Consider the following 50,605-nt stretch of genomic DNA (forward strand, 5'->3'; position numbering starts at 1 on the left):
ACATTTATGTATCCATCCATCAATCAATCAATACATCTATCCATCTATTCTGATCTATCTATCTACTTATCTATTCTGATCTCTATCTATTTATATATCCATCCCTCCATCGATAAGACCATCCATCTATCCATCCATTTATCCATCCATCCATCTATTAATCCACACATTTATTTATACATCAATCAATTGGACAATACATCTATCCATCCATCTATCTATTGTGATCTAGCTACTCTGATCTATCTATCTATCTATCTATCTACCTACCTGTCTATCAATATATCTGTCTACCTGTCTATCTATCTATTTATCTCTCTATTAATCTATCTATCTAATATGTCCATCTATCTAACCTATCTGTCTGTCAGTCTGTCTATCTTTCTATCCATTTATCTATCCATCCACGTATCAACCCAACCATTCATTCATCCATCCATATACCGATCCGTCCGTCCATCCATCCATCCATCCATTCGTCTGTCCTTCCATCTATCTATCCATTCATCTACCTATTCTGATCTATCCACTCCGAACTATCTACTTGTCTATTCTGATCTATCTATTTATCTATCCATCCATCGATCAGTCCACGCATCCATCCATCTATCTATTCTGATATATCCATCTATTCTGATATATCTAATTTACTCATCTATCTAATCAATATGCCTGTCTACTTATATTTCCATTTATCAACCCATCCACCTATCCATCTAAAAATCAAACCCAGCATCCATCCATCAATCCATCCATCCATCCATCCAACAGTCCATTTATCCACCCATCCATCCATTTATCCATTCATTCATCTATCCAACCTTTTAACCATCCATTAATTCTGATCTATCTATCTATCTATCTATCTATCTATCTATCTATCTATCTGTTAATCTATCCATCTGTTAATCTATCTACCAGGGGCGTATTTTGCGGGCTACCGGGGCTACCGGCGGTAGCCCAAGGAAATTACAAAAGAAAAAGTTTATAATATAACATAATGTAATAATTTTGTATTATTAGTTTTACCATAGTAAATAAAATTAAAGTAATTGTTAGCTATATTTTGTGTAATAATAGGGTCAGTGGTAGCCCAAACCCTTTAACCAGTATACGCCACTGCTATCTACCTATCTATTAATCTATCTATCTAATATATCCATCTATCTATCTAACCTATCTGTCAGTCTGTCTATCTTTCTATCCATCCACGTATCCATCCAACCATCTATATATATATATATATATATATATATATATATATATCGATCCGTCCATCCAACTATTCCTCCATCCATCCATCTATCTATCCATCCATCCATCCATCCATCTATCCATCCATCCATCTGTCCTTCCTTCCTTCTATCCATCCATCTATCTATTCTGAACTATCTATTCTGATCCATCTTTGTACTTATCTATTCTAATCTATTTATCTATCCATCTACCCATACATCCATTCCTCCATTGATCCGTCCATCCATCTATCCATCCATATGTTCTGATATAACTATCTATTCTGATATATATATATATATATATATATATATATATATATATCTATTCTGATCTATCTAAAAATTCTGTATATCTATTTATCTATCTATCTAATACCCCATCTATCTAATCTATATATCTATCTATATATATCCATCTATCTATCCATCCAAAAATCAAACCCTTCATTCAACCGTCGATCCGTCCATCCATGTATCCATCCATCTAACAAACCATCCATCATCCATCCATATATATCTATCCATCAATCAATCCATCCATCCATCGATTTTTCTATTCTGATCTATTTATTGATATATCTATTCCGATCTAACTATTCTCGTCTATCTATCTATACCTCTATTCATCCATCCATCTACCTACCTATCCATCCATCCAGCCTTCAATCCATCCATAATCCATCTATCTATCTATCTATCTATCTATCTATCTATCTATCTATCTATCTATCCCCTGCCTACCTACATGTCTATCTATCTATCTATTTATCCATTCATGCATCCATACATCCATTTATCCATCCATCCATAGATACATCCATCCATTCATTCATCTGTCTAACCTTCCATCAATTCTGATCTACCTATTATGATACATCTATCTATTCTCATCTATTTAGCTATTCTGATCTATCTATGTATCTATCTACCAATCTACCTATCCATCTGTCTATTTAATCAATCTAATCTTTCCATCTATCTGTCTCTCTAGCTATCTAACCAATTATCCATCCATCCTTCTATGCATCCAACGATCCGACTATCCATTCATCCATCGATTCGCCCATCCATCTATCCATCCATCCATCTATGCATCCATCTATCTATCCATCAATCTACCTATACGTCCATCAATCTATCAATACATCTATCCATCCAGGTATTCTATTTATCTTTTCTCATTTATGTATCTAGTTATCTATTCTGGTCTATCTATCTATCTATCTATCTATCTATCTATCTATCCGTCTACCTATCTATCTAAACATCTACCTAACGATCCATTCTTCCATAAATTCATCCATTCATCAATCCATGCATCCATCCATCCATCTAGCTACCTACCTATCTAAACATTCTATCTATCTATCTATCTATCTATCTATCTATCTATCTATCTACTATCTATCTATCTATCTATCTATCTATCTATCTATCTATCTATCTATCTATCTATATCTATCTGCTTAACCTATCTATCTAATCTATCTATGTATCTAATCTAGCTATCTAATCTATCTCATCTATCTGTCTATCTGTCCATTTATCTTCCATCCATCTACCCATCCATCCATCCATCCATCCATCGATCGATCCGTCCATCCATCTATCCATCCATCCATTAATCTATCAATACATCTATCCATCCATCTATCTATTCTCACCTATCTATTCTGATATATCTATTCTGATCTATCTACCTATCTATCCATCCATCATCCATCCATCTATCCATCCATCCATCAATCCATCCATCTATCCATCCATTTATCTATTCTGATCTATTTATTCTGATATCTATATATATATATATATAATTTGAACTGGTAATGGAAATTACGGGAAAACGGCTGAACGGACTTTAATAAATGACCCCTCATTTTGAATCTTGGAACCCAAACTTTTTCGGAAAAATAGTAGTTTTCAGTGAAATGTCAATTTTCCTGCATCATTTTCCTTTTTTCCAAAATCCATCTTTCGTCAGTTTTGTGAACTAATTTTATTGAATCACGGCCGACTTGATTGAATTTCAGAACAAAACACACACTACAATAAACAATAGGCTATTACACGAAGGCAATGACCTGCAGGATTGCCGACATATTTAGAGCTCACAATTTGTTATTAAAATTTGATTCTGCAGTGTACAATTTTCTGAGTACAGCTATGTATTGGATATTCAAATCTACGAAACTTGAGGTGGTTTGATGACATTATTACCATTAGATATTAAATATTATTATAGTTAATATCATGATGCATTTATTTTTCATTAATTGTACATAATATTGATGCTATATTGATGACATGAAAGTGAAACGTTTTGAGGTTATGTAAGTAAATGTAGAGAATATCTTAATTTAGATCTTCATTTCTATAATTTACTGAGTGGCTGCTATATATAACTACAAAACTTAAGTAAGATAATAATATTGTTATTAAAAATCAAATATTTTTATACTTATTAACCCAGTGGGGCTGGGTCTTTTTCATATACTTAATGGCGGTGTGTGTAGATATTGATATGTGTCATTGCCTTCAGTATTGGCTCGAGAAAGCGCAAAAATTACAGTTCCTAAGGAAAGATCAAAAGGTAATACTTACTGATAAAATAAGAGGCCTAGAAAATTTTGTAGTCTCCAGACCATTTCAACAAGATCTCTTAGTAGGATAAAATGATTTTATGCTCTACATTTCAAGTTCTACATGCAGCAGCTATACGAAAATGCTATTGTTCGAAAGCTTAGCAAACCTGACAATTTTTTAACTTTTGCCTACAATTCACAATGACCTGAAATAGCTACTGCTATCGTCGTGACATTGATACTTGCATTTTCGCGTTGAAACTCAAAAACTGAAGTTGGATAGGTTCAAGAAAAAGTATTTTGCCTAAAAAAATCCATTCAGAGGGAGTATGTTTCATTATTATGGAAGCAAATAATTATCAAAAAGACAAGTATTCTTCATTGAAAATAAATCTGAAAAAATTTTATTTGAACATCTAACGAACTTAGTTTGCAGCAGCATTTGCTGCACAAACCACTAGTATCTATCTATTCTGATCTATCTATCTATCTATCTATCTATCTATCTATCTATCTATCTATCTATCTATCTATCTATCTATACATCCATTCATCCATCCGTCCATCATCCATCTATCTTTTCATCCATCAATCCATCCATTAATCCATCCATCTATCCATCCATGAATCCACCCATCTATTCTGACCTATCTATTCCGATATATCTATCCTGATCTATATATCTATCTACATATCTATGTATCTAATCTATCTGTTTAAGCTATCTAATCTATGTATCTAATCTATCTAATCTATCTCATCTATCCATCTATCTAATCTATCTGTCTGTCTATCTGTACATTTATGTTCCATCCATCCATCCAACCATCCATCCATCAATCCGTCCATCCATCTATACATCCATCTATCCATCCATTCATTAATCTATCAATACATCTATCCATCTATTTATTCTGATCTATGTAAATATTGATTTATCTATCTACTTACCCATTCTGATCTATCTATCTATCTATCTATCTATCTATCTATCTATCTATCTATCTATCTATCTATCTATCTATCTATCTATCTATCTGTTGTCTGTCTATCTATCCATCCATCCATATATCCATCCAGCTATCCATGCATCCACCTAGCTATCTATTTGTCTATCTATCTATCTATACATACATTCATCCATCCATCCATCCATCCATCCATCCATCCATCCATCCATCTAAGCAACCATCCATCTTCAATAACTTCAAGTAGGGAATCTACTGCCTCCGTACATTTAATCAGTTCATTAGATATGGTTACTTGCGGAAATCTCCTGTTAACATGCCCAGCGAGAAAACCTGGTTCCTTGGTCTTCGTAATTAGGGCCATGCAATCAGTGGCAGGCTTGACCTCCACTCCACGAACTTGCAACTCATAGACGAGTTCCTTCTTCCGCAGCAAATGCTAGGCCACCAACTCCGAATCCATCATAAAACAACAATAATAAAATATAAATGACAATTTCGTTATATGAGATTTAACGAGACAAACCAAAATACCCACAAATAAACCTGGGTTTACTATCATTATAATAACTGCGAAGGCTACCACTGTGACAGGCGCCCTCTGTGCCCATTCCGTAAATCTTGAGTCCAAGAATCTTGGATAATGGAAAGTATGGGTTGTGTCGTCAAAAATAACATGATGATTACTACTATTTACTAATAACAAAATATTGACAACAATACTGTTAGACAATTAAAGATGAACAAATATTAACAATTACTAGACTTCCAAACAATCTAAGGGAAAATGAATATTAGTAACCACATTGATTCTGAACGAAAACCAGCATAAATGATACATATGAGTGAGGTTGTATAGCCTTAAATGCTTGGTAACAGCTCTCTAACTTTAAATGTTTGGTAATACTGAGTATTACTATGAAAAACCTGACATATGATAACAGAAAAATCAGTGATCATCACTAACTCCTTCTGAATCATTAAAGTTCTAAAAATCTCTCGTTATCCTTCATGAATAATGAAATGTAACTGAATTTCCCTACATACTACACACACAAAAGTCCAGATACTCTGACCAACTTCAGCCATCACTCGCTGCAGTCATTCCATTGCCGAGACAAAATCCCTATTGTCTTGATGATTGTCCATATATGAAAAGTTCTCGTGTTGTCTCCAATCGAAGTTCAGCACTCGAGTTTATTGCTGCACCAAGTTAACTGCTCTCAGCCAAGTATAACTCTGGCCTTCCTCGGCCAGACTTCAACTCTTCCCTCCCACAGTCAGACAGCAGCTCGCCACTGTCTTGGTCAGACCCTAACTCTTCGCTATCTCAACCCTCTGGAAGAGGTTACAAAAGAAAATGGAAAAAGATTTAAATTTAGCCAATCAGCAGCCTACCCTCAGGGTAGGGTACAACATTAATAAGATAGGAAATCAAAGAGAACAAAATGTCAGGCGCAACCTATTACAGATTTTACCTACTAACCAGCGGGTAAAATAAACCCCACCTATTGGATATTAGAGTGAACAGGGAAAAATGCGGAATCTGAAAAGAACTTAACAAATAAATAAAAGGAATAGGACTATAAGGTAAATACAAACCTAGTGATTTACAAATGTTTCGCAACATTCCCAGACGCATACAAACTTTCTTAGCAAGAGCCAGGACAGGCCATATTATCACTCAGAATATCTTCACCACTTTAATCGCGCGGTGTGTGTGCGTGCGTGTGTGTGTGTGCGTGCGTGCGTGTGATGCTCTGGATTTAACAATGAAGTCATCATCCTTCTTGCTTCTCAATATTTTGATGGCAGGTCCACAAAATAATGCCCTAAGAGTTTCACAATTAGCCAGGTTTTAATCTTGTTGACTCTAGTAATAAACTGCCCTGTCACAAACATCCATAGAACTAATCTCAAGTCTTCAATCCCTGTAACCTTGGATAATTCTCTCCAATACATATTGAATACACCTCATCTTTGGAATGTGGCTGCTGAAATATACAACAAGCATCGTGCTTTTTACCCATCATTTGTAAGAAGAGAAAATTCATAGTGAAACATAGTGGAACACGTGTTGTCATCAAATAGCTGGATACACTACGAAGGTACAAGATAAGGTAAATAGAAATTAAGGAAAGGGAAAAAAAGAATAAGAAAGGAAAAACGTGACTTATAAGCATCACACCTTTTCATCTTTGGTTTAATGAAAATCTTTATGAAGAATATAATTCATGAGGGTGATACATTGGCATTATATTCACAGAATGTTACCAGGCAGAAGGGTGGAGGGGCACCAATTAAGGGAACTTATTGAAAGATAATTCGACTATGTTCTGAAGGATTGAAAATGTTTCCCAGATTGCATTTAAGGACATAGCAATGAAATCTCTTGGTAACTACAGATTTAACAATAATAAAGAGCTGCTGGAGGCTTTGCTGATGGCTATGAAAAGATGAAGTGTATATTGTCTCTGGAACTTCATTTTCTATCCTCCCATCTAGACATTTTCCTCACAACTTCGTTAAATCTATTGTGAATGGTTCCACAATACATTTTTAGAACTGAAAGATACCAAGGGATGTGGAATACTAACATAATAAAATTAATGATTACTGCTGGACAATTGTTCAAGATGCCACTGACATGGACTACAAGAGAAAATCCAAAAAACTAAAGAAATGGAATAAATTTCAGTAAGTGACTTTCATCACACTATTCTGGAATTTTAGGAAAGCAATAACATTTAAAATTTTCTTCGAAACTGTAACTCAATTGGAAATTTCCTAATCATTATCATCAGTGCCTTTCTTGTGGTGCAAAGAAAAAGTAAAAATCTGTTGCCCAGTGTAATCAAGCAATCTGTAGAAAATAAATTTCAAAAACTGCAATGTAAGTATTGTACTTGAACTGTATTAATGCTGTGTTTGTGCATAGGGGTACTAATATGTGTAGGAGTATATTATTCATAACATTATTGAAACAAAAGTTGTTAAAACAATTTATTTTCCAATAACATTGAAACAAAAGTTGTTAAAACCATCTATTCCTCAGTTTTAATTTTGTCCTTCAAATTGGCATCTTCCTTTTAATAATAGTATATTTCTCTGTTAGGTGTGTAAAATATAATTTTTAATGTCTTCAAAAATATTGCCTTACATCAAATATGATTCACAACATTAACTGGACAATTAATGCAAATGCAAATTAATGAAGACTGGAAATAAACAACATCACTGACAAACTGAAAGACAAATTGTATGAAAAAGTCAATGAAAAAAAAAACACATTTTAACAAAACCTCGAAGACAAGCAGTAGCACATTAAATTTCCGATTGTTTATAGGACATGACTGTCTTATTGACCATCTCAACAAATTGAACTTAACAACTATAACAAACTGCCCAATATGCAACAAAAATGAAATTTCGAACAAACAGCACCTTCTCCTCTGTGACAAACCGAACTATGATAACAGGAAGAATTTAATATATATCAACGATTTACTTAAAACAGGACCTAAAATCGTCCCCTGAGGTACACCTAAAAAAAAAAAAAAAACAGGAAGAATTACAAGATTGAAGCAGTTTATTGGGGAGTTAGAGAAAGAATAATGTACATCAACTTTCAATTGCCATTCAACAAAATAAACACATTAAATGGACCATTTTGTAAAAAAACAAAATTAACTAACAGGTTCCACCATATCAGTATGGATGAACAGAAGTCATTCTCAGTTGCCCGGTCATATGTAAAGATGGATAATGAAAGACAGCCTCAGAAATTTTATCAGCGAGTTCCACCAGGAAGAAGGAAATGTGGTTGTCCAAGAAAATCCTACAAAAAAGGCATAATTCAGGCTATGATTCAGAGAAATTTTACATAGAATGATGTACATAAAAAAAGTCATCAGCTTTTGAGAGTACAGTGTACTCCAAATTATCCAGGCTAATGGCAAGGAGAATAGGTGCGCATAATCCAGAAGCATGGATAATCCAAAAATCCTGCTTTCTCTGTACAAATATGGAAGGATCATGTTTCCAATCAGCAGCAGATTCAGTTTGTGGTCCCCGGAAACACTTCCACAACACATAATTGTCACTCTTTCCTTTGAAGACATCCTTTATGTCCAAGAGTAGATCAAGAAGTATCACTATGTTTTATTTTTCTTTATGAATTATTGAGCCAAAATCATGCATGCTTAATCCACAAAATGGATAACCCATGTATGAATAAACAGAAGCATACTATACCTTGAAATACATTCTTTTGAAAGAGAAGTAAACCCCACACGTCATTCCATGACAAAGTGAGCCTGAACCCAAAATTTTAATCTTATATTACATCGAATTTTGAAGAGTTCACAAGGGAAAAGACTGAAGTTATCTGTCAAAGAAGAAATATGGAGTGTTAGTTTGGAGACAGGAGGGAAAAGACCTTTTGGGAGGCCGAGACAGAGATAGGAAGATAATATTAAAATGGATTTGAGGGAGGTGGGATACGATGATAGAGAGTGGATTAATCTTGCACAGGATAGGGACCAATGGCGGGCTTATGTGAGGGCGGCAATGACCCTCCGGGTTCCTTAAAAGCCGTAAGTAAGCAAGGGAAAGATGCGAAAATGCCTTAAAGTGATTTCACGCTAAGACTTTGTTCCTCAGTCGTTTGTAGTTTACATTTCAGGGAAGAAGATTATTCTAATAATGGGAAATTTAGACTATTAAAACCAAATGCTGTGCCAACAATATCCCCTCATTATCCTAGGTATAAAGTGACAGATATCAGAAGACCATGACGAACAGTTACTAAAACTGATCTCCCTGCACCCAAGAAATGTAAATCTTTTAGTAATATTGGTTTTTCACTATTTGAACAAGTTGTTCCGAGTGGCTCAGCAGTCAGTTAATGACATTCCCTTCTTGCCAGTTGAAAATGACCATAAAGAGACGAAAACAGACGTTGTCAATTTTGTGGAGCTAAAAAGAAATAATTAACAGATTGCATGTGAAAATTACAAAACTTAATCAGATGTTACAAGAGAAGCAAGATGAGATAACGAAAACAACCGAAAAACTCCAACTAATTGAAAGAGATCCGTTACATAAAGAATTGGAAAATGTAAGGAAAGAGGCCGATGAAGGCAGTATTCATGCAAAATTGATTCTAGATCACCTGCTTAATCATCGAAAGAGAATATCAAACAAGAATATATTAGAAAATTTGTGTTCAGAAATTGAGCAGTTACTGTGTAGATGCCCTCTCTTGCAATGCCAATTTGTGATGAAGATGGCCAAAAACGACTTGCTAATATCATTACTGTGAAATTTGTTAGGCCACTTCTAGATAACATTACAGCAGCTTTAACTGAAAAGCTTGTTCCTTTGAAGAATGCGGCTTATAATCCACTGAGTCGCAAAATCTTGAAACTATGATTCTTGAATCTGCAATATCAAGTGGAATGTGTTGTGTACATCAATTTTCGATGCCCGTGCATCCTACTTTAAATGGTTCAAACCTACCTGCGCGAACGACAGTCTCTGTTTTCTCTCTCTCAGAAAGCATGTTGGCTCGCTTTTCCCTCTTGTGAGGGAGAAAGCAAGGATCGCGCGGCGACGAGTCATGTTGGCAGTAGAAATGCCCACAGGCATGGTGACGTTACCGCGTCACCAACCACCATTGTTCCGAGGGGTATAAATATACCGCATCTCCGCGTCTTCAGACACTGGTTGGCTAGATGGCAAAGAGGTAGCTCTAACGTGTCCTCCGTCACTAGCAGCAGTCTTCCAACCAGGCCTACGCTATGGTTGTCTTTTGTTCGGATGTGTCTACACACGGCCACCACTCCGGGAACAGGGAGCCAAGTTGCGCCCCTGTCTCCTGTATTCTTTCCTACACCAGCCTCACTTCTTACGTATTCTAAACTTATTTTATTCTCGTCTTGCTACAAGTCTCACCACCCCCTCCAACCCACCCACTTCTCTCCCCTGATCACACTTATCTCACACCTTCCTGACTTCGACTCCCCACTCATCCCGGCTTGTTCGATAAAACACAACCATCTCCTCAACCCCCCCCCTCTAGAGTCGGTAAGTCGCGGGTTTGCTCTGTTTGATCCGTCGATGATAGAGGTCACCATTTTCCCTGCTCCTGAAGTTGGTAAGTCGCATAGTACGCTGTGTTGATCCTCCGATGCCAGGAGCTTGTTCTCGAAGTCGGTAAGTCGCACAGTACGCGAGAACTAACCTTCTACCCGATTCCTCTCTCTCTCGTTATCCTGCCCCCACCACAACACACATGAGAGCAAGTCGATTTTCCCCAGGCACTCCCGTTACCCCTACCTCCCTCTCACTCAAGTCGCACTTTACTATCACCCATCGTAACTCTCCTCACATCGAAGCCTCAGGACGAATTTCTAAACTATCAATTTCTTATCACGACTCCCCCGTTACCCCTACCACAGAACCAGGAGGGAACCACAGTTACACTTTCACTGTTATTTCTGTAATAAACAATGTTACTTTAAAAACAGTCTTTCCTTTAAACTTCACCACAGTTTTGTATCACCCCACCCACAAACCACAGCCATCTTGTCACGTCACTCCCATTTCCCCTCCCCACCTCGACAACACGTCAGAGAGAAACAACCACAGAGACCGGCGTACGACAAATGTATCAGTGTAGTGAGTGAAATTATAAAACTTAGTACAAGTTATAGTAAATAATTACCCAAGTGATTACTTTGAAACATCGCAGTTTAGCCTAGGGGTGCTACCCAGTGAATAAACTACAAAATTACGCCTCTGTCATCATGTTACTTAAACTGAAAGGTTACTACATGTTACCTTCCCTCCTTTTAAACTCTCGCTTTTACCATAATTAACAGAACTAAACATAATAATACTTATTATTTTCTTATTTATTATTTATAAATGTTATTATTACTCTTTAATCATTTATTTTAATTTATATTGAGTATTTCTTCTATGGACACCAAACTTTGAGAGACAGCGCCTCGTGGTGGAATTGAGAAATTAACCAATTTCAGCATAAGATTACTATTGTCAAGGCCATATACAAAAAAACGAAGGTAACATCAAGTCGGCCATGATTTATGTCACATAAAAGAATCCTGAGCCAAGAAAAACGTATGACCCACCAAGTTCTCTTTTTTCCATTCTCGTGAGAATGCTTCTAAAGAACAAACCCCAGAAAACAGAGTAGGAAAATTTTAATACAACAAGCCTTCACGGATCACAGCTTTTAATGAACCTAAAATGAGATCACGGTTATAAGTAATTCAGACAATTTTAGAAGTGAACTGAATAACTGATACCAAATACTGATCCTTTGAAACTTCCTGAGGAAAACTGCTGTAAACATAGATTATGTAAAGCTCATTTGCATACGAGATCCACATCATTACCCAGGATTCTCCTTCCCCTGTAACCTACAATCATCACTCTACAATGATAGCTACAGATTTGTGTTACCATATTTATTTTTCTTCTCACCTGGTCGTTTCCAAATTAAAATTGTAGACTAATATCTTTCGAGATCATCCACATATCTTTCAAGTGGAAGGTGCTACATAAGGGGATGAAAAGTATCACTTGAAACACACGTTTGTAATTATAGTTCATTAATAATAATTTTAATCAATATCTTATTTTGGATTAAATTATCATTAATTATAGACAAAATATCACTCATAAATGAATATAAATATGTTACTACTATAACACATCAAAATGACTTCATTTAATCTATAGTTCAATCTACAAATTACTTTCATAATACAGACGGTAGTGATCAAATAGCTGCTTTAATACTGTAAGAATCAAGTTTATAGAAGAACACAGAAACCTCTGCTTGGCAACGTCATTTCTTCATTCTGAATTTCTTGAATATAATGGTCATATTCTTCATCCATTCTCTCCGCAGCCCGCATCTGTTCCTGATGAGCAGGAATCTCAATAGCTTCTGCACAAGATCGTGAGCAAGCCCAGTGCTGGAATGGCACACAAGTGTTGCCTAGATATGGATTTTTGAATGTAAATACTCTGTATCCTGCAACAAAGTATAGAGAGAGACAATGTGAAGTAAATTTAAATACACTTCTGCAATATAAATTGACGTAATAACAACACTAGTCTACAATGAAAATTACTGCTGCCAAAGTTTGAATATTTTTAGGGTATTTTTAGCATGCTGAAATCAAATTCAAAGCCAGAAAGTTCCTAACACGTACAATTTTTTTTATTTTAATTTTGTTATAATATATTACTACAATTTATAGCGCAATTATTTAAACTGTAATACTTTAACATATGTAGTTTTGGTATGTTAGGATATGGAAACCAAATGTATTCAAAATATTTTTAAGGTGTTTATATTGAAACCTAAGGGCACTGGATGTTTCTTAGCAGATAGGGGGTGCAAGCGCATAAGGTAGTTAGGGCGAAATAACATGCAGTCTTGCCATTATCTTTATTTGTGGGAGATAGAAATGTCAGCCACTCCTTGGTGACCTTGGTGAGAGACTCAACTCAACTCGTCTAGTTACTCTCACATTTCATTAGCCTGTGTTTCATCTGGAAACAAAACGAAATCAGTTTGAAGCTTTATAGTGGAGTAGAATGTTGAGTTTCTAGTTCAGTAAGAAAGTATTTACCATGTCGCACCAAGGATGTATAAATAATCCAGACCACTTTAGTTACATAACTTATGTGGGATATACACATTGCCTAAGCAGAGGTGTAATATTACAGATTTTGTGAAAAAGTCGTATCATGCCTATTTTGGAACCAAACTTGAAGACCAAAGAAAAGCTTGGGCACCACACAAAGTATGTAGAGAATGCATTGAAAACCTCCGTCATTGGATCAATGGCAGAAGACTGTCGCTATCTTTTGGAGTATCTATGGTTCGGAGAGAGCAGTTGAACCATAGTAATGACTGTTACTTCTGTTCGTGTGATGTGAAAGGGTACAATTCTAAAAATAAAGAGCAAATCATGTATCCAGTTGTTCTGCCAGCCATTTTACCTGTGTCCCATGGACCTGAAGTACCAATCACTGTGCAACTATAAAATCTTGAACAGTTTTCATCTGAGTCTGATGTAGAAGCGAGGGAAATTGTGACGAGTGACAGTGACTATCTATCAGAATCGGGTGCTGAAGAACGTGGATGTTTTAACCACAGTGAATTAAATGACTTAGTAAGGGATCTTGCCCTCCCTAAAGAGTTAGCTGAGTTGTGAGGTTCCAGACTACAAGAAAAAATTCTGCTGTGCCCAGAAACATCATTTGCGAAATAGGTTTTCAATCCTTTTTCTCCGAAGATGATCTTATATATTGCAGTAATGTGAAAGAATTTATGCTGAAACTTGGACTACCAAACTATGACCTAAGTGAATGGAGAACGTTCATTGTTGCTTCCAAGCGAAGTTTAAAGGGTGTCCTCCTTCATAACAGAAGCATTTTTGGTTCAGTGCCCGTTGCCTATTCAGTGATCCTCAAAAAATCATACATAAATTTGCAACTGTTGTTATTGCGACTGAACTACAGTGAACACACCTGGCAAGTTTGTGATGATTTCAAGGTTCTTATTATGCTGCTGGGTCAACAATCTGGTTTTACCAAATTTCCATGCTTTCTCTGTCTGTGGGATAATAGGGCACGAGTTGATCACTGGACTACGAAAGACTGGCCACCTCGACAAAATTTGGAAGTCGGTTCTAAGAATGTTGTGTGCCAAAGCCTTGTGAGTGTGCTGCCACCTCTCCACATTAAGCTTGGTTTAATGAAACAGTTTGTAAAGGCTTTAAATAAGGAAGGAGACTGTTTCAAGTACATATGTGAGAAATTTCCACTACTATCTGAAGCAAATTAAAAGAAGATATATTTAATGGTACTGACATAAGAAAACAGATGTCTGATGCAGCATTTAAATCACTATGGATGAAAAGGATAAAACAGCATAGTTATCTTTCTGTGAAGTTGTTTTAAATTTCTTGATAACAACAAGGATCCTAATTACCGAAACATTGTGGCTAACATGCTTGAAGCATATAAGGAACTTGGTTTTAAAATGAATATCAAAATTCATTTTCTGTTTTTTCACCTGGATTATTTCCCCGACAATCTAGGATTTTTGAACAAAGAGCAAAGTGAACAATTTCACAAGGATCTGCAGGAGTTCAGAAGGAGACATCAGGGACGCTGGAGCATCAGTATGTTGCTGATTATCATTGGATGTTAAAGCGTGAAATGCCTGAAGACAAATATAAAAGAAAGAGGAGCAGGAGGACTTTCTCAACTAAGAAGAAAGTGGTGTAATTTTTGTGTGATAAATTGTGCTAATTTATACATCCAATAATAAAGTAAACAAGACAAAACAAAGCAAAAACACTCAAGTGACATGTATGAACAACCATATATATATAATTTCAACAAGTTGTGTTTCTTAAATATTGTTTTTGCATTTGAAATAAAAAAATGAAGTGAAAAAGTTTGTGATGAAATTCACGAAATTATACAATACATTTAAAGTGATTTCGCAAACAAACCTGACGTGACAGAAGTAAACGGATTGAAAATTCGAATTCAGCACATCCACATTATATAAAATCACATTATTTACTTTAGGCAACAAACACAAAGTTGAAATTCGCAGGCTAGTGATAACTGTAATATCATTAATAAAATGTAGTACATTCCTTTATAGTGATTCTTGCATATTTAAACGTGTTTAGCATTAATTGAAAGCTACAGAAATTTTATAGGTTTTTACAATAGTTTACTACTTTCGTCTCTTTCATTTACACATTCTTAATAAAAATATTCCTACATGAAACTTACCAGATGAACTGTAGGGAACTGCACTATTACAGTTGTCACATATGCTGAAATTAGGATATATATCTGACATATACTCCTGCAAAGTATTTGGAAGCAATCCTGGTTCAAAAAAATTTATGTTTGAAGATATGAGTGCTGTTGCTGCTAGAAACAATAAGCTCTCTGGATTGTAACCACGAGAAGGCTTTCTTCTTTTCTGAACCTCATCGAACACATGTAGAACTCTGTTGGGACAAACCATAAAAACAGAAAGTTTATTTCTTCCACATAACTTCTATACAACATATATAAATGAATTGAGCTGAATATCTGACATGATAATTCAAAATCTTAACCGCAAAGGTTAAGTACTTTTAGTGCTGGTATGCTGTAGTTCACACTAATTTATGTGATAAAATTCTCTGGCAGAGTTTCCTAAAACCCAGAATCCCATGTTTTAGGTTTATGGATAAGAGGTTTCCAACAAAATTCAACTCTACTAGTCAACGTCCAAGATTATCATGCTATGTTATTACAAACAGTGAAATTCAGAAATAAAGCTCAACCCTGCAGAATTCAAGACTCTCATTGGACCATAACTAGCAAAATGCATAAACAACACTGTGCCAACAAATTGAAACAAATAGTCTCTGATAACTATCATTTCTGTGTACTGCTGATTGCACATGATTAAACAAATAGTCTCTGTTAACTATCATTTCTCTGTACAGCTGATTGCACATAGTACAAAGCTATGACTTTTCTGCTGCAGGGCAGGAAACAGTTGCTCTCAGAGTAATGAGCTTCTCCCGCTACAGTTGCTGTTGTACGTAGATATTCATGCTGACTGCTCTGTTTACAATACGAGTTTCCCACCCCTGCTTTAAAGGCATTAAATATGCACAAATAACACACACATCGAATGACAATGACACCAATCATATCACTTCTTGCTATGTTACTTTATTGTTGAACAGAAATTATGCATTTTTGTTCTTTCCTGATATCCTGCTGACGAACATTCCAGGATGTTAGAGGTTAGAGTTAATTAACAAGATCTACAAAATGTCATCATAATGTATCTGAAATAATTCCAAAAAATATAACAACATTTTAAATAATTTCATAAACAGGAGTTTCTGTTACATTAAATCATATATATGGTACTATAAAGGAAATATTATTTAAATATGTAAGAAAGGAACCAAATTCAAGTTTTATAAAAGTGACGGCAGTATTCTGTAACTACTGTACATGAAAAAAAAAAATTGGGTAATAACAGAAAACAACTGAATAGTGACAGAAAACGATAGAAGTATATTATAGATAGTGAAAACAGAGTTTCAAAATCTGTACTGGAAGTTACAGAATAACAAGCAAAGCCAATTGAAAATATTTAATTGACTAGTAAGACACATCACAAAAACCAATAACTGACTTTGTACACAAAATGAATATTGAACAAAAAATTTGGGCTATAAAAAGAAGAGTTAGCTTAAACAATTTAAGCCACTCTGCTGGACTTCACACAATCCAATACTTGAATAAGAAGAGGAAAATGAAGATAATGATACTCTAAGTATACTGGTAATATGATATTTTGAGGTACAGTAGAACTCCATATTTATCCGAATATGCAGAAATCCAGATAATAGGATATAACTCGGGAATAATTAAGAAAAAAACGATGTCTGACAAAGTTAAAAAAAAAAAAAAATTTATTGAAAAACACTAAGCAAACATAGATATGTATGTACAGCTGTCAAAAGAAAAAGTGGCTGCTCTCTAAAAACAAAGTTTTCTTCAGGAAACTCCGCTACAATTCGGAGACAGGCCATGTTACATGTTGTTGGACCACATTGCCTGATATCTACAGTTATAATTAAAATAATCTATTTTGAATCTTTCGTATACTACTTTTAACACTTGAATATAAATAATTGACTCCATAAATTTCCTAGACATCACCATAACAAAAGTTGACAACAACCACACCTTCAAAATATACAGAAAAAAACGCACGCACGCACGCACGCACGCACGCACACACACACACACACACACACACACACACCATAAACATGCTGCATTCAGGACAATGGTACACAGATAACTCAACATACCCATGAGCCAACAACACTACAATGAAGAAGTGAACACAATCAAATACATAGTACAAGAAAATGGTTACAACCCAAACATAATAGACAACATCATAAGGAAGACAAAACAAAAACTCAACAAACACAAAAACACACAAAACACAACACAAATACAAGAACACAAGAAATACATCACACTAACATACGAAAACAAAAACACACATAAAATCGCATCCTCATTCAGAAAACAGAAATATAACATAGCATATAGAACAGAAAATACACTACAAAGACATCTTAACACACAAACAAATAAATACAACCACACAGGCGTATACAAACTCACATCCAATAGTTGCGACAGTTTCTACATTGGACAGAAAGGCAGATCATTCCAAACTCGATACAAAGAACACATTAAAGCAATAACCAGAGGACACAATACATCTACATATGCTGAACACATAACTAATGCTAACCACACATACAGTAACATAAATACAGACATGGAAATCCTACACATACAACCCAAAAACCAAAACCTCAACACACTAGAGTCGACGGCAATTCGGAAGGTGATTGTCTGCTAGTGTTTGCGTCAAGAGAGACAGATAGAGACAGCAAGGCAGCGTACAACATTCCCACATCGTACTTCACGAGCACGTGCAATACAAATACCCGCAGGAGAGAATTTAAATTATTAAAAGACAATAATGACCTTAGCCGTTGATTACTGTAAGCATGACACCAAACAAACCCTCTTTCCTTCACTAACAATATTCTTTGCACGGTTCTCAATCCCACACCACATGCTTCTGCAGTCGTTTCTTGCATGTTGGCAATGTTGCTGCCAGCATCAAGATGGCCGGCAGCATTCCGCTCGTTAACGTTTTTAAAATAATTATACACCTCAAACACTATTTTCCATGCCTGCTTGTGTAATACTTGTCTTTTTACAGTCTCTTCTTCCATTTATTTACCTTACATACACACAGTAATTAATGTTAGTTTTGCTTATTCAATGTATTGAAACACTCGCATGTGAACAAATGAACTCGGGAAGTGCTTGTTATGGACTGATTCTGATTGGTTCTACTGTACAAGCTTGTGACGTCACATACCAAAAATGCTACGGCGCATATAAAAGCTAACCGCCTTCCGAAATGCCGTCTAGTCTAGAACAATATGAAATATACAGACACACTAAAACACACCCTAACCAAATTCTCAACACAGATAATTTCAGAACACACTATTTGACTCAACTCTTCATCACACGAACGCACCCACACAACAGGCAGCAAAGTCGAGATGTCGCCAAGACACAGAAGGCTCTGAGGATGGTGTCAAGTAGCACCGAAACAGCTGTAAGCCGTACATGCTTACATAATTAACACGAGTAAGTTCGCCATTTAATCAATTATTTATAATTAAAGTATTCTCCGGCTTATTGTTATAGCGTAATGGTAGCGCTTCAGGCTGGTATTCGTGAGGTCGTGCATTCAAACACAACCTAGTACTTTTTTATGTTTTTTTTTTTTAATTGAGAGAGAGAAAATATAATTGTTCTTGTCTCTTTCTCTTTTATGACTGTTTTAGTAATTAAGATCAGGTTCATGAATGTATTCTGACATGATTTTATCATTATTTATTATGACAATTTAGTTCATCTTCCTCCCATCTCGATCACATCTTGCAGTTGAGAGGGCATGGAATCAACTAGTCTTTTCAGTTCTCAGCCTCGGCATCCCAGAACGAGTTTCCACAAATCATCAGGACGTCTTGGAGGAGGATTGGGCCAATATTTCGGCATATGCTTCTTTATTTATGCCCTCGTAGCTCAGTCGGAAGAACATTGGAATTTAGATGTCAATGTCTCAGGTTCAAATCCTCGTCTCTACTTTTCAGGATAGTATAATGAAATAATATAAGAAGAAACACTAACACTAATATTATGTAACTATACTGTTTCAAACCTAAAATTAAATTTATATTACTTATATCACTAAAGAACGATACTTACTTACTTACAAATGACTTTTAAGGAACCTGAAGGTTCATTGCCGCTCTCACATAAGCCCGCCATCAGTCCCTATCCTGTGTAAGATTAATCCATTCCCTACCATCATATCCCACCTCCCTCAAATACATTTTAATATTATCCTCCCATCTACGTCTCGGCCTCCCCAAAGGCCTATTTCCCTCCGGTTTCCCAACTAACACACTATATGCATTTCTGGATTCGCCTATATGTGCTATATGCCCTGCCCAACTCAAACGTCTGGATTTAATGTTCCTAATTATGTCAGGTGAAGAATACAATGTGTGCAATTCTGCGTTGTGTAACTTTCTCCATTCTCCTGTAACTTCATCCCACTAAAGAACGATAACAGAATATAAATGATAACTTGAATATTTTTTTTTTATTTTAGTTGGTTATTTAACTACTGTATCAACTACTAGGTTATTTAGCGTCGATGAAAATTGGTGATAGCGAGATGATATCTGGTGAGATGAGGCCGAGGATTCGCCATAGATTACCTTGCATTCACATTACGGTTGGGGAAAACCTCGGAAAAAAACCCAACCAGGTAATCAGCCCAAGCAGGGATCGAACCTGCGCCCGAACGCAACTTCAGACTGGCAGGCAAGCACCTTAACCAACTGAGCCACGCAGGTGGCTAATATTATTTATATAACTAAAGAACAATAACAGAATAAAATAACTTGAATATTATTTATAACACTAAAGAACGATAACAGAGTATAAATGATAACTTGAATATTATTTATATCGCTAAAGAACAATAACAGAATATAAGTGATAACTTGAATATTATTTTTAATGCTAAAGAACGATAACAGAATATAAATAACTTGAATATTATTCATATCGCTAAAAACGATAACTGAATACAAATGATAACTTGAATATTATTAATTTATACTTATTGCTAACAAACAATAACAATAACAAAATAAAATGATAATTTGAATATTATTTATATCGCTGATAACAAATAAAATGATAACGTGAATATCATTTATATCGCTAATGAATGATAACTTGAATATTATTTATAGTGCTAAAGAACAATAATAGATTATAAATGATAACTTAAATATTATTTATATCACTAAAGAACGATAACAGATTACAAATAATAACTTGAATATTATTTATATCACTGACAAACGATAACAAAATAAAATGATAAATTGAACAAGACTCAAACTCACAACCCTCGAATCATTAAGCGAGGTCTCTACCGCTGCTCTATGGGATGCAGATATCGAATGATTCCATAGTTCCGAAACTGCTTCTACAAGCACAAGCATCGTGTAACATCCTGACCTGAAATGGACTTTGAAAATATTCACTGTTCACGAGTGTGGCCACTTTTTTTTTTTTTTTGATGGCTGTACTGTACTACTAAAATTGTACGTTAAAGTAAATAAAAACTAAAAATTAAGATACAGTACTGTATACAAATTTATTTTAGTACAGTACCTAATTCTGTATAGTGCCTGTACTTTATTTTAGTTGGAACATCTCAAATAACTTACATTGCTTTGAAGAAGTCACTGCAAGATTCTACAGGCGCTTGACAGCAAGCTGCTGTACAGATCTGTATAATTTTTGTATTTTCCCTCAAATCAATCCAGATAATTGGGAATCTGGATGATTGAGGTCTGGATAATTGGAATTCTACTGTATCTGTTTGTACAGAAGGCTCAGATAGTTTCCGGTGTGCTGTTGTAGCATGTTTTCTCGAACTTCCTGAATGGGGACAGAGGAGCAGAGGGAAGGAAGCATGTGACAGGGGTGGACTCAACAGAGCAATATGCATGTACTTCGCATCATCTCTTGTCAAGAAACAGAACTATTTTCTTCAATGCATACAGATGACATTAATGTTGAAGATGAAGTACCAACCACAGTTAATGGTGAAATCACACTACCGCAAAGAAAAAGTAATCCTGTTATCCACTTCGGAGAAAGGGAAAATTATTATTGCAAATGTCATTAAGTGTTGTGAGGAAGAAAAATTAAATGTTTGCTGGAATTTCTTGATAAAGCATGTGAGAGAGTGACTAAATACTCTGGCAAAAGTATTAGTTCTGTGAAGGGAATTAATAAAAGGTTCAATTACAACCAAATGAACATCACATTACACTGGGAAAGAATAGGTAAGACTTACATAATGTTTAGAAAATATAGTAGTTGTAATGATTGTTCGATAATTTGCATACTGTGAGTAACATAACGAGTTACTGTTCTTAGTTTACACGGTACTTTGTTATAGTTCTGCGAAACAGACTGTTTCAGTCCCAAATTAGGACTTGTGGTGAAGTTGAAGTGCACAAGTTCGATCAATGTGTCACACAGGATAGGAAAGAAAAATTCTATCTAGTTAAGGGTACTGAATAGTGCTGTTTGCAGTATTTTCGCTTATAAATATGAATATATAAACATTGTTTTCCTCTGTTTCTATCAAACTAATATTCTTCGCACCGTTTGATAAACAAAATGTTGGTGAGTTGTGAGCTGGCCACAGGAACAAATTATTTTTCATCGTTTTAATTAGAAACATCTATTACAAAAAGTTTTAATCTCACTTTTCATGTCAAAAACATGTTATTTGAGAAAATGAGTGGAATAAAAATAGTACTTTTTTCAATTTCACAAGCACAATGTGACAAATCCCCATATGTTTATTTTGTTCTATAAAAATATTACATATCTCTCCACATTTTCACTACTTGAATTAAATATTTTAAAATAGTAGTCCATTCATTTTGAAGAACTATACACTTTACGTTAACATACAACATTTCAGTACTTTATCTTAAGTACTTTCTGAGTAAATGGTTCCTGAATTCAGAACAATAATTTTTTTTCAATATTCTTTTTTTCTGCCATTCATGTATTAAAACAATGAAAGACAGTTTGTTTCTGTGGTCAGCTCACAACTCACCAATGTTTATCACATAGTGCAAAGGACATTAGTCTGTGTTTGACAGAAACAGAGCAAAAAAATATTTTATATAGCCTATTCATATTTATACGCGAAAATACTGTTAACAGCACTAACCAGCACCCTTAAAAAGTGGTATCTATAGTAAGGAAGATAACTGCGGTTGTGGGACAGAAAATTGGATCGTAGTGGAGTTATTCTTCATTCCGTAATTTGCTAAAAACAATGGGGTCTGTATGGAAAAAGTGCAAGAGGAAATTCCTCAGTGAAAGGGCACTGTGAATTGGCGCACAAAATACACTGTTGCCATGAAGTAGTTTAGGCAGCAGAACAAATCTATATTTTACATGGACGAAACATGAATTGGCAGCAATATTACATTTCGTTTAATGTTGGTGAAAGGAAGGTGATGTAGAAGATGTAACAGTGTGGGGAAATGCAACGAAGAGATTCAGTGTTGTACATGTGGGGTCATAAAATGGGTTTCTATTGGGAGCCCAGTTAGTTTATAGAGCTAGCACATCAATGGGAGATACCATGGACAAAGGATTGGAGTAGGTACTGCAGACACGTCACTGCAATAGAGGAGCAATGCCAACAAAAGGCTGGTTGAATGGATGATGCCACTGAAGAAATAATAATTTTTGAGCAAATGATGATGATGGTGGCGGTGACGATAATGATGAAGATGACGACACAACGACGATGGCAGTGTTGGTAGCAATATGGACTGTGTCTAATTGTAAATTAAAATAAGCCTGTAAAATATTGTTATAAGAATATGTATACTAGGCCTACAATAGGTGTAAGTAATTAATACAGTGTATAGGCATAACTGTTGTAACTCCACCATTGCTAGTCCTCAGCCTGGACAAGAGAGGGTACACACGACTATATTTGAATGCTTACTCATTATCTGAATGCTTACTCATTGTAGATTACTGATATTTTAAGATCTATTATGAAATTGGGATCTCTTCTCAAAGCCGGAGTGCCATGAGAAAATATCTAATATCATACAATCAGTAGCCAAAACATTACCCTATGCACATTCAAAAGTAAGTACTTTAACACAAAGAAAATCTTACTTCAATCTGAACTTGGAAATACAATTTTAAAAATTCCTTTTGTTTACTGATTCAAGGATGGGAACATTTATAATTAGGGGGGCGAATGTTGATGACCTAAAAATCTACTTAAAATGATCATTAAAATGCCCTTAAACTAATGGAAAAATGACATGAAATTAAAAGAAAATGACATTTAAATATTGTTCACCATACTCGCACCACAACTTCTTAAAAATTAGTCACCTTGTTTCAATGACAGCCCTGCAAATCTCGGAGAAAGGAGGCAACTACCTGGAATTTGGCTAAGATAAAGAAAAAGAACATGCGACAAAATGAAGGTTTTAAGGGAAAACTATAGATTTTAATGAGGGTTTACAATGTGTTTCAATCAGGGGTGGTCCATGGCAGTGCCTTCATTCTCTATCTCCTCCTTCCGCGCTTCACTTTTGTTACCAGATCTTCCAGATGAGGGAGTATGAATGACAAAACAAATTGTGGGTGCAGCATGCATTCTTACAACCTTTGTGTTAACAATACTGTCTACTACAGTAGACATCCCTTCTGAACCATGTTGAGAACACAACGTCCTGTCCAAGACATAGTGAAAGTTTCCCCCCTTCCAAACATAAATTCTAAAGACATCCTCATACCGACAAAAGAACAGTAGCAGTCGAAGTCCTCACTTAAACTAAGCTGCTGTCAAGCATTTTATATTAATTCCGTTGTGTGAAGTGAAGCCTTCAATGGAATGAGGGATGGACTTTAGAGTCTGTTCCAAACTATAAACTCAAACTTCACTGTTATTCACTTACTCAGTAGATTTATTTATTTATTTATTTAGGTTATTTTATGATGCTTTAGCAACAGCTTTGGTTATTTAGCGTCTGAATGAGATGAAGGTGATAATGTCGGTGAAATGAGTCCGGGGTCGAACACCGTAAGTTACCTAGCATTTGCTCGTATTGGGTTGAGGGAAAAAACCTCAACCAGGTAACTTGCCCCGACCGGGAATCGAACCCGGGCCACCTGGTTTCGCGGCTAGACGTGCTAACCGTTACTCCACAGGCGTGGACTATTCAGTAGATGATTACTACTGACCTATTTGGTTAGGAAATGATTTAACAGATCTATCGGTAAAGAAAAAAGTAAAATGCTTTCTAAATGATCTAAAAGTTCTTCAAAGTATTAAAAATGAACAAAAAATGACGAGAAAATATAAAAATGACCTATTAGTTCAAAAACGTCAAAAAATACAATATAAGAAATTACTTTTTTACGTTGATATTAACATAGAAAGGATTTCTATATTAATAGACATCGTCCTAATGTGAAAAATAAGAAGATGACTTTTCATCAACATCCGCCCCCTATTCATAATTATCTCAGCATGAGAGTAGTCAATACTGGTGATTCTTACTGAGACAAATAAAACAAAGTTGAAAGTGATTCAAAAACATTTTGTGCAGAGTCTTTTAGTAGCATGTTAATCAGTTTTGCTGTACATGCCACAATTGCTTCATTGTGTTGCTTCATTACAGTAACCTTGGTCTCTAATGTCTGTTCCTACATGGTTTTCGAAGTACCTTGTTTCAACACTGACCATCCCACGAACATGTACTCACCAATAAGCACATTCACTTTTGGCACTATTTTATGCGCAAGAGTATAAGATGAACCCTCAAAGTAAGTCATTATCTCTGTAGTTGGAGTGCAATGCTCTTGAATAAAATATCTTTAAAACATCGAAATTCACCTGAATTCGCGAATATACAGAGTGTTTCATAATTATACAACTGAAGGAATGAGTAGCGCACAATGAAACAAGCCAAAAAAGTCCTAACTAGATCTGGAAACTAGCCGTTTTTTATTATTATGTCTCATCATTTCAGGTGCTCTGGAGTAACATGACATATTATATGCACTAGAGAAAGAGAGTATTATAACATGAAGTACTCAATATGGCCACCGTTAATGATAAGACATGAGCACATTTCCTCATTGACAATCGTACATGTCCAAATATTCCTGATGTGTCTCTAAAACATAGACAACCATTGACAATCCATTCTCAGAGTTCGTTAAAATTATCAACAGGACTGTAATTCACAAAACATTTTAAATATCCAAAGCAAAGAAATACAGGGAATTGAAGTCAGGAGACCTGAGAGGCCTTTATGTTGACAAGCCATGGCCGATATACCTGTTGTGGAAGCTTGTGCATAAGAACTCTCAAAAGTTCAAATAAAAGAGACCCAGTGTTCCGTAATGCATGTACCACAGCAGCTGCGAGACAGAACATTGAAAAGGTCACATAGCTAATGTTGGAAAAATGGAGGTATGCAAGATCATTAAGTCTGCCACATCATATCTCAGAAATGGTTGGTTTCTGGATTTATGTTTCTTAGGACTTTTTGCATTATTTAATTCTTCTCTAGTCAACCTTGTAGATTTTAACTATAATTATGAAACCCTTTGTACAAGATATTTCGTGAATAAGCCAGACTTCCTGTTTTATTGTGACCATAAAATTACATATTAACAGTTAGGAACCATTTAAATACCTAATCTAACCTTTTACTATTAATATTAACACATTTCGCGTTTTTGTGGTTCACCATAAAATCATGCTTCTATGGACAATCTGTAATAGCTGGCACCTCCTATTGCGCTCGTTATGTCTGGTCAGCCCAACAGAGTAGCTGACTCCCCTGGTCTCACCTATCTGCCCCAATGATGGAACAATGAAAATGTTAAGAAGTTCCAGGACACGGAATACCCAAAAGTCTAATTCTGATCACATTCACCATGACAGTCTCAAAAGACATATTTTTTTATAACATGTTACAAAAGAAAAAGTTCCGTAACATAGCTCAATCTGTACATAACCCTAGATCATATATGTAACAGATAACTCATAGCTATGTTAAAATCAGCAGGACTTTGAAGAGAATAATCACCAGGATCGCCACCCATCCGCCGTAAATGAACACGAGATGGCAGTGCAGTCGCTAATGCAATTTTTTTTTTTTTTTTTTTTTTTTTTCAAGATGTTTTTATTAAAAGTACCAGGTCTCTTGGACCCTTGCCTTTTACAAAAATATGATTGTATAAATTGAAATGTAAATAGGTTTTGTTAAGGAAAATTTATTACTAAGACCGTCAAAGACGGAAGTATTTGTTTGAATTTATGTTATGTCTCTTAGTAAAGGGTTGGCATGATGAAGTAGCTTATTCCTGTATGTAGTCTGTAGATCTTGAATATGAACAACCAGGAAGGGTATATGAAGTTCATTGTAGAGTTTGACATTGTTCGTGAGGTAGTGTGCACCAGTGATTGTTCTGCAGACAACTCTGAATTCCTTCCAGACTCTTCAAGTGGCGAGGATGAGCTTGGCCCCAAATCTCACAGCAGTAGTGGATGTATGATCTGATGACTGATGTATACAGCAGGACTTTTGCTTTCCTTGAAGTCAGACTTTTGAAAAGTGGATAGAGTGCCATGTATCTTTGAAATGCTTTGTCTCTGCAATTTAAATGGGAATTATGACGTGACTCCTTATGTAACAACTAGATGGCAGCATAGTAAACCTGACAAAAGTTGTCAACCTCAAAGCCTGTAAGGCCGACCTATCTGGGTATATATGATTTAGGACATAACCTAAGAATTTTCCTTGCAACATTAATCAGTCAACTGTCATAAGCAACAATAAAACGATGTATGAAACAATGGAAATGTCAAGTTCCAGGACACGGAATGCCCAAAAGTCTAATTCCGATCACATTCACCATGAAAGTCTCAAAATACATATTTTTTGTAACATGTTACAAAAGAAAAAGTTCCGCAACATAGCTCAGTCTATAGCCTACATAGCCTAAGAATTTTTCTTGCAACAATAATCAGTCAATTGTCATAAGCTTCTTTTATTTGCCATAAACATAGTGAACCCAAGATACTTGGGCCAAGAGACAACCACTAGCACACCAAGTATGGTGATGGTGGTGACGACAATGAAGAGGAAGAATAACTCTGGAGAGACAAGGCTATTCAGTGCTAGTTGAATGGAGGTGATCTTTAAAGTATTCATGCAATGCATGTATTTATTGCATAATATCAATTCAAGAAATTTTGCAACAGCATGAAAAGGAGTAACATTCACTGTATGAAGATGGTCTTTAGAAATTTTTAATTTTTACTATTGATCTTTAAGAATGAAGATAACTATTGAAGATATTCACTGTCAGGAAAGCAGAGGAATTTGAAACTATGAAGAAAAGTAGGAATATAATGTACAAATAATTTTCTGTAAAATATGGTACAGAATTCCAGCTTCCATGTTGTAGCACAAAATACAGAGAGTTCCTATACAGACCAGTCCACTCCAACCTCTACCTAACAACATCTGTTGGTAGGTGGCAAGTGGTCATATGCTGGCATATGGACAAGTGTGTACACAGTTCCCTACACAGACCAGTCCTACTCCATCCTTCACTGCTTAGCTTTTTCAGGATGGGCACTCCATACTACTGTCATCTGGGATCGGTCTGCATAGGAACTCTCTGTACATCAACACATACTTTAAGATATCTACACAACTACAGTCAACTCTGGATATAGTGGACTCGGTAATAGTGAACATTCGGCTATAGTGAACCTAAATCGTTGGTCCCAACCTACGTACATTAAAAAGTATAGTACGTTAATATTTCCGTTTATAGTGAAACCTCACTTTGGTTATAGTGAACCTAAAACTACAATTTCCCCAAGAAAATGTAATTTTAAAATAGCCAAAATGGTAATTGAGGAAACCCTTTGTCCTATAAACAAAACAGAACAAAGTCTCAAAGGCAAAGGATTCATTCAGCTTCCTGGACAGTTTGAAACATTTTAAAGAGAATAGTGTAAGCAGTGGTGGATAAAGGAAGGATTAATTCTGACCCCTTTAGAAGAGATTATTAGAAGAATAGGAAGATAAAGTGTTTTCTTTTGTAAAAGGGAGTAGAGTGATGATCAATGGGTAAATACAAGAAAGATTACAGTATAATGGTCCACAATCCTTCCTCCCGCATCTTTGTAAAAGTGAACCCTGGGAAATTCCAAGGCCGAGTACACAGTAGCATACCTCTAGCGGGAAGAGGTGTGAAATTAGTCAAGTGCCTTCTACCTACATGGCCAGATTAGATTCAAGTTTCGAACTGTGATCATTAGAATGCCGAAGCGTAAAGTGTTTAAGTTGGAAGATAAAGAGAACATTAGTACTGATATTGGATGTGGTCTGTCCCAAACGGACATTAATACTCTATGTATAGCAACGTCATTACACCATTAGTATAAAAACAGACACTTCAGTTTTAGTGAACCTCGGATATAGTGCACAAAATATGCTGATCTGCAGAGGTTCACTATATCCGAAGTTGACTGTATATAAATTAAATTACGACTTCAAGAAATTTAACCACTTAACGAGTTTTGGGGTAGCAAATTATAAGAACATTTCTTACGATGCGAGATTCATATTGAGACATAAAAAAATTAGTTTTCATTTTACCTATAATAGATGATTATTATATTTCTGATTAATAACATCAGTGAAAAATAACCGACATTAAGCTAAGTCAAAGCTATTTCATATGGAAATCTTCTACAAAAATTTGACTATAACAAGGGATAATTCAAAACATGGGTTTCACAGTTTACAAATTAAATTCAAAAGTTGAAATGATTTTACAGGTTACAACACACATATTTCAGCACAGCATTATTACAGCGCAATCCTTAAAATATAAAATTGTTACACCTACTAGCAGCAAACAAAGTCATTCAATTAAACAGTGATATTCGGAGTGATCCAGTAGATGTGGTCAGAACTCGAGGAGCAAGCACAAAGCTTCAAATGCAGTAAAACAATTTTCGAACAGAAACCCATGTCTGCCCAGTTCACTTTCTGATACTAAGGACCCCTGCATATTCCCGTACCTAAAGTCAGTCCCTAATAAGACCACACATGGCTTCTCTGAATTGTTTGTTGCCATTTGTTTCTCTGAATTATTTGTTATCATTTACATTTAATATCAAAACATTACAACAGCATAAAAACAGATATGCCTGCACTGATCTCTTTTGGTAGTATAGTCAGTTGTGTCATGGTTTCCAAGGAATAGTGAAATGCATTCCATAACCTCTCCTACCCAAATCCCATCTTCATCTCCCCATGGTTTTCTTTTTATATAGGTCATTTTAGGACGCTGTATCAACATCTTAGGTTATTTAGCATCTGAATGAGATGAAGGTGATAATGCCAGTGAAATGAGTCCAGGGTACAGCATCGAAAGTTACCTAGCATTTGCTCAAATTGGGTTGAGGGAAAACCCTGGAAAAAACCTCAACCAGGTAACTTGCCCCAACCAGGATTCGAACCTGGGCCACCTGGTTTTGCGGCTAGATACGCTGTTACTCCACAGGTGTGGACTCCTCATGGTGTAACAGGCTTTTTAATAAATGAGACTCTGGGGACAGAGTCACAGCAGTATAACTGTTCTATCAGAAGTGGAGGAAATACCAGTAGCATGCTGATCCGCCATGCATAAGCATCCCCTATAGGGGATATAGTCGGTGGAGATGTCTGACAATTCTCCTGGCTAGGTCATATGGACCTGCTAACCAACAGCAGGTGTGGTCTTCCAAACAGTTTGGGGGTTGTGTGTGGTGGTATAACCGCCATAACATAAAAATATGGTTTCTATATTAAAATGGTTACCCTTTTTGCTAAATCACTCTCCTATATTGGAGAGCAAGACAGTTAATTAATGGTTGTATTACCAAGAACTCAGCATTAGTTAACAAGTTGTCATGAAAAAATAAAAAAGAAAAGACATAAAAAAAAATAAAAACTACCTCAGTTCAGTTCATTTTGATTAATTTTCAGAAAAGTCTATGATATATAATACGAATATTTATTTTCAGTCAATGACTTTACTATTAAGGTGTGAGTCCTTACATTACATGATGTATGAACGTTTTCGTCGGTTTCATACCAACATCATCAGATACAACATTCTATATAGCAATATCAACACTAAGGCCGGGTGCACACAGAATCAGACGCGACGCGACACGGCGCGGCACAACGCTACATTTTGCTTTACAACGCCTCGCGACAGCTTAAAACTGTCTGCTCGTGACAACTGATTTGCTGGCTGTGGGATTGGAAAACTGGCCTAGGCTAGAAAATGGCGTCAATAATAGAGGACTGTCTATATTGTGATCTTTTTATTTGTAACAATGTAATTTATTCGCCACAATAATTCCTTTCTACAATCCACCTTAAACGCTCTCGTCAACAATTGGATCTTCACTCAACACAGTATTCGTTATAGCACTCCACCGACGACAATGACAACTTACTTGGACTATTACGCACAACAATGAACTGTTAAACTTAACTAATATTTACACAGTACTATTTACAAATCAGAACTACCAGTTCTCAGTTCACAGTTCTTCTATCTCAGTCACTCGAGTTCACGGTATCTCGAACCACAGACCTTCAGAGACAGTTCACTGTACTCGAACTCGGGTCCCTCCAACTGCGGTCCACTGCACTCGAACTCAGGTCCCTCCAACTGCGGTCCACTGCACTCGAACTCAGGCCTTCGGATGCTGACGCAGATGCGGACGCACACTCGAGTCGAACTCCGGCTGGCTTGCTTGCTCTGGCTTTCTCACTGACTGAATAACTGAAAACTCTGAAGACTCTACAACAACAACTCTCTAGTTCGCTGGCGCCTGCTCTTTTATAGCAAAATCATAGTTGCGAGAACCTTCTACAGGTGTGTAGAGAATTATCTCAATATCTCTACATCGACATTTCTGGAAGGGCCGGGAAGGTCCGTTCCCCCTTCCCTCCGTAAGCAGCTGCGCGCGCGGACTCGTCGCGTGACGTAATACACCCTCTCTCTTCTCTCCACCGCGCGACGTCATTCAATGTTCCGTGGAGCCTGTGCGATCTGCTTTCTTGCGGGACGCTGGTCGTGAGTTCGATTCTCACGTCGCTGTCACATTGCCCCCTCCTTAGGGCTGCTCGTCCCGGGCAGTCCCTTGGTAGGCTGCTAATCGGTCCAGATGCACCACCATCATCTTCCCTCGAGGTTGTCGCTGGATCCGGTACACCACGTCGTTGATCCGGGTCACCACGCGGTATGGTCCATCCCAGGCACGCTGCAGCTTTGGTGATTTCCCTTTGGTCCTGGTAGGTCGATACAGCCACACCAGGTCGCCCTCCTGGAATCCTGCAGAGTTGGCTAATCTGTCGTAGCGCACCTTCATCCTGTCGCTGGCCATCTTGAGGTGCTCTCTGGCCAGTTGGTGAATTCCATTCAACTTCTCGGTGAGTTCTGCCACATAGTCAGTCGCTGGCTGGTCGGCGCTGGGTGGCGTGCCAAACAGCAGATCACAGGGCAGGCGCAGCTCTCTCCCGAAGACCATGTTTGCCGGTGTCATCCCTGTTGTATCGTGGACCGAAGCTCTGTAGGCCAAGAGGAACAGTGGGACTCTGGCATCCCAGTCTCGTTGATGGTTGGACACCACCTTCCGCAGATGCTCTTCCAAGGTTTTGATGTAGCGTTCCACCATACCATCGGACTGTGGGTGGAGGGGAGTGGTCCTGGTTTTATGCACCCCCAGACGCTCGAACAATTCTCCCATCAGGTTGGATTCGAAGTTGCGCCCCTGATCGCTATGCAATTCCCGGGGCACCCCGAATCGGCAGATGAAGTTGTCAAGCAGCGCGTCGGCCACCGTCGAAGCCTCTTGGTTAGGAATCGCGTACACCTCTGGCCATTTTGTGAAGTAATCCATGGCTACTAACAGGTAGCGGTTCCCGCGATCCGTGACCGGGAACGGTCCAGCAACGTCGATGGCGATCCTCTCAAAAGGAGCTCCCACGTTGTACTGCTGCATGGCTCCCCTGCTGCGGGTCCTTGGTCCGCGACTGGCTGCACAGGTGTCGCATCTTCGGCACCATTGTTCCGTGTCGGTCCTCTGATGCAACCAATAGAACCTCTGCCTTAACTTGTCCAGCGTCCTGTTGGCTCCCAGGTGGCCTCCAGTCACTCCAGCATGAGTCTCCTCCAGCACTTCCTTCACCTTGCTCCTGGGCAGGACAAGTTGTTCTATGCGGGTCCTTCCATCGGCCGACTCCCAAATCCTCTTCAGGATACCGTCCTTGACAGTGAAGGATTCCCACTGGGCCCAGTAGCTCTTGTAAGTGGTGCTACGGTTGGCGATATCGGCCCATACTGGTCTCTGGCCGGACTCCACATCACGCAGTAGCTGTCCAATGTTTGGGTCCTCCAGCTGCTCCCTCCTTATGGCGGCGTTATCCCATCCTGGGCTCGGCTGGGCGGCAATTGCTCTGACTGCGTGGGCGCCATCCCGCTCTTCTACTTTCAGGCAGTGTTTGCAGCCATCCGGGCACGGACGTCGTGACAGGGCATCAGCGTTGGAATGTTTCTTCCCTTGTCGGTGTTCAGAGGTGAAGTTGTACTCCTGCAGACGTTGAACCCAACGGGCGGTCTGCCCCTCCAGATTCTTGAAGCCCAATAGCCAGGTGAGTGCAGAATGGTCTGTCCTCAGATGGAATTCCTGGCCATACAAATATTTGTGGAAGTGCTTCAGGGCTTCCACAATGGCAAGAAGTTCTCTACGCGTCACACAGTAGTTTCTCTCAGCCTTGGATAGTGTTCGGCTGAAGTAGGCAATCACCCTCTCTTGCCCGTCCTGTTCCTGAGAGAGTACTCCGCCGATGCCTACGTTGCTAGCGTCCGTGTCGAGCGTGAACTTCCTTCCAGGGATGGGATATCCCAGTACAGGAGCAGTGCAGAGCGCCTCTTTCAGCGACTGGAAGGATGACTCCGCCTCGTCTGTCCACTGGAATTGTCGTTTCTCCTCGGTCAGCTGGGTTAGAGGCTTAGCGATGTTGGCGTACCCAGCTACGAACCTTCTGTAATAAGTGCAGAGGCCGAGAAAGCGGCGCAGCTCCTGCTTGTCCCTCGGTCTCGGCCATCCTCTGACGGCTTGTAGCTTCTCCGGGTCCGTGGCCACTCCGTTGGTCCCTACTACGTGTCCCAAGTAGTTGACCTTCTTCTGGAATAGATGACATTTCTTCGGGTTCAACTTCAGTCTGGCTTGTCGCAGTCTCTCGAACACTTTCCTCAGGTTCATCAGCTGTTCGCCGAAAGTCTTGCCCACCACGATGACGTCATCAAGGTACAGCAAACAGGTGTCGTATGTCAGGCCTCTCATTACGGACTCCATTAGTCTCTGGAATGTAGCCGGGGCGTTGCAGAGGCCGAACGGCATAACGGTGAACTGCCATAGTCCCTGGCCTGTAGAGAATGCCGTTTTCTCCTTATCCTCCGGATGTAGCGCCACCTGCCAGTATCCTGACTTGAGATCCAACGTCGAGAACCACTCTGCTCCGGCCAGGGTGTCCAAGGTGTCGTCAATTCGTGGAAGGGGAAAGCAGTCCTTCTTGGTGACGTCATTCAGTCTTCTGTAGTCCACGCAGAAGCGCAGGTCCCCATTCTTCTTCTTCACCAGCACCACAGGTGATGACCAAGGGCTGTCGGATTCCTCGATGACCCCTCTTGCTTTCATGTCCTCCAGTTGGTTGTCAATCTCCCTCTGTTTAGCTAGAGGGACGCGTCGAGGAGGTTGTCTGATTGGGCGAGCATTTCCGGTGTCGATGCGGTGCTGGACTTTCTCCGTTCTCCCGTAGTCATTTTCAGACAGACTGAACACGTCCTGAAATTCTGTCAGTAGATCGTGGACTTGTCTTCTTTCTCTTTTGCTTAAATTCGCCGGCAATTCTCGAGCCAGCTCTTTCAGTGGTGGGTCTAAATCTGGACGTGGTCGGTGACACTCCTCGTTTTCTGCCAGCGACGTCACAGACACCACCGGCTCGACGTTACCTAGTACAGTTCCACTAGGCACCTCCTTGTCCCGATTGGTGACATTCAGGACCCTCACCGGTACCACCTTCTGATTCGGGAGTAAGGATCTGGCGAATCGAGGAGCAGGTTTCTCTTAGGTTGTCCGTCCAGTCTTGCCGTCACCACCATCTCGCAGCCTGCTGGGATTGTCACTTGATTCTCCAAGGTGAGTCTGCCGGCCATGGGTTGGTCTTCGACGTCCCTCAGGAACACTTCATCCTGACCAAAACGGAGGATACGGCGCCGGACGTCCACCGTTGCATCGAAGATCCGCATGGCGTCGAGTCCCAGGATGACGTCTTCAGTGATGTTGGCGACGAACACCCACATCTCCAGTCTCCTCTTTCCCAAGGTCAAGTCCAGGAAAACCTCTTTTTGGATGGGCAGGTTCTCGCCTGAGGCAGTACGTAGCTCATACCGGCGCAGCGGCGTCCTCCCAGGTAGTCCACGCACGACTTCCGGTCTGGCGATAGTGAGCGACGCCCCGGTGTCTACCAGTACTCTGCATGGGCGGCCTCTTATCCATCCGTCAGCAATCAGCCCATCGTCGCATCTTCTGTTAACCGTCTTCAAGATCAGCCGAGGGGATGGTGATGACGGCGCCGACGTGCCCCTCATCGCATCGGCCCCTTTTAGTTTTCCTGTTTGTGACCAGATCGGTCACAGTCCCTCCTCAGGTGTCCAGGCTCGCCGCAGGACCAGCAGGTGGGCACTCCTCGTCTTCGTCGCTCGGGTGATTTCGGTTGACGTTCCTCGACGTCGGCCGCCGCGACGCTCCTAATCCGGTGCGATGCCGAGACGTTCGCCGTCAACTTGGCTGCCTCCATCCTGAGGGCCGCCGCCAGAGCTGCATTGATGGTGCGATGCTCTGCCAGGAGTAGCTGTTGCTTTATTTCCGGGTCTCGAACTCCGCTGCCGAAGGTGTAGGCCGCCTCTCCAGCGATGAAGTCATTAGGTAGGCCCCTGAGCGCCTTATGGGCCAGTTGTTCCACCGCCATCGCGAATTCTTGCAGGGACTCGCCTGACTGTTGGACCCTCATTTTTAGTTGGGTCCTAAATGCTGCAGCAAGTTGATGGTCACCATAACGTCCCTCCAAGGCCGCCATTATCTCAGCGGCTGTCCCGTCTTCTGGAACGCTGTGAAGAATCTCCGACGCCTGTCCCTGAAGCGCAGCCAGCAGCTGAGTGGTTTTCTCTGCTGGCGTCCACCCATTGTGCTCTGCGATGGCCTCGAACTGGCGACGGAATATCGCCCAAGACGTCGTACCGTCGAACTTTGGCGTCTTGACGTTGTGATGTCTGGCTGAGGGCGATGGTTCCACATGGCCACTACATGAGGTCCTCAATTCTGACGTCGATCTTTCCACGGCCCGTTGAACTTCCTCGGCAATTATCTGTTTCTGTTCTCTAGCCTGGCGATCCACCAACGCGAGGATGTGCTTGTTTTCTACAGCATGTTGGTCCATCAGCACACACGTTTCCTCTTGACGACGCTCGAGATCGCGGATTTTTCCGTCGAAATGGTCTACATCCTGTCTCAACTCGGCTACTGTCTCGTTTATAGTTGTAAAATTCTGGTTTAATTTATCCAGATCGGCCTTAAGTTCGTCTTTCACAATGGCGACAATTCCATCTACGTGGGCCGAAACACTTTCGATTTGTGTAGTGACGTCATCTTTCACTCCGCTTATGTCGCCTTTCACTCCGCTTATGTCGCCTTTCACTTCACTTATGTCACTTTTCATTTCAGCTTTCATTTCCGCGATGGCTTGCAGGATCTGCTGTAGGTTCTCCATTGTCGATAATGTCCCGATTCTGACACCAGTGTGATCTTTTTATTTGTAACAATGTAATTTATTCGCCACAATAATTCCTTTCTACAATCCACCTTAAACGCTCTCGTCAACAATTGGATCTTCACTCAACACAGTATTCGTTATAGCACTCCACCGACGACAATGACAACTTACTTGGACTATTACGCACAACAATGAACTGTTAAACTTAACTAATATTTACACAGTACTATTTACAAATCAGAACTACCAGTTCTCAGTTCACAGTTCTTCTATCTCAGTCACTCGAGTTCACGGTATCTCGAACCACAGACCTTCAGAGACAGTTCACTGTACTCGAACTCGGGTCCCTCCAACTGCGGTCCACTGCACTCGAACTCAGGTCCCTCCAACTGCGGTCCACTGCACTCGAACTCAGGCCTTCGGATGCTGACGCAGATGCGGACGCACACTCGAGTCGAACTCCGGCTGGCTTGCTTGCTCTGGCTTTCTCACTGACTGAATAACTGAAAACTCTGAAGACTCTACAACAACAACTCTCTAGTTCGCTGGCGCCTGCTCTTTTATAGCAAAATCATAGTTGCGAGAACCTTCTACAGGTGTGTAGAGAATTATCTCAATATCTCTACATCGACATTTCTGGAAGGGCCGGGAAGGTCCGTTCCCCCTTCCCTCCGTAAGCAGCTGCGCGCGCGGACTCGTCGCGTGACGTAATACACCCTCTCTCTTCTCTCCACCGCGCGACGTCATTCAATGTTCCGTGGAGCCTGTGCGATCTGCTTTCTTGCGGGACGCTGGTCGTGAGTTCGATTCTCACGTCGCTGTCACAATATGAAAAATTCTATTGTATTTGCTTATTATTTCCTAAGGACGCAAGCTCCTAAAAATCTATATGATTGAAAGAGTCTTAAAATTAAAATGTACTGCACAAACGTCATTTTTTATGTTTATGACTACTTCATGACTCACAATAAAGAAAAATAAAATATTAAATCAATAATGAATGATAGTATAGAGCAGAGAATTAGGCTTACTACAAATTAATTACACTGGTCAACAGTCATTTTGCGCCAGACATAAAACTAAAAATTCTTACTAATTTAGACCTCTTGAATTAAAAAATAACAAGCAAAATGTTCCATCACTTCGGGTTTTCGAGATGCACAATATAATTAATTTTCTATGCATTTTATTTTAAAAAATCACCGTATTTCGTGTGTAACTATTTTGTTTTACAAATGTGAAGACCCATTACGTGAAAACAATATTAGTATAAGTAGGGCACCATGGCAGAAGCACTTGTGGAAAGCGAAATTATTTTATTGCCCTTCTACGGGTCTATTTCGAGGGAGTGAAACAGGTTTGCGGTATAAATTCACTTGAGTTTACCTGATTTTACTGTACATTTCTTTCACGGTGAGCTTTAATTACATTATTGTAGTTTATATTTTGAAATATATCACCATGTCAAAACCACTTCTAGAAGCGGAAATTGTTTTATTGCCCTTTTCGGTTCCATTTGGAGGGGAAGAAACAGGTTCGCCGTATGAAAACGCTTCAGTTTACCAGGATATTTCTGTGGTGTTAATATTCTGTGTAAGACGTGTATTTCTTTAAAGTGTGCTTTAATGATAATATTCAAAGTACGAATGGTTTATATGTGTGGATTTGAAGGTTGTAGCATTGCTTTTTGGAATGCAACTAGGCTACACAAAATTTTGCTGCTTTCTGTACGAATTGGATACTTTATTTTTATTTTATATTATTGGGTTATTTTACGAAGCTGTATCAACATCTAGGTTATTTAGCGACTGAATGAAATGAAGGTGATAATGCCGGTGAAATGAGTCCGGGGTCTAGCACCGAAAGTTACCCAGCATTTGCTCGTATTGGGTTGAGGGAAAACCCCGGTAAAAACCTCAACCAGGTAACTTTATCCAACTGGGATTTGAACCCGGGCCACCTGGTTTTGCGGCCAGACATGCTGACCGTTACTCCACAGGTGTGGACTCGTGCTCGAGATAAGCATTATAAAATAAAACGACAATCACTAGAGCCAAGGAAGAAGAATATTATACATCAACCCCTTGTACCTCAAAGCGAAGTAATTTTACTCCTTTTACACAATAAGTTAGGGGTAATGAAGAATTTTGTTAAAGGAATAAATTATAAAACTGAAGCATTTAAAAATATCGAGGAAAAATTTCCTGCTATTAATAATCCGTGGCGCTACACCCCGTGAAGAGCCCAGACTGACCAGCTGGCTGCTGGCCTCACGTCCACATGCCAAAACAGAGGTGGACGATCATCCAACTAGAATGGAGGTATTGTGTGGTTAGCACGATGATCCCCCCCAGTCGTTATATCTGGCTTTCGCAACCGGCTTTCGCTACCTATCGTAGCTCCCCAAGTGCATCACGATGCTAGGTGGGCACCGGTCCCATACACTGGCCGAAATTTCATGAGAAAATTTCTTCCCCTATGAGGACTCAGACCAGCGCGCATTCCTTAACATTTCCTGCTATTAGTGATTCAAAAATAAAAGAGAGATTTCTAAATGGACAACAAATTAGAGAAATAATGGACATTCACTTCGAATCTTTGCTGGAAGGAAAAGAAACAGCCTTCTGGATTGCATTCAAGGAGGTTGAATTAATTTTCTGGATAACTGTAGAAGTGAGAACTATGAAGAACTAGTGAAAAATTTACTGTTGGCGTATTAAACTAGGGGTTGTAAAATTTCCCTGAAAATTCACTTCCTTCACTCACATCTTGACTTTTTTTTTCTGAGAATTGTGCGATTTCAGTGATGAGTATGATGAGCGCTTCCATCAAGAAATTTCAACTATGGAAAAAAGATACCAAGGACAATGGCGTACCAATATGCTAGCAGACTATTGTTGGACTTTAGCTCGTGATGTACCTGATGCCCAGTGTAAAAGAAAATGCAGAAAAAGAAAGCTGTAATCTTCTGAACAGTGAATATTTAGCCTTATTGTCATTATATAAAACAATATATTGAATAGATATAAATTCCAAAATTTCTCAAAAACCGTAACCAACAACTGTTTTTATTGTCATATTCGTATTCAGGAGGCTCAAATTATATAGAAAACATATAGCACATGCCTAGCGCAAAAAAAAGTGTTAATATTTGTTACGCAATGTTATTATTATAAATTATTATTCACCTGGTGCTTTCATGTCATTTGCAATTTTTCACATCTTTTCAGAAACCACATTATTCTCGTGATATTGTTTCAAAGACTGTACAGAATGTATCTTTCCTGTACTAAATCAACTAATTTATCCGCATCGAGCTCCATTATGAATAATGTGCACTACACAACAATAGTATTTTTTTGTAGATAACGAAAGCGTGCAATCATAGCCACTACTAACGCATGCGCAGTACACTGCAGCTATCAGACAGTCTCCTCACGTCGAACTTCTAGTAGTCATTCGATATTGTCTCTTCATGTCTCCTTGTGTCTGCTCGCGACCGTCGCACCGCGTCTGATTCTGTGTGCATCGCATCATAAGAAATCAATGGGAGACAAGTACCACGAGACAAAATGTCGCGTCGCACCGCGTCGCATCTGATTTTGTGTGCACCCGGCCTAACAGGTGCATATGTCTCTACAAACCAAAATACAATATATATTAATAAGCATACAATGTGATAAAAACATGATAAAGACCAACATAATTAGGACATAATTGTGTCTTTCTTGTGTGACTACACCCTACTGTCAAATGATTAAAAAGCACACGTGTGATTATAATACTTATACAAATATGTATGTTTGCAGGTCTTCACTGATAAAATAATAAAAAATAAAATGAAATCTGTATACTATATTGTGTGAAGAGATGCATTACAGTCTTTGAACTATGTTAACTGATTTGTTTGTGCCTGTATTCTTGTTTTATCATTACTGCACATCTTTTCACCTTCTAAATGTATGTACATCCTAATATATAGACTGAGGTTTGCCTTGAGTCTAATTATTCAAAATTGTTATGGATATCATTTGTATCCGACGATATATTTCAATATTAGGTTGTCTTATGATGTTGATTTGCGGCATATACTTGAGCGTGCATTATGAGCTGTGATGCTCTTCAATCTAAAATGGAAGTAATAGAGTTATGTGATTAAATTAAATAATGTGTATAATAGTAAAGTCATTGACTGAAAATATATATTCGTATTATATTATACCTCAGTTCAGACCCTGAAAGCCATTAAAATGGTGGGATGTTATGGCTCCCATCTCACAAATCAGCACAATGTAGCAGTAGGAATGTAGCCCTCCATGCAGACCAACCTTCCTCTCAAGGAAACACTCTAGTACTCATATCTGTTAGAGGCTGAGTTAATCCATGTGCCATAATGCGGCAGGAAGGATTAAATCAATAAAAAAATCCATGAGCCCAACGAAAATCGAACTCGCGACCTGCCATCTTGTAGTGTAACACCTAAAACGTGACATTACCGCGTGTCCAAAGTTGTGATATATATAAACTGCAAATAAATCAGAAAAACAATGCATAATTATTTCAGAACTGAGAAACCACCATCAAATTTTATATGTGGTTCGGATATAACAGTGCCTAAGAGCCCAATACACCACAAATTTAATTCAACAGAATCGGTTTCTATTCAAAATCTGTACAATACCCGGCCCTATGCATGCTGTTAAAGTTGACCAATCCTCATGAATCACCATGGTATTTATGTACATTTCTTCAATACAATTAATTTAACTACAGTCTACACTACAGATTATGCAGAAACAATTAGACAGTAGGGTAATATGGCAAAACTATAGCAATTCTGGAATAAAAATAGAAAGAGAAACTAAATGAGGCAAGCAGAGAAAACGCACACAGGGAGATTGTAGCCTACTCATAAGAAAGTACCGTAGATGAACTCCCAAAATAGTGTTTCTCAATTAGTCACACAGTATGATGATACTACAATTCCAATTTCGTATAATTCCTAGATTAATACTGTATAGTCCTTTATATATGCCATATCAGGTATTTTTTCTTCCCTGAATGAAATGAATTAATTCACACATTTAAAATATTTGTGCAAATTCTATTCGTTACTTTGGGTACATTAAAACTTTCTTGGATAAAAAAAAAGGATATTGTACCATCTCCTTTGCGCAAATAATTATTAATTATGCCTGTATGTTTATTCTGTACGATTTGTGGAAAAATGGACCAAGAAATAATATTAAGTAGCTAGCTTAAATTTTAAATAAAAATATTGTTACATTAGCAAGGGTTTTGTAAGTTAATAATGACTACTGAAAATGAGTAAGCTCAGTTTTGTAACATTGTCATTAATACCATACAAACAAAGGAAGACACGAAAAATCTAGGAAAAAAGATTACGGTATGATTATTAAATACAACTGAATAACATTCCATAACTTCAATTTTGATTTAACAATATTTCAGAAAATAAGAGAAACGTTTATCATATGCAGTAACAGTAGGCCTACTAGACTATTAACATATTTTTGGAAGTAGCTTAGAGGCAATAAAGTTCAACTAAAATATTAGAGCCTAGACACTGTTACTTTATGGAATTATCTTTCGATTGTCACATTATATTAAAATTTAGCATTCTAGATCGGGAGGAAACAGAGGAAGGGGAAACTACTCTCTGCCATTCTCTTCGTCACAAAAAATAATCAGCCCTATATATAGGCCTACCAGTAATAAAGATGGGACACTTCAGACAAACTCTTCTAGTGTGATCACAACAAATCTCCAAATAGATCAGTGGTATCACAATAGTTATTAAAAGAGCTTCTAAATTTCTGATAATAATTTAGGCCTAATTTTTGTCACTCTTTTTTATAGGCCTATTCTAAACTAACATTAGTTTCCACTGTATGAGGACGAGGCAGATTTGTCGTGTCTAGGCCTACTTGTTAACAAGTCAAAGGACCCCAAAAGTTGAATCCAGAGGAATCCTCAAATTCTGCACTGGAGAAGATAATAAATATAACACGTTATCATAAAATTTTTCTCATGAACTCACTGTACTCACATATGACGTACACAACAATACTAAAAGATAACATACCTATCATTAACATCTGTGTGGTACCACATGAATGTTGCTTTGAAGTAATTATGATTCCCATGTCGATGCACTGTGCACAGCTGCGGCATATCCAACAGAAATCCAGGAAGAGCATCTAGCAAATTATTATCCAAATACAGTTCTTTCAAGCAATGACAGAAGGTAAGCGTATGTGGGATGGACTTATTTTGTAGACGGTTATTCGTAAGAGACAATCTTTCCAAACAGCTAAGACGGCCGACGTCAGGTGGAATCCACTCCAAATTATTGTATTTGAGGGATAACACTCGCACATTTCTACACCTGAATAACTGTCAAAAAAAAATTACAAACAAAAGTTATGCTTTTACTACTGCAACTAAAAATTGTGACATATAGACCTTCGAAGAAATAATAAATGCACACATTACATACTTCTTTCGGAAGTGTAGCAGTTTCTCCGTACTTAAAGATGCTGTCTAAATGCATCTCAACAAAATTATAGTGTGACAAGTATCTTGCCAGCACAGTTTGTCCGGGAATTTGTACAACATTCTCAGATTCTTGACGCAGTTCAGAGTTGAGAAATGCTAAGAGGCGGTGAGGAGATTTTTCCAACGTCACAGCTAGGAACCACAAATCTGCAGAAATCTTCTGTAAATGTAAATACATACAAGATAAAAGCATTAGACCTACCTTCAGCTCAGAATAAGGTAAATGTCTAGTTTACGTACACCAGTTTTCCGCAATATTGTTTTCAGACGTGAGAAACGAAAACTTTAAACGCCCGTGCACAGGAAACTACAGGTTTCTACTCTCCGCAACAAACTTGTCACATACTACGTTCTTTATATTTTTATTTATTTTAAGTAGTAGGTTATTTTACGACACTTTATCAACATCTTAGGTTATTTAGCGTCTGAATGAAATGAAGTGATACTGCCAGTGAAATGAGTCCGGGGTCCAACACCGAAAGTTACCCAGCATTTGCTCATATTGGGTTGAGGGAAAAGCCCGGAAAAAACCTCAACCAGGTAACTTGCCCCGACCGGGAATCGAACCCGGGCCACTGGTTTAGCGGCTAGGCGCGCTAACCGTTACTCCACAGGTGTGGAGATGGGATAAATGAGGGAATAGCTAAGTTACATTAAGTCGAAGTATGTGACAAGGCTAGTAGATTAGTTTAGGGGATTATTCAAGTGATATGACATCATTCCTTTCCATCATATCTTTAAAATTACCCAAACTAGAAAGGAACCCCACAAAATGTAGGAAGTACATATAAAATAAATTTTGGGAGTAGTCGATTTTGAATTATGCCTATGAGCGGTGTACGTAAATTAGACAAGTACGCACAACAATAGCTACTTCAAACATAGCTGCAACAATTATTCCTGAAGGAATTCATTACCTTATATCTGGAAACATCTATATCATTTTCTGATCCGTCACCACCATCAATTTTAGATTTCAATATACGGTCTTGAAAAGCACCTAGAAATGTTTTTAGGTTTACCCATGTTTCAGATTTCAATTCATCCCACAAAACAGAGTCTTCTTGAAACTTTTTCATTAATAAAAACTCATAACAGTGAAAAACTTCCATTTTGTGAAAGAAAATACGAAAGAATAAAAACTGGACATTACGTCACTTGTATTTTGAAATAATTAATTAAAGTAAATACAAATACTTGACAAGCAAGCCATTTTCATTGAAATTGTTAATGATCGATCATCGATTCTGAAACATGTATTGCTCGATCTTTTTAATCGAATAAATGCATATATCGATTTATTATAAGAAGAAGAAAAGCCCACAATGTGCAACATTCATATTTCGATTTCAAAGATAGTAAAAGCAAAGACTTTGGTAAAAGTACGCCAATGCTCTGGCTACGACACCTACCACAGCCATACCAATGATTGGGTCATTGGGTAATGGTTGTGGTGAAAACCCAAAACCCACAGATGGAAATGTAGAACAGAAAGGAGCGCTAACATCGCTAGTCTTGCCACTCAAAACCAGACCAAAACCCATCAGCCACTTGTTTATGCTACCTTTTGTAATCTACCCCTTAGTACGGAATAATATCTAACGTAAACCTAAAGCTTATCATCATCATTTTTAACCCTCTTCTTAAGGAATGCATAGATTTTTGGAGTAAAAATTTACAATTTCTCTTCAATCTAATTCAAAATTTACTTACTACCGGTAGGGTACTTGAAAGGAATGCAAAAGGAAACAGAAAATAAAAATAAAAATTAGGGGCCACAGGGCAAAAATTTTGTGAAAAAAAAAAAAAATCATATATTCTTTTGCAAGCATTTCTTCGCTTCCAATTGACCTAGATCATTCATTTTTTCACCAAATTGCTCCCTAAACAGTGAAGAATGTTGTAGTCTAGAATGAACTTAATAGCATTTCTCACTTATTTTTTATGTAATTTTATTTCTGACATGTAAACAAGTAACTTTATTTTTTTTATTCATAGGGAGGCAATGTTTTTGCTTTGAACTAAATTAGTTGATTTTAGATTACAACATAGCTATATATCTAAGCTTCAATTTGGTGTTTGAATGAAGTCAATAGCTCAATTCTAAGCAAACTTTTACTTGCTCAAAGACTGAAAAGAAGTTAAAGTTTAAGTTAAGTTCAAGCTAGGTAGACCTAACAAATAACTTATACTTTTATGCTCCTAAAACTCTCCTGCAACATAGGTGAGGCCCTCTTCTTGTATCTTGAGGTCAATTTTCCTCTTTTTCACAGCCCTCCGGTACTGGTACCGTCTTCACTGCTGTTGCTCAGGATCCACTGTAGGGCTCGGGTCTCATCTGCAGCATTCACACCAGCCATTGCATATTTTCCTGGGGTGATGCTCATCTTCCGAAATATGTCCAATTCAACTTCGTTGCCACAATTGAAGTGGCAGATAGCATCCATGAGCCCAAGTTTCAGGGTTGTATGGCCTATGTACGTTTCTTTGAGGCAACATCTCCAAATCAAACCATTTAAAGACTCGATTGCATTCTGAGTCTTGTCATGCAAATATATGCTCAGCATAGGCCTACTGAAGTCAGCTACTGTCCCTCTGCACATATTGTTTTAATCCTTCATTCAACTTGTGCATTTCTAAACTCTACGATGTACCATATGATGGGAATACTGGATTCTGCAGCTGACAACAGACAATTGAAATCACTGTATGCTGCAAAGTGGATTGATAGACATGATTCTTTCATTACTAAGACCAGCGCTTGGTCACTGAGTGAAGAAAACAGGTTAGCTGTGCTATGGGGTACAGATGATAGCACACGCACATGAGATATTCGGCATGGTCAGTGCAGAAAGTAGGAGTAAAAGAATATCGATGGTAACGATTACACTGATAAACAAGTGGTAGATATCTGACGTGATGTTTACTGTTTGTAATGTAGTTTTTCATGCTGATTTCAAATCTGAAAACAGTTTTGCTCTATCACGTCAGGTTTTGAAATTATCGACGAAAATTTATTTTTACATGGAACACTGTCGAATTTTTTTGTCATTTTTCTCTATTTTTAATGTAATGCTGAAAAAGTTCGTCGTTTATGTTCTGTTGCATTAATATACTTTCGTTTGTTTCTTTTTTGCGTATTTTCATTGACAATGACAGTGGACGTTGGATATTATGGCATCCAGAGGTTGTAGAAATTCACCAGAAGTGTTTTGCTACGTGTGCGGCTATGTAATAAACAAATCCCATCGGAAGACTTTTACGCCGTTTGCGAAGATAGTATATGAACTATACTTTGATTCGAAGGTGGATAGTAGTAAGTCGTAGGCACCACAGTTCATCTGTTCGACCTGTGCATGCAACTTGCGCAGTTGGTTAAGTAAGGAAAAGAAGATCAACCATCTGGTATTTGAAGTTCCTAGGATATGGCGTGAATGTGTTATTTTTGTTTGGCAGACGTCACTTCTCCTCCAAAACTCGTGCAACTGTAAAGTAACCTGATGTTTCTTCAGTTTCTAAATCAATTCTATATGAGCCCGCCACTTGTCCAATACCAACAGCATCTTCAGAATACACAGTTACTGAAGAAACGCAAGAAGAAGGTCCTCTTTCATCTCCTGCCAACGACTCAGACTCTGATTACTACCAACCTGGAGAAGATATTCATTTGATGAATAATGTTAAATTCATACGGGATCATGCAATCTCATACGGAACCTGGCACTAACGAAAGGTCAAGTTGAACTGCTCGGTACGTCTTAAAGTATTTAATTTCCTTGCACAACGAATTCACAGTTTCGGCACAGACACAAAGAACTTGTGAAGTTCTTTGCAATGAGTGACGCTATTTGCTACTCCACGGATGTTCAAGGTCTTATGTCAAGTCTCGGGGTGGAACACGGCATTGAAGCATGGCGACTATTCATAGACTCATATAAGACAAGTTTGAAGGCAGTATTATTACACAACAGAAACAGAAATGCTTCAGTACCGGTTGCATATTCTACGCACCTGAAAGGGACGTACGAAACCATATCTCTACTTCTTAAAAAAAATACGCTATCACAAGTATAATTGGCGTATCTGTGGTGATTTAAAAGTTATCACAATTCTCTTGGGAATGCAGACAGGATACACCAAGTACTGCTACTTCATCTGCGAGTGGGACAGCAGAGACAGAAAGAACCACTATATTAAAGAAAAATTGGTCAGTCAGAGATAGAATTCAGACAGGAAGTAAAAACGTCCTTCGTGTGCTGTTGGTTGAGCATGAAAAAATTATTATGCCACGGCTTCATATAAAGCTGGAGCTCACGAAGATTTTCATGAAGGCACTAGACAATGACTCAGATGTTTTTGGGTACCTGTGTAACAAGTTTCCGAAGTTGAGTTACGAGAAAGTGAAAGAAGGTGTGTTCATAGGTCCACAAATAAGGAAGATCATTGCTGACAGCCATTTCCAAGACTTACTGGGTGATACTCAAAGAGATGCAAGGGTGACATTGAAGTCAGTCATAGCCAATTTCCTTGCAAATAATAAATCGACTATGTGAATGTCGTGCAGAAGTGCATCAGTGCGTACAGACAGCTAGGTTGCAACATGTCCCTCAAAATGCATCTCCTCGACTCACTCTTGATTTCTTCCCCGAGAACCTAGGTTCAGTCAGCGACGAACATCATGAACGTTTTCATTAAGACATCTCGGTGATGGAGTCATGCTATCAGGGTCGACGGGAGTGTAGTGATGTTGGCTGACTACTTCTGGACGCATGAGCGCGACATGACAAATGCTCAGCACAAATGAAATTCTACAGCCAAGAAATTCAAACAAAAAACACACCTTAAATTAAGGAAATGTATTCTATATATGTACATATGTATTTGACATGTGTATTATACCTTCAACTACGTTACTATTATATTATTATGTGCCATGTGGCGCATTTGCACCATCTTCTTAGCTAAAGCCATGTTCATTATTACTCCATGTAGCAATAAATGCTCTACTGAAATTCCTGTCTGTGAGTTGTTAAACATAATGGTTGATGTCGTATATCTCAAGAACGGTGGGTAATAGAGACAAATGGTTTGCATATTCGGAATCAGCATGTTCCAGTTGTCTTAGAACGCTTGTTGGATACCAAGATATCCACCGAAAGTGTTTTTTTGTTATTCAGTGTTATTTGTCTGATTGAAACTGTTTTTGCTGAACTGTGTAGGAAATTGAAACATACAGCCACATCATAAACATACAACCCACCCCATCTCACGTGATTCGATTACAATTAGTAAAGATTTGCATGTTTTGATGGACGAAGCTTATCCCAAAGAAGGAGAACATTTTCTTCTGAAAATTTTAAAAAGTACATAATCAATCATTGTAGGCTTAATGGATTTAAATAAGGCTGCTGAATATCAGAGTAAAGATTATTGTTTTTAAGTTTGAACACAGATCGTAGTTTTTTGTTGCGAAAGTTCTGCAATTTTAATTATAATTTACTCTACATATAGGTCAATTTATTTTTTAAAATCATAAACAATCATAGTATGTTTTCTTATGATATGAGCTTAGTACACAATTGCCTAAAACAGTGTTTTGCAGATAAATACACTAACTTCTTTCGTGAGCTGCCTGAACTAGTTCATACATGCTCAGTATCAGATGATGAATTGGTTCTTTTGCGACACTTCATCAACTGTTATGTTTATCTAGTGTCTGAATGAGATGAATGCCAGCAAAATGAGTTCAAGGTCCAGCGCCGAAAGTTACCCAGCATTTGCTCTTAAGGGATTGAGGGAAAATCTCGGAAAAACCTCAACCAGATAACTTGTCCCAACCAGGATTTGAACCCAGGCCCATTTATTTCATGGTCAGGTATGCTAACCATTATTTCAAAGCAGTGGAACTCAGTACCGGTATCGGTAGTAGGGTTCTTGCCACATCGTTCATTGTACAAAACAGTGCAGATTGTAGACATATGTTCACTAAACTTATAGTTTATAGTTTTTGACCAAGTTGTCATGCAACTGAAATGTAGGTTAACTGTTAGAAGTGTTGTCACTTGAGGCACTTATTCCATCTAAATTCGATAAACATGAGAACATATTTTTAAGTGCAGCACATATTTACGACAGCAGTTTTTCCAGTATCGACTGCTACAGCATAGAGGAGTTTCTATACATTACGAAGACTCAAAACCTGTCTTCTCTCAACAACGAACGAGGAGCATCTCAATGCCTAGTCTTTGCTAGAATTCATACAGATATCAAAGTTGATGCCAGTGAGATTTTAGACGATTTTACGAGACTAAAGTCTCAACGAATGGAGCTACAGCTGGTCAAAAGAGTGAGATTATCTATCTGTTATAAAGTTATTATGTTACATTTATGATCAGAAAGAGGAAAATGAATTGGTTGAGTCACTGAGAAGAAACTGCCTACTGAAGGATGCACTAGAAGGAATTGTGAACGGGAGAAGAGTTCGGGATAGAAGAAGATAACAGATGATAGACGACATTAAGATACAGTATATGGATCCTATGAGGAAACAAAGAGGAAGGCAGAAAATAGGAAAGACTGGAGAAAGCTGGGTTTGCAGTGAAAGACCTGCCCTTGGGCAGAACACTAAATGAACTAAATGAATGAGTGTTGCATTTTCTGTGATTTATTAAATAGATGTTCTGTTTTAGGTAACTATATGTAATATTAATATGATTACTTTAACATTTTCTTAGTTTATGTTCATGTTTTATTTATATTTATAGTACGTCCTGGTGATAATTACCTCATGTAACCTGGAATTACGACGTTTTGGAAATAAATTATTTATTAACATATGTTTTGAGTGACATTTATGAACATTTAAATGTCTTAAACACAACAATGTGTACCTATATTTCAAATATTGATTATAAAATGAAGTCCACAGTTAACACTTACATGAGGAAAATACAATTTAATATAAATGTTGAAAACATGGAAGTACATTAGATTGTCTTTAATCATTGCCATCACTGGCACTATCATTATGATTATTGTCAGCTAGAGAAAACACTTGTTGATAAAACGGCATTGCAGAATGGTTCTCATTTATGCTGAATTTATTTAGAAGCATCTTTATGTCTTTCGTTTTCTCCTTTTCACTGGATGGACTGTTCTTGTCAGGGCTGGATAGACGATCATTTTTACTTCTCTTCAACAATGTGTGAAAACATCCTGAAATCCCTGAATATGTGTGTTTACAGAACATTTTGTTTGCACTTATCACAATTGATTTCAACTCTGAGACATTACTCGTAAAATCCTATTTAGATTTAATATATTTCCTAGCTGAGGATTTCTATCTATAGAAATATCAGTTAGGGAAAGGAACTGGTCACCCTACCCCATTATCTCCTGGCCTAGTTGCCTCATAAATGGTGCCTTCTTGGTATCACTTGTGAGGTTCAGACCTGTCT

The 50,605-nt window shown here is 38.0% G+C and overlaps 1 protein-coding gene across 1 annotated transcript; it reads right to left on the minus strand.

Annotated features, from left to right (window-relative positions):
• Positions 1-12,414: 12,414 nt before the first annotated feature.
• Positions 12,415-44,381, minus strand: LOC138693121 (leucine-rich repeat-containing protein 58-like). The gene is made up of 5 exons (XM_069816761.1): positions 44,066-44,381; positions 43,090-43,308; positions 42,676-42,986; positions 15,652-15,875; positions 12,415-12,859 (listed from the first exon to the last, which is right to left on the minus strand). The coding sequence occupies exons 1-5, from the start codon at positions 44,258-44,260 to the stop codon at positions 12,636-12,638; spliced, it is 1,173 nt and encodes a 390-aa protein (XP_069672862.1). The 5' UTR covers positions 44,261-44,381; the 3' UTR covers positions 12,415-12,635.
• Positions 44,382-50,605: the final 6,224 nt, after the last annotated feature.

Source organism: Periplaneta americana, chromosome 17 (genome assembly GCF_040183065.1).
Source record: "Periplaneta americana isolate PAMFEO1 chromosome 17, P.americana_PAMFEO1_priV1, whole genome shotgun sequence".
Taxonomy (NCBI): Eukaryota; Metazoa; Arthropoda; class Insecta; order Blattodea; family Blattidae; genus Periplaneta; species Periplaneta americana.

Bases quoted from the DNA above. Each gene is read 5' to 3' on its own strand.
- LOC138693121 (XM_069816761.1), bottom strand. From the start codon at position 44,260: ATGGAAGTTTTTCACTGTTATGAGTTTTTATTAATGAAAAAGTTTCAA. The intron at 43,309-44,065 runs GTAATGAATTCC...TTACATTTACAG, and splicing joins TAGATGTTTCCAGATATAAG to AAGATTTCTGCAGATTTGTG. The intron at 12,860-15,651 runs GTAAGTTTCATG...ACTTTGTTGCAG, and splicing joins AGTTCCCTACAGTTCATCTG to GATACAGAGTATTTACATTC.